The sequence below is a fragment of the Electrophorus electricus genome, chromosome 1, assembly GCF_041902795.1.
Source record: "Electrophorus electricus isolate QZ-2024a chromosome 1, ASM4190279v1, whole genome shotgun sequence".
In the NCBI taxonomy this organism is placed as follows: Eukaryota; Metazoa; Chordata; class Actinopteri; order Gymnotiformes; family Gymnotidae; genus Electrophorus; species Electrophorus electricus.
The window spans coordinates 341,893-413,981 of record NC_137497.1 but is presented as its reverse complement, the minus strand read 5'-3'; the positions used below and the strand labels follow the sequence as shown (position 1 = coordinate 413,981).

The following is a 72,089-nucleotide window of genomic DNA, read 5'->3' as shown; positions in this document are numbered from 1 at the left end:
ATGCTGTGTGTGTGTGTGTGTGTGTGTGTGTGTGTGTGTGTATAGATGCCAGAACAGACATTCTAAACAATGAGAAGAAAACAGCACTGGAGATGGCCACTAATGCCCAGTGTGCATCTCTGCTGAAGAGAAAGCAGGGGGGTGGTAAGTCTTGAAAGCTCAACCATTTTAACCATTATCTCCAACCCTAACCCCTAACTTTAACCATTATCTCCAATGCTAACCCCTAACTTTAACCATTATCTCCAACACTAACCCCTAACTTTAACCATTATGTCCAACGCTAACCCCTAACTTTAACCATTATCTCCAACGCTAACCCCTAACTTTAACCATTATCCCCAACCCTATCATTAGTCTCTGCTTGAAAAGGAGTCAAGGGACTCTAATGTTCAATTTTTAACTTCTAAGTACTAGTTGTAACCTTCAGATATAGTCCGAACTGCAGATCTAGTTCTAATTCACAGATCTAGTCCTAACCTTCAGATCTAGTCCTAATCCCCAGATCTAGTCCTAACCCTTAGATCTAGTCCTAATCCTCAGATCTAGTCCTAGACCTCAACCCTACATATAATCCTCAGATCCAGTCTTAACCGTCAGATGTAGTCCTAATCCCCAGATCTACTACTAACCCTCAGATCTTGTAATCCTCAGATCTAGTCCCAATCCGCAGATCTAGTCCCAATCCGCAGATCTAGTCCCAATCCGCAGATCTAGTCCTAACCCGCAACATAATGATGGTCTGAGTTGAATACAGTGATGCCACATAACAATTGAAAATAATGTGGAATACTGATTCCAGAACATTCATAATTAATTCTAATCATGTTCGTGAGTACTTTTAGTATTTTAAACTTAAATTATCACAGTACAAATTACACTTTATTTTAAGTTGATGTACAGATGTAGAATTACACTCTGTTTTAGGATGATGTAGAGATGTAGAATTACACACTCTGTTTAATTAAGAGTTTGGTCTGTGTTATTCCAGAGATATCACACACACAGTAATGCAAAGAGGTAGATGATAACTGTGTGTGTGTGTGTGTGTGTGTGTGTGTGTGTGTGTGTGTGTGTGTGTCTGTTATTCCAGTGAAAACACGCACACACAGTAATGCAGAGGAGTATTTGGATGATGAAGACTCTGACTGAATGATGAAGAGGAGGGGTTTAGAGCATTCCGTAAATAATTACTATCCATACATGTGAATGAGCTTGTATGTTCAACTGATTGAAACTCATGGAGGGTAACTGCCTGCTTTGTGTAAAGGTCTTAAAGCCTTATAAATATAATTACTGCACTGGTTGAGCGAAGAGACAGGGTTGTCTCTGCTTATGATGGACTTTCAGTGAAATCTCATTGGTGTCGCGTAGATCATAACCCTAGCCTTAACATTACCAGCATGCACCGCTGTGGGAGTATCTGAGTCTCTTACTGCCCTGTAATTTTCAACCAGAACCAAATATTCATATAGTAAATTAATTTCCCATGAACTCTAGTTGCGTTACCTAGGTTAGGGTTGCCAAAAAAAGTTAGGTTGGGCGGTAACAGCTGGAGCTCCCCCTGGTGGCTCTGAGCGAGTAGGTGTATGGGTGATTTATTTGTACTTCCTGAAAGGCTTCTGTGTTGCATGTTTGGTTAGGGGGGAAGCAAATATGCAATTAAATCTGGTAATAATGTGTTCTTGCAATGTTTTTATTTACGCTGCTCGCCTCATAGCAGTGGTGTAGTTTATGTAATAGGGTTAGGGTTAGGGTATATGCTGTACACCCAATAAGGAATTCTTCATATACCATTTAAAAATGTTTTCCATATACCCACTTAAAATGCACAAGAACACATAACAGCTTTGTGAAAGCTTTCACTTCAGCAATTGTGTTTAGCAAATGCTGGGTATTTTTGCAGGGGAAGATATTTGCAGTCACTTGAACTAGCAACAGGATTTAGCAGACACTTTTGTCCAAAGCAACTTAGTTATGACTGAGTACAACTTGCTACATACAAAGAAAGAAAAAGGGAGACACATTGTAGGGAATGCTAACAATCCTTTAATCTTTAATTCCTCAGAATTACACCTACAATGCCAGATCCCTCCACCCGGGGCAAAAACCACCTTGTGTGCCAGTCAAAGAGGAAAAGCCCCAGTCTACCCACGTTTTTGCAACAGGGTTAATTCCTCAGCTGGAATCAAGTTTACTTGTCTGCCAAAGGTCACTGCTAGTGTCTTCCGATATTTTATGATCTGTAGTAGCCAGGGCAACTACTCCTGAATACAGGGGCCCAGATGATGGTGTACACTATCATCACTGTAGTGTTTATACCCTTTAAACGAATGCAGCATTGCTCATGACACAACTTTCATTGTCCACATAACTGTCATTTCTCAGATGTAACAAACGCCAGCTAAATGATAAATGCTCAGATGACTTGTTCATAGCACGAAGTCCGAGGGATCGACAGTGACGATCAGTTGTTTGGGTAGCAGGTTGTAAAATACCCCATTAAGGTTGTGTCATCAGTTGGTTCTTTCAGCAAACAGTCAACACCACCTATGACCAGGAAGTGACCATCTCCCCACGCATACGACAATGGATGGTTCAACAAAGCCTATAAAAAGAACGAGAGAGAAAAGGGGAACCAAGAAAAAGGAATACACATACATTTTATATATATATATATATATATATATATATATATATATACACACACACACACACACACATCATAAAAGGTTGTATATAGTCAGGCAGAAAAGGCAATATCTGGATCACAGATTACGAGCTGATAGTTTCGTTTCCACTTACTCCCACAGAATTAATAGCCCCTGAAACAGGACCTTCAAGTTCAAGTTCAAGTTTGGTTTATTCGTCACACACAGTTATACACAGTATAACTCGCAGTGAAATGGTGGAGAGTGCTCTGTCCAAACTGAGGAAAAGAAAATGGGTGCATAGAGAAAAATATATATATGCAGATAAATATATATATTCTATGTATGTACAAAATATATTAATGTATGTACAATATATGTATATTATAATTATATACACAATGTACAATGTATATGGTTGGGTATATATGTACACAATCTACAGAATGTACAGTGCAGGTGTAATATGGTTGGGTATATATGTACACAATCTACAGAATGTACAGATCCATTTTGAAATAATAACATCTACATTTGTTGTGTAACAAGGTAATTGAGTATAAATCTATATATACAGATGTACAGATATACAGTTATGTTACATGGTGGTCCCCACAGTTTATCAGTTTCCCTGATTCAGGGTCCGAATGGCCTGTGGGAAGAAGCTACTCTTCAGCCTCTCTGTCTTGGTCTTCAGGGAGCGAAAGCACCTCCCTGACCTCAACAGAGAGAAGAGTCTATTGTTGGGATGGGTGGGGTCCTTCACAATTTTCCTGGCCTTGGTCTGGCACCGCTTGTAGTAGATGGTCTGCAGGTCAGGAAGTTCTGTGTGAGTGATGCGCTCTGCTGAACGCACTACCCTTTGGAGTGCTTGTCTGTCCTGCTTGGTGCTATTCCCAAACCAGACTGATGTTCCCCGTGAGGATGCTCTCGATAGTGCAGGTGTAGAAGTTCCGCAGTACTGAAATCTCTTAGGCGTCTGAGGTGGTAAAGACGCTGACGAGCCTTCTTTGCCAGGGAGTTGGTATGGTGGGACCAGGACAGGTCCTGCGAGAGGTGAACTCCAAGGTACCTGAAACTATCTACTCTCTCCACTGTGGTTCCACTGATCCTCACAGGTTGGTAGTGCTGCTCCTGCTTCTTGCTGCAATCCACGATCAGATCCTTTGTCTTACTGACGTTTAGGAGGAGATTATTTTCCTGGCACCAGTTTTCCAGGTGTTTAATCTCCTCCAGGTAGGCCCTCTCGTCGTTGTCCGAGATCAGACCCATGACAACGGTGTCGTCAGCAAACTTGACAATGATGTTGGAGCTGGAAGTGGCTGTGCAGTCGTAGGTGTACAGTGAGTAGAGCAGGCTTTGAGTACCCTCCTGCAGATACCGTCTGGTCCAGCCGCCTTCCTGGTATTCACCCTTTTAAACACTCTCCTCACGTCACTCTCCGTTAGCATTAGCGCTGCTAGATGTAGCCTCGAAGCGAGCAAAGAATGTATTCAGCTCGTTCGCCAGAGACTCATCCCCACTCATCAGCCCAGAGGGTGGGCTCCTGTAGTCCGTGATCATCCGTAGTCCCTGCCACAGGGATCTAGAGCCACTCTGCTGGAACTGTGTCTCTAGTTTCTTCCCGTAGCGCCGCTTCGCCTCCCTCACCGCCCTGCGCACTCCGTATGCTGCGGACTTGTACTCGTCCATGTTCCCGCTGATGATCCCCGCATTGTAGGCAGCAGTTCGAGAGTTCAGAGCCTCGCGGATGGTTCTGTCCACCCAGGGCTTCTGGTTGGAAAACTTCTTGATGGTGATTCTTGGGATCGTGTCGTCCACCAGTTTCCCAATAAATCCTACTACTGCCTCCGTAAACTCGCTGACATCATCAGTGCTGCGCCGGAACATGTTCCAGTCCGCGTCATCCAGAGCGTCCTGCAGAGCGGCCACCGATTGGTCTGTCCAGCGCGCGACCTCCCTCTGAACCGGAGCTTCCAGTTTCAGCCTTTGTTTATATTTTGGTAGGAGGAAGATGGCGGTGTGGTCCGACTTACCAAACGGTGGATGAGCTAGTGCCTTGTAGCTGTCCTTGTATGGGGTGTAGCAGTGGTCTAGTGTCCTATTTCTGTGTGTTTAATTGTGCTTTCCTTAATAGTTGTACCATGTTTTGGGGCAACATCATACCTATACATGAGAGTCGGAACCTCTTGAATTAAATCTTCATCACAGCTCAGTCCTAACACTTGTGATAAAATCATTCTGTAATCATATCCTCATAGATGTAATAACTAAGGGCTATTAATTGAATAAGCAGAGATAAGAAAAACATTCTCTACAAACACTAAGATTCTACCAATGACCAAGAGGAGTATTGAGTTTACTAGTATCACTGTAATAACAATCATAACAATGCAACTAAGCCAGAATTAACAAATGATTTATACACACACGCACTAATTCACTGCCTGTTCTAATCGGGGGGGCCTTAATATTTTTTAACATCTTTTTCACGACTAACATGTATCCATTAAGGCATTTCACCTGTTGCCACACAATGCTTCACCTGGTTTCCTAGGGAGCCAAAGTTTGATTAGCGCCTCGTCTGCAGGTATGTTGGGGTGAGTTGGTTGACCTGTGGGAGGTGGAAGAGAGGCAGCTACATTAGCTTGTCTGCTGCTGATTTGTTGATCTGAGTGGCTGTGTACTCTGTCACAATCGTGTCCATGTTGACATCAATCTTTGGGCCTGGTTTTCCTCTGACCCACGGTGTTGAGAACGGGCACACCATCAAATTTTCAAAAGGAGACAATTTTGTTGTTGCATTCAGTCATTTGCATATCATGCTGCACTGCTGCTTCTCTGTTGCATTGCTTTAGTTAATCTGATATTAATATTATCAATCAATCATCAATAGTGTCTGCTGTTAATATTATCAAACCTCCCCTTTTGTGCAACATGAAAATGTCACACAAGAAATGATAAAAGATTTAGGTAATGCAATGCAGCCGTCAGGTCAGGTAAGAATGCCATCAGTACCTCAAGTGCAGTTATTTGCAACATCAAGTCAACATCTGCTTGTTCACTACTTTCTTGTATTATGGCGACGTCGGTCCAGCACGGGTCAGTGGCTACAGTATGTGATAGGAAGGTGTCAGTACAGTCCGATGGACCGCTCTATGGCCTCACTGTCCCCTCTTTTGGCTCAAGTTTGTCTACTTCATCAGCCAATAAATTCCTAGTGGCCTCCTGACTAGACCCTGGGGACTCGTGTCTCTTAGTTTTTACTATAACCAATTTTGTTGCCAGATTACACGCATACAAAAGATCAGAAATAAGTTTGTAATGGGAATTGTGCTCATCATCAGCTGTGTGAAAGCCTCTTCGCGACCAAATTCAACCAACGACATTTGCAACACCAAATGTGTAGCAACTATCTGTATAGATTGTTAGTGGGTGATCTGTGTACACAGAACATGCTCTAATTAAACTGACGAGTGCCATCTGCTTGTGCTGAATTTTAGGGAAGTGCCTGGGCTTCTAAAAATAATGTCAAACAGCATAACCACAAAGAAAAAACATTGCCTGGTTTAAAACAGGAACCATCAACACTTTGTCCAATAATTCTAAAGATCAAGATCAAATCTGCTTGCAGATTCTTCCACAACTTCTCTTGAACAGTCATATGTTTCAGCTAAGAACTCAGGCAAGGATAGCATTTGATGTAAGTATTATGCTGTTGACTGAGGCTTTAATAGTTAAATTGCTTGTGCATGTCAAAATGTTTTTGTAGCCTCTTTGCCTTTGTGCCGTCATGTGCTGTGTTGATAATATATTGAGAATCACTAACACCTGATGTGAAGTATAGAAAGTTAAGGATGTGATAAAACAGTTGTTTCTGCATCCGTGATCGTAATAGCTGCTGCTGCCACAGCTCATAGTCAGGCAATTAAGCCTCGCACTACCGCATCTAAGGTTTTGGACAGGTATGCCACAGGACATCAATCTTTGGGCCTGATTTTTCTCTGACCCACGGTGTCGAGAACGGGCGCCACATCAAAATTTCAAAAGGAGACAATTTTGTTGTGTTCAGAGTCATTTGCATCTCACACTGCATTGCTGCTTCTCTGTTGCATTGCTTTAGTTAATCTGTTATTAATATTATCAATCAATCATCAACAGTGTCTGCTGTTAATATTATGAAAAAAACCCTTTTGTGCAACACTTGGACAGATTACAAGCAGCTGATGTGTTTTTGGAAACAAAATTGGCACCCACTTACTCCCACAGAATTAATAGCACCTGAAACAGGACCTTCATTGATTGCTGCTAGTTGATGAACAAGTTGCTCTAGCATCAACCAAAAACTAAATTTACGACCATCTACACATAACTCTAGTAGTCTGTTTTACTGTAACAAATGTCATTGTTTCTGAAAACATACTCGTTGAGTTTTGGGGTGCATTCTGCAGACAGGCCTAGTCGCTATTTAATCTCCAGACAGTGGGCTCTCCAGTATTTGTTATAGGTCCCTCATTTTTCGCCCTCCTTAGTTTGTGCATTTGACTTTTATTTAGAGTCGTTGGACATCTTTTTATCTACAATTCCTAACCCAGTGCCTATCTTCTACTAATTTCTGTTTGTTTAATTGTGCTTTCCTTAATAGTTGTACCATGTTTTGGGGCAACATCATACCTATACATGAGAGTCGCAACCTCTTGAATTAAATCTTCATCACAGCTCAGTCCTAACACTTGTGATAAAATCATTCTGTAATCAGGTCCTGATAGTTGTGAAGTGTGTCGGCAAAATGATACGGTTGTTTTACTGACGTTAAGCTTGAAACAATTTGCTTGATGACATTAATATCAGGAGCAGATAATTTTACAGTAGTTCCTGAAAGAGAAAAGGTGCATCTACATTGCAGTTTTCATATCGGTCGCTGTCATCTGAACACCAACCCTAGAGTCAGGTTAACCCTCTCCCTAACCCTAGAGTCAGGTTAACCCTCACACTAATCGTAGAGTCAGGTTAATCCCACCCTAACCCTAAGTGCTATGCTATGTTCTGAGGTACTTTTGCCTGGGGGTGGGGGTGGTTAGGGTTAGGGTTACGTTCCTGGAGCTCGTCAAGCACAGGATAGAGGGGTTCCTGGCATTGTACCTATGAGAGCACAACCTGGTGCTAATTAAAATGCATACTCCACAATAAATTTAGTATAACACTGTAACGGTTTTAACACTTTTAATAAATTGTCACTTACAGTTGATAAGGTTAATTGGAGCACCATTCTGATTAACAGGAAACATTTATTAATTTTAATTAATTTATAAATGATTAATAATTCAGTCTCCACTCATGGAAATTGCGAGGTCAATGCATGATTATTTCTTGTCTACCAAACATTATAATGTCACTCTTGACTCATAGACATAATAACTAAGGGATATTAATTGAATAAGCAGAGATAAGAAAAACATTCACTACAATCACTAAGATTCTACCAAGAGGAGTATTGAGTTTACGAGTAGCACTGTAATAACAATCATAACAATGCAACCAAGCCAGAATTAACACAAATGATTCATGGTGGATAAAAGTAGCAAACTTGGCTAATAAAGAAGAAAGAAACAAAAAGGAAAAGAAATTGAACATTTACACATTTTACTATGTGTAATAACCAAAGAGTCCTCAGTACTGCACCCTACAAAACATTTACACATTTTATTATGTGTAATAACCACACAGCCCTCAGTACTGCACTCTACAAAACATTTACATTTATGGCATTGAGCACTTTTATCCACTTTTAAGCATCTTACAATTATCACTAATGCAATTCAAGCAACTGAGGGTTAAATGGAGGCCTTGCTCATCCAAACCCTCCAATTCCAATGTATCAGCTGGACATCCATGATGTGAGTCTGCTGTTCCACCACATCCCAATAGTGTCTGTTGGACTGAGATCTGAGGAGGACATTTGAGTACAGGGAACTCTCTCTAATGTTCAAGAAGCAGTCTGAGATGATTTGCGCTTTATGACACGGTGCTTTATTCTACTGGAATTATCCATGAGTGGACGGTACACTGTGGTCATAAAGGGATGGACATGGTCAGCAGCAATACTCAGGTAGGCTGTGGTGTTTAAAGGATGCTTAATTGGTATTAAGGGGCGCAAAGTGTGCCAAGAAAATATCCCCCACACCATTACACCACAACTACCAGCCTGAACTGTTGATAGGGCAGGAAGGATCCATGCTTTTATGTTTCAACTGTTGCTCACTGGATCATTTCTCTTCTTCTGACCATTCTCTGTAAAGCCTGGAGATGGTTGAAAATCCCAGTAGATCAGCAGTTTCTGAAATACACAGACCAGCCTGTCTAACACAAATAAACATGCCATGTTCAAAGACACTTAAATCACTTTTCTTCCCCATTCTGATGCTCAGTTTGAACTTCATGTCATGTGTACATGCCCAAATGTATTGATTTGCTGTCATCTGATTGGCTAATTAGATATTTGCATTAATGAGCAGTTGATCAGGTGTGCCTAATGTAGTGGCTGGTGAGTGTATATTGACAGAATTACATTTAAATTTACATTTACATTTATGGCATTTAGCAGACGCACTTATCCAGAGCGACTTACAAAAGTGCTTTGTCATTTCCTCAGAATATATCCTTGAACAGTACAGTAGGTTAGAGTCCAACATAGCAATGAACTAGAATACTGTATAAGTACAGGAATCAATGCTGATGCCTAGAAATACAAAATACATTAGGTCTATCTTAAATAATGATAAGTGCAATAAACAATAAGTGCTAGAGTTTGTTACACAACATAATAAACAATACCCTACAATAAGTCCTAATTTACTCAGTCAATATGGGAACAGGGTCAGTTGTCCTTTAAATATTCTGGAAATAGATGGGTCTTCAGTCTGCGTTTGAAGACTGCAAGGGACTCTGCTGTCCTCACAGCAAGTGGGAGTTCATTTCACCATCTTGGAGCCAGGACAGAAAATAGTCTCACTGCTTGTCGTCCATGAGTCCTGAAGCAAGGTATTTCAAGCGGAGCCGTACTTGAGGTTTGTAGTACTTGATGTTCGAAGTACTTGATGTACGGATCGGGCTTTGACCATTGTCCTCATTGATGAAGGGCCTGGTCCATTTTTGGCTTTGTAGGCAAGCATCAAGGTTTTAAATCTGATGCGTGCAGCTATCGCGAGCCAATGAAGGGAGCGCAGCAGTAGAGTAACGTGTGAATTTCAGAAGATTGAAGACCAGTCATGCTGCTGCATTCTTGTCAAGTTGTAGAGGTCTAATGGCTCTTAGAGGAAAACAAGCAAGTAGTGAGTTGCAGTAGTCTAGCTTTGAGATAACAAGAGACTGCACAAGCACCTGGGTAGCTTCCTGTGAGAGAAAGGGCCAAATCCTTCGTATGTTACAAAAGAGAAATCTGCAAGTCCAGGTTAGATTTGACACGAGTTGAGAACGACAACTAGTTGTCCAAAGTTATGCACAGGCTATGGGCAGCTTCAGATGGTGATAGCAGGGAGTTCTCGAAGGAAACTGTGAGGTCATGGTAAAGGTTGGGAGTACCTGGGATGAACAGAAGCTCGGTTTTACTGGGGTTGAGCTTCAAGTGGTGGGCTGTCATCCATGTCGCAATGTCAGTCAAGCATGCTGAGATACGTCTCGAGACCTGCGTGTCAGAGGGTGGAAAAAGAAATAATTGAATATCATCGGCATAGCAGTGGTAGGAGAAACCATGAGAAGATATTACATCATGAAGAGAATGAGTATACAAAGAGAAGAGAAGGGGGCCTAATACTGAGCCTTGTGGAACACCAGTGGAAAGTCTACATGGTTTGGAAGTGGATCCTCTACATGTCACCTGATAGGACCATCCCTCCAGATTGGACTGAAACCATCTCCATGCAGAGCCAGTCACACCAAGCCTGGAGAGAACAGAGAGAAGAGTGCTGTGATTCACTGTGTCAAAGGCTGCAGAAAGGTCTAGAAGAATCAAAACAGATGACAGTTTGGCAGCTTTAGTGGCATGAAGTTTCTCCGTAACTGCTATGAGGGCTGTTTCTGCAGAATGTGCCCCTGTGTAGCCAGACTGATTGGGATCATGCAGCTGGTTCTGGGTGAGGAAAAGAGACAATTGATTGTAAACTGCTTGTTTGAGGGCTTTTGAGAGGAAAGAGAGAAGTGAGACCGATCTGTAGTTGGTAACGTTGGAGCCATCAAGTGTGGCCTTCTTGAGGATTGGTACCGCCCTGGTGGTTTTGAGTGCAGTTGGCACATATCCAGAAGGTAAGGAGTTGTTGATGGTAACAGAGATGAAAGGAAGCTGATCTCTTGCGACTGTCTGGAACAGAGTGGAAGGAATCGGATCCAGCGGGAATGTAGTTGGAATGCTGGAATGTAGCTGAAGAATTTCGTCTGAGGAGAGAGGAGAAAAAGAAATCAGAGAGTTGGATGTAATGTGCTGGCCGAGTGCCGAAGGGTGTGGAGCAGGACGCACAGACTCTTTCAACATGAACGAACATTTAAGTACATAAAACATAGCGGCACTCAGATATAACACAAGCAGTAAATGTGAACACTTAATGTTTAACACTGAACAGAACAATGAACATGACTACCTTTAACAATGACAACGCTACATCAACAATGACCAACACCCAGCACACAAGGACACTGGTTTATATACATAATGACAAGACAATGTGCAGGTGTGTGCAGGTGTGGCCACAAACAAATATCCTTCCACAGGTGGCGGGCAAAACCCTGTGACTTGCAGGAGGCGAACGTTCCGTGACAGCACCCCCTCCCAAGGGATGCGGCTCCCGATGCGTCCGTCCAATGAACATGAACCTCCAGGCACCATATAAATGTAATACAAACACAGCATGACAATTACCGGTGCCCACCCAGTACCAGGCGGGCCAGGTGCTGGTAGATGTGGTCATGGACATAGATATGGTCGTGGACATATAGAGGACATAGATATGGTTGAGGACATATAGAGGTCCTAGATGTGGTTGAGGCACACAGACCAATGTTGTTCCCTAATTTTCATAAAAAAAAATAAAAAAAATAAATTCAGTGTCACATGATATGATCATAACGAATCTTCCCACAGAAGTCTTGGAACCCACATCTAACAGCCACCAGTGCCATGGAGGAGGATAACGAATATGAAAACCTTGAGAGCAACTATACAAACATAGACAACTACAATAAGAGGGCAAGAGTACATGAGAGATTCTGCCTGGACACTGAAGTACAGAAACGAGGTAAATGTTCAGATCAACCACAGAATCAAAGGCAGAACAAAGTGAGAATTATTTAGGATCTATATCCCTCTGTAACCAAAGAGAAAATTAACCATTTTTTTAGTTGCCTAATTTCTTTAATTCCCAGTAAAATAAAGTACATCTTTAAAAAAATGACTGGATTTAATTAAAAATAAATAAGGAATGAATGGTTGAAATGTTTGGTTTTGCTGCAGCAGAAACAAAAATCATTTTTTAAATGTTTTTAAGACTGAACAGTGTTAAAAAATGCAGTCCACTCCTGTCTTAAGAACCCTCTTTGTGGAAAAAGACTGTACATATGTTCCACTCAAACAAAAGAGCAAAATCCCTTAGCCAAAAGTAAATAAAACTATTAAAACACTTAAATCATCAAAGAACTATTACAACACTTAAATCATCATTAAAGGAATGTTTTAGATTTTGTCAGATGTAGACTGAAATACATCTGCAAAGCAGACAGCTGGAACATGATGTTTTAAAAAAATAAAGCAACATTTCAGGCTTCTAATAGACAGAAGTTGTGGGTTAAGAAGAAAATAAATAGTATTACTTGAAGTTTCTAGCACATAAAGTAGCAGTCAAAAGTTTGGACACACTTGACAGATGTGTTTTTAATAGTAATAAAGGCATTTTAATCTAATGGATTATGCTTAAATTTGTTTTCAAGAACAATAGAATTTGGGAAAGGTGTTAGCATATACACAAAATCATTTATAAAACACAATTTTAGATTCAAATGATTAGTTCAAATGATTAGATTAGTTCCTCACCCTACAAGTGCTCTGCATATGTGAGAACATCTTGAAGACTGATGTAAAAGCATCGTAGGTTGCTGTCTCATGAAGCTGGTTAAGAGAACACCAAGAGCATGCAGAGCTGTCATCAAAGTATAGGAAAGTTACTTCAAATGATGCAAACTCTACAATAGACAATATTTATCATAGCATAATCACATATGTGTTATTTCATTTATTTGATACCTTCCCTGTTTTGTTTTAAAGGAGAAAATATTAAAAATAAACAAAGAGTAGGTGTGTAGGTACTTTACCATTGCAGTATAATCTGAAAAGCAGTAGAGGAAGTCTAACTCTGTTGCTGTTGTAACTCTCCCAGGCTGTGAGGGGAGGCAGGCGCGCTCTGGAAAACCAGCTGCAGTGTGTTTGGGGCTGCTGTGTGTTCTCCTGTCAGCTGTTATCATCGGCCTGTGGATAAAACACGATGCAGGCAGAGACCAGTTACAGAGTAGCTATGACAACATGACTAAGGAGAGAGACCAGTTACAGAGTAGCTATGACAACATGATTAAGGAGAGAGACCAGTTACTGGACATTAACAATAATTTGACTTTAGAGAGAGACCAATTACAGAGCAGTTATGATAACCTCACTATGGAAAAAGATGCATTTCAGCAAAAACTGGGTGAGGATGAATAATATTAGTACTACCACAATGGAAAATATACACTTACTGATGAAAATGCATTATTTGCTAAAAGACAGTTTACAGTCACACCACTCTTCACTGTCTTTCTTTTTGAAGAGAGGTGTTTTAAAGGTTGGAGGAAATTTGGAAGCAGCTATTACTACTTTTCTAATGGGAGAAAGAACTGGGCTGAGAGCAGGCAGTACTGTAGAGAGATGGGAGCAGATCTGCTGATCATAAACAGCAGAGAGGAACAGGTGAGGGGAGTGGAGAGAAGACCCTCAGATCTGATAGAAATCTCCTAATTCAACTACATTCTATAGACTGAGTAATCTAGATTATATGTTTAGACTATCAGCACAAATCTCCTTATTCAACTACATTCTATAGACTGAGTAATATAGATTATATATTTACACTATCAGCACAAATCTCCTTATTCTAATTATATTTTCCTTCCCTCCAGGAGTTCATTAAGGAGGTAAACATATATGCCTGGATTGGTCTCAGTGATGCACAAACAGAGGGGATATGGAAGTGGGTGGATGGGTCACCACTAACCACTGAGTGAGTAATACAACGTGCCTTTTTCACACATTTGTGAGTGTAGACTACACCCATACACTTTATTTTCTAACATCCTGCGGTCAGTAAACATACATTTGTTCCATTTTTCAATGGCATGCAGGGTGGATTAACTCACAGAAAACAACCTCAAGGTTGCTGTTATGCACCAGTGCCATTTTGTGATTAAAACAAATTAAATGCAGTAAGTTGTAATCTGTGTGCTGTATTCTGTGTGTTGTGTGTTATTCCCAGATACTGGAGGACAGGGGAACCCAATGATACTGGCAAAGATGAAGACTGTGCTGTTTATTTCAATGAAGTTGTCTCTCTGAATACGTGGAATGACATCCCCTGCTCATACGAGGCAGGCTGGATCTGTGAAACTACAGTTGCTCCCACGTGGCTTTAGACATTTACATCAGTTGGTTTCTAAAACCAGTATAATTTTGGAAGGCTGTTAGTCTATAATTTAATTCATTTTCAAAACACACAATTTTAGATGCACCCTCAGTAAATAGTTTTCTTTCAGAACTTTAGTTCCTCACCTTACCAGTGCTCTGCATTTGTGAAAATGTATATGGAAAAGAGAACACCAAGAGCATTTAAAAGTGTCATCAAGGTTTAGGAAAACAAACAGGAAGCATAGACCAGACTATGGTATAGACCTTCAGTCTACCAGCCAAGTGCTCAACACTGAACCTCAGTGGAATGTTTCCTCTTACAAATACCACTCATGTTTTTTATCTTACTACATCCCTCAAAAATCTATCCAGTGTAGCTTTCGCTGTGTTTCTCTGTGTTTCTCTTGGTGTGAAGCCGATTAAAGACAGTCTGCACTAAATCATCTTTTCTTCAAGAGCAAACTTCCCTGTATAGAGGGCGACCCTCTTATGCATGAAACTACTGAGTAAAGACCACACACCTGTTCCAGGAAAAAGACCTGTGTGCACTGAACACAGCTCTTAATGGTGCATTGTAAAGGTGTATGTAGGAACAATGTTGCATTATAAAGTTGTTACCACAATGTTACTAAACGTGTTCAAGTATGTAAATATATATATGTAGAGAAAGAGATGAAAAAGTATCTTTTTCTCTACATATATATATTTACATACTTGAACATATATAAACTGGCTGCACCTCCTACTAATTCAGAAACACTTTGTTTGCACAGATGATGAAGGACCTCTGTCAGAAACGTCCTGTTTCTCTGGAAACTGTGTACTTTACTACAATTTTGAGTATATCTACATTTCTTACTACAATATACTGCAGTTACTCATTATAAATATATATATATATATATATATATATATATATATATATATATATATATATATATATATATATATATATATATATGAATCTCCTGTCACATCACATCCAAAAGGTGCTCTGTTGGATTGAGATCTGGTGACTGTGGAGGACATTTGAGTTCAGTGAATACTTTGTCATTTTCAAGTTTGAGATGATTTGTGGTTCATGATAAGTGCTTTATCCTGCTGGAAGTATCCATCAGTAGATGGGTTCACGCTGGTCATAAAGGGATGGTGTAACGAATGCCCGAGTGCCGCAGGGTGTGGAGCAGGATGCACAGGCTCTCTCGACGTTGTGAAACATTTAGGACATAGAACATTTAGGACAATGGTGGCACTCACAAATAACTGTAACAGCGAATATATACACACTAAACGTTAACGATTAAGATTGTAATGTAAACACACGCTATACAAACACTAACAAGGGCTACACAAACATGGACATTAACATTATACTCAGATGCTAACAAACAACGACCAACAGTGAGGCACACACTGACAGAGGTTTAAATAGACTGACAAACACTAACAATTAACCCAGTACAGGTGGGTGTGGCTACAGGGGTGTGGCTACAAACAGGAATAACCCCCCCCCCGCCCCCTGCACGCGGCAGGCCATACCATGTGACTTGGACGGCACAGAAGGAGCGAGAGGTGAGGTTTCAGGGAAGTAGCTTTTATTGTCCATGACAATAAGCAGATCAAAACAAAGCAAAAGAAAATACATGGAGAAGTCGGAGTTTCAGTGGCGCTCGGTAATCTCTCTGTAGTCTGATAATGCACAGCACTGACTTCAGGTACCTGTGGGCTTAAATAAAAGAGGAAAATAAGGAACAGATGTGTGAGGTCAATAATCAGGTGATTGTGAGAGGAGCAGGTGTGTTGTGCAGTCCTGGGCAGGAGTGGGCGTGTCCCTCCTGCTGGACGACCAGCCTACCGTGACAACAGGTCATCCTATCCAACACCAATAAACATGTTCAAAGCCACTTAAATCATCTTTCTTCCCCATTCTGATGCTCAGTTTCATCTTCAATATGTCATATCTACATGCCCAAATGCATTGATTTGCTGTCATCTGATTGGCTAATTAGATATTTGCATTAATGAGCAGTTGATCAGGTGTGCCTAATATAGTGGCTGATGAGTGTATATTGACAGAATTATTTATATTCATCTAGACAGCAAGTGCTTAATTGCATGTAGAAGAGTGTATAACAAATTGCACTGATCATATAAAACATATGATAATCAGTATTACTACACTTAACAGTAGGCAGATATTTGGTGTGTTTTTGTGGAAAGTACAGGCAGCTGTTGTACCTTCTGAGGTATTTGTTTGTTAAATGTGACATACTGACTTGATCATGACTCATGATGATGACACTGAAATACTGAAACACAAGGCATACCAAACTTAATGCTACGGTACTGACCAAACTTAAACAGTAGTCAGATCAGAACTGACCCAACAGTTTTATTGGCAAGTGGAGGCAGATGCATGTGTGGAGAAGAGCAAGATTTATTAGGGACAAATCCAAAGTCATGGTTGTTAGGGTCAGTGGTCCAGGGTCAGTTTACCAATATGAAGAGTACAAGGATACATGATAAACAAAGGGCTAGGATAAACAAAGGCTAGGAAACACAAACCAAAAGCACACAAAGGCAAACAGGGGAAGCAGCTATAACAAAGATGCTAGGAAGAACTCGGAGAAACATACATCCAGCCAGATACAGGTTTTCAGATAATCAGACATTCAGTGAACAGCAGACACCTGGAACCAGACAGGGTTTAAATGTATGAACTAATTAACTCAAAACCAGACACAGGTGAAAAGAATAACAGGCATGGAAAACAATACCAAGGAACGGAACAACTAGGAAATAAAGAAAAACAGAGACATGAGGGTAGCCATTCGTGACACAATGAATCACAATCAGATCAGAACTGATCACAGTGCCACATGGATACTGGCCTGGATAAAAAGCTTTAGACACAATATATTAATATATAAATGATATATCTGGTCCAGAAGGTTTTCACAGGGAATTAAAGGAACTGCTGATTTCACATCAGATATTAACAAGAAACAAGTCAAGACATAAGTCAAGACAAACTGTCCTGGCTCCCAAATGGTGTAACAAACTTCCACTGGCTGTCCAGACAGCAGAGTCCCTTGCAGTCTTCAAACGCAGACTGAAGACCCATCTGTTTGTGGAATATTTAAATGATTATTCATCTGGCACCTGTTGGATAACCAAACCTTTAGCACGTATAGTTTGATATTGTTTGTTATTGCACTTATCATGTCTGATATAGAGCTTGTATGTGTTTTGTACATCTAAGCATCAGTAGTGATCCTTGTGCTTCTACAGTATTCTAGTTCACTGGTGTCTTGGGCTCTAACCTTCTGTACTGGGTAGGATGTACTCTATGAGTAAATGACAAAGCACTTTTGTAAATCACTCTGCATAAGAGCATCTGCTAAATGCTGTAAATGTTCATGGCATAAGACATAGTTAGTTTAAACTAAAATACTGCATAAACATCTTAGCAAATTCCCTTAACTATAGCATATACATATGTAACCTTTGTCTCTCAGCGGCTCCCTAGCAAGGTGCACCAGCTGGTGGCGCTGTTTTATTGGCAAGCTTCTCTCTCTCAGCCCATAACAGGCAGTGGATTCTCTCTTCAAGAAATAAAACAGTAGTGACACTATGGAAGCAACGCCACAGCAAAGAACATGAGAAAAGGTGTATGTGCCACCTAGTGGTTATAAATGTTAATAATACTACACATACATATATAAACAAGCAAAAACTAACAGTAACTAATTGATAAGTGAAATGACAGTTTTGTAACTAAATGTTTCTAAATGTAAAACTTCACATCTTGTCTAAGCAGAAATAGTCAGATAGTGTGGGGGAAAAGCCACAAAAGATAACCACGCTAAATTAGTAGTCTGTCTGAAATGTGTATAAGATTTAAGACTATTTGTTTGAATACTAATGCACAGGTCATAGCCCACATACTTCTTCTCTTATGGTAGATATGATGACCACAGAGGTGTGTACATTAGGTTTCAATTTAAATGTGAACATCACATACCGTGATTCAGCTCTCCACTGCACTGTAGCCTTATGGGTCCATTACCATAGAGATTAACAGCCAGTCATGATACAGCATGAGAATATAAACAACAATAAAAGCATCACTAATATTTATCAGTGCAATGCATGCTAACATTACACATACTTTATGCTTTTAACGTAACTGTTTTTCTCTAGCTAAGTCTGATCCAACACTTGCTTCTGTCGTTCGCATTTCTGACTTAAAGAAATAGTTTGTAAACACCCCTGATTTGTTGCATGCTTATAAATGCCTGTATATTCCTAATAGTGTTTTATCTTTCCTTCCTTGATGAATCTTTGTCTTTTTACCTCCAAACAGATTCAAGCCGGTCGGTGTGTATGAAGGACAGAGACAGATGATGGAGCAATGTGTTATAGGTTATGTTTGAGCAAACACAAGCGGCAGCAGCAGCGTCTTTAGTGGATTTCTTTCCAAAAAGATTGTAAATTACAGTAAATGCAAAAATAGTTTATTCGGGAAAGTGTAGATTTTCACTGAGCCACAGTTCTGAACTTTGCTGATAGTTTCAAATATAATTTGATATTATGTAAAATGCTAAAGATTAAATGTAAATTTGTTTAGAAATTTAAAACCAATCTCAACCTAAAGGTGACAATAAAGGCAACTATGATTAAGATGCAGATAGAACTAGCCTGTTTTAAACCTTTAGTGGTAGTGTGATCTGTGCTGTATCATGTGTATTAAAATGTGCTAAGGTAAATAAACCAAATCTTTGCAGGTAGAAGACACTCTCTTAACCACACAGAATTTAACTTTTAAAAATCACTCAAACCCCCCCCCCCCAAAGAAAACCAAAAAACAAACCAAAAACAAAAATGATCACTCAGGACACCCCCCTCCCCCTTAGTGATACATTAGATCATTCTCCAACCACTTATCTTAAGTCTTAAAAAACTCCTACCTCCAGTATAATGGTTACTCTAACCCTAACCCTCCAAGTATAATGCTTAATCTAACCCTAAACCTAATCCTCCAAATGGTTAATCTAATAGTCTCAGGCAGGCTCATTACTTCCTTTGAATCAGAGTGGGACTGCCTCCAATGTCTTCCCTGTCCGTTTATGACAGATGCATCATAGTTAATAATTCTGAAGTGAAACAACCTTTAAGCATAATCTTTAAACAGTCTCATCTAGTACAAAGACGGGTGTCTATGAAACATCTTTCAAGTCATGTTCAACTATCAAATATGAATAAATCGAATAATAAATCAGTAGTTTTGCTAGTCGTTAATATCAGATTAGTTTCAAGTTTGGTTTATTTGTCACATACATAGTCATACATAGTATAACTTGCAGTGAAATGGTTGAGAGTGCTCTGTCCAAACTGAGGAAAAAGAAAAACAGGGGTGCATAGAGATTATGCAGAAACATCACTGGAGCTCATGACTCACAGATGTGTTTGAACTACTGAGTCTATATAATCACATGGATTGACTTGGGTTTGCTATTATACATGATCACCTGCCATTAATGCCAGTTGGGAACAACAAAGTTCTTTCTGTCTATCTAACTCAAGTTAACTTCTTGACAGCATCACCTGTTAATAATTAATTAGTTAATTAAATGAGCAACTAAACACCTCTGACACCTCTAACAATGGTTCGTTTAGTCCACTGAACTCTTGGTTGAAGCTGGTATGAGGGCTCTTGATCTAGGCACTTTTAAGAAGACCTGTGTGTTTAAATTAGTTTTTAATTAACCTGTGACCTCTCCACTGTTTGCTGCTGTATTTTATTCCTTGTTTTATGTTATTACGACCCTCACTAAGATGGCTGGCTAGTGGAAGGCATTGTGAGGACCATAAACATGAGGTGGTGAGATCAGCAGACAGTAATGAGGCAGAAGGAAGAGTTCAACATATTTCATATTTCATATTTCACACCTGTAACACCGGCTCTTGGTAATGCCGCCTCTGGCCTCTAGAGGTCAGTTTTAGCTCGTCTCTCTCTGTCTGTTACCTGACTGTACTCACCTCTTCTTAGTTTGTCAATTAATCCTTCTGTGTCTTTAAACTCTGTTATGTCCTAGTCTCAGTGTGATGTTTTGTCTCTATCTGTCAGTTCTGTGTGGTTTCTTTATTTCTCATCTATACTGTTATGACCTTGTATTTTGGATGATGTTTTCATGTTTTGCGCTACAGTTTGGTTGATCTGTTTTATCTTTCTGTTGCCTAATCTCTGCCTGTACTTATGTATATGGTTATGTATGTATGTACTTATGTATGTGGTTTGTTTCCTAATTCTAAAACTAGTTCCTCACATCCACACGCACTAATTCACTGCCTGTTCTAATTGGGGGGGGCTGAATATTTTTTAACGTCTTTTTCACGACTAACATGTATCCATTAAGGCATTTCATCTGTTGCCACACAACGCCTCGCCTGGTTTCCTAGGGAGCCAAAGTTTGATTAGCGCCTCGTCTGCAGGTATGTTGGGGTGAGTTGGTTGACCTGTGGGAGGTGGAAGAGAGGCAGCTACATTAGCTTGTCTGCTTGTTGATTTGTTGATCTGAGTGGCTGTGTACTCTGTCACAATCGTGTCCATGTTGACATCAATCTTTGGGCCTGGTTTTCCTCTGACCTACGGTGTTGAGAACGGGCACACCATCAAATTTTCAAAAGGAGACAATTTTGTTGTTGCATTCAGTCATTTGCATATCATGCTGCACTGCTGCTTCTCTGTTGCTTTGCTTTATTTAATCTGATATTAATATGATCAATTAATCATCAACAGTGTCTGCTGTTAATATTATCAAACCAGCACGGGTCAGTGGCTACAGTATGTGAGAGGAAGGTGTCAGTACAGTCCGATGGACCGCTCTATGGCCTCACTGTCCCCTCTTTTGGCTCAAGTTTGTCTACTTCATCAGCCAGTAAATTCCTAGTGGCCTCCTGATTGGACCCTGGGGACTCGTGTCTCTTAGTTTTTACTATAACCAATGTTGTTGCCAGATTACACACATACAAAAGATCAGAAATAAGTTTGTAATGGGAATTTTGCTCCTCATCAGCTGTGTGAAAGCCTCTGTGCAACGAAATTCAACCAATGTCATGTGCAACACCAAATGCGTAGCAACTATCTGTTTAGATTGTTAGTGGGTGATCTGTGTACGCAGAACATGCTCTAATTAAACTGACGAGTGCCGTCTGCTTGTGCTGAATTTTAGGGAAAGTACTTGGGCTTCTAAAAATAATGTCAAACAGCATAACCGCGAAGAAATATACCATCGCGTGGTTTAGAACAGGAACCATCAACCATCAACACTTTGTTCCATAATTCTAAAGGTCAAGATCCAATCTGCTTGCAGATTCTTCCACAACTTCTCTTGAACAGTCATATGTTTCAGCTAAGAACTCAGGCAAGGATAGCATTTGATGTAAGTATTATGCTGTTGACTGAGGCTTTAATAGTTAAATTGCTTGTACATGTCAAAATATTTTTATAGCCTCTTTGCCTTTGTGCCGTCATGTGCTGTGTTGATAATATATTGAGAATCACTAACACCTGATGTGAAGTATAGAAAGTTAAGGATGTGATAAAACAATTGTTTCTGCATCCGTGATCGTTATAGCTGCTGCTGCCACAGCTCATAGTCAGGCAATTAAGCCTCGCACTACCGCATCGAAGGTTTTGGACTGGTATGCCACAGGACATCAATCTTTGGGCCTGATTTTCCTCTGACCCACAGTGTCGAGAACGGGCACCACATCAAAATTTCAAAAGGAGACAATTTTGTTGTGTTCAGAGTCATTTGCATCTCACACTGCATTGCTGCTTCTCCGTTGCATTGCTTTAGTTAATCTGTTATTAATATTATCCATCAATCATCAACAGTGTCTGCTGTTAATATTATGAAAAAAACCCTTTTGTGCAACACTTGGACAGATTACAAGCAGCTGATGTGTTTTTGGAAACAAAATTGGCACCCACTTACTCCCACAGAATTAATAGCACCTGAAACAGGACCTTCATTGATTGCTGCTAGGTGATGAACAAGTTGCTCTAGCATCAACCAAAAACTAAATTTACGACCATCTACACATAACTCTAGTAGTCTGTTTTACTGTAACAAATGTCATCGTTTCTGAAAACATACTCGTTGAGTTTTGGGGTGCATTCTGCAGACAGGCCTAGTCGCTATTTAATCTCCAGACAGTGGGCTCTCCAGTATTTGTTATAGGTCCCTCATTTTTCGCCGTACTTAGTTTGTGCATTTGACTTTTATTTAGAGTCGTTGGACATCTTTTTATCTACAATTCCTAACCCAGTGCCTATCTTCTACTAAGTTCTGTGTGTTTAATTGTGCTTTCCTTAATAGTTGTACCATGTTTTGGGGCAACATCATACCTATACATGAGAGTCAGAACCTCTTGAATTAAATCTTCATCACAGCTCAGTCCTAACACTTGTGATAAAATCATTCTGTAATCATATCCTCATAGATGTAATAACTAAGGGCTATTAATTGAATAAGCAGAGATAAGAAAAACATTCTCTACAAACACTAAGATTCTACCAATGACCAAGAGGAGTATTGAGTTTACTAGTATCACTGTAATAACAATCATAACAATGCAACTAAGCCAGAATTAACAAATGATTTATACACACACACACGCACTAATTCACTGCCTGTTCTAATCAGGGGGGGCCTTAATATTTTTTAACATCTTTTTCACGACTAACATGTATCCATTAAGGCATTTCATCTGTTGCCACACAATGCTTCACCTGGTTTCCTAGGGAGCCAAAGTTTGATTAGCGCCTCGTCTGCAGGTATGTTGGGGTGAGTTTGTTGACCTGTGGGAGGTGGAAGAGAGGCAGCTACATTAGCTTGTCTGCTTGTTGATTTGTTGATCTGAGTGGCTGTGTACTCTGTCACAATCGTGTCCATGTTGACATCAATCTTTGGGCCTGGTTTTCCTCTGACCCACGGTGTTGAGAACGGGCACACCATCAAATTTTCAAAAGGAGACAATTTTGTTGTTGCATTCAGTCATTTGCATATCATGCTGCACTGCTGCTTCTCTGTTGCTTTGCTTTATTTAATCTGATATTAATATTATCAATTAATCATCAATAGTGTCTGCTGTTAATATTATCAAACCAGCACGGGTCAGTGGCTACAATGTGTGAGAGGAAGGTGTCAGTACAGTCTGATGGACTGCTCTATGGCCTCACTGTCCCCTCTTTTGGCTCAAGTTTGTCTACTTCATCAGCCAATAAATTCCTAGTGGCCTCCTGACTGGACCCTGGGGACTTGTGTCTCTTAGTTTTTACTATAACCAATTTTGTTGCCAGATTACACACATACAAAAGATCAGAAATAAGTTTGTAATGGGAATTGGGCTCATCATCAGCTGTGTGAAAGCCTCTTCGCGACCAAATTCAACCAACGTCATTTGCAACACCAAATGCGTAGCAACTATCTGTTTAGATTGTTAGTGGGTGATCTGTGTACGCAGAACATGCTCTAATTAAACTGACGAGTGCCGTTTGCTTGTGCTGAATTTTAGGGAAAGTACCTGGGCTTCTAAAAATAATGTCAAACAGCATAACCGCGAAGAAATATACCATCGCGTGGTTTAGAACAGGAACCATCAACCATCAACACTTTGTTCCATAATTCTAAAGGTCAAGATCCAATCTGCTTGCAGATTCTTCCACAACTTCTCTTGAACAGTCATATGTTTCAGCTAAGAACTCAGGAAAGGATAGCATTTGATGTAAGAATTATGCTGTTGACTGAGGCTTTAATAGTTAAATTGCTTGTGCATGTCAAAATATTTTTATAGCCTCTTTGCCTTTGTGCCGTCATGTGCTGTGTTGATAATATATTGAGAATCACTAACACCTGATGTGAAGTATAGAAAGTTAAGGATGTGATAAAACAATTGTTTCTGCATCCGTGATCGTAACAGCTGCTGCTGCCACAGCTCATAGTCAGGCAATTAAGCCTCGCACTACCGCATCTAAGGTTTTGGACAGGTATGCCACAGGACATCAATCTTTAGGCCTGATTTTCCTCTGACCCACGGTGTCGAGAACGGGCGCCACATCAAAATTTCAAAAGGAGACAATTTTGTTGTTGCATTCAATCATTTGCATATCATGCTGCACTGCTGCTTCTCTTTTGCTTTGCTTTATTTAAAATGATATTAATATTATCAATTAATCATCAATAGTGTCTGCTGTTAATATTATGAAAAAAAACCTTTTGTGCAACACTTGGACAGATTACAAGCAGCTGATGTGTTTTTGGAAACAAAATTGGCACCCACTTACTCCCACAGAATTCATAGCACCTGAAACAGGACCTTCATTGATTGCTGCTAGGTGATGAACAAGTTGCTCTAGCATCAACCAAAAACTAAATTTACGACCATCTACACATAACTCTAGTAGTCTGTTTTACTGTAACAAATGTCATCGTTTCTGAAAACATACTCGTTGAGTTTTGGGGTGCATTCTGCAGACAGGCCTAGTCGCTATTTAATCTCCAGACAGTGGGCTCTCCAGTATTTGTTATAGGTCCCTCATTTTTCGCCGTACTTAGTTTGTGCATTTGACTTTTATTTAGAGTCGTTGGACATCTTTTTATCTACAATTCCTAACCCAGTGCCTATCTTCTACTAAGTTCTGTGTGTTTAATTGTGCTTTCCTTAATAGTTGTACCAGGTTTTGGGGCAACATCATACCTATACATGAGAGTCAGAACCTCTTGAATTAAATCTTCATCACAGCTCAGTCCTAACACTTGTGATAAAATCATTCTGTAATCATATACTCATAGACATAATAACTAAGGGATGTTAATTGAATAAGCAGAGACAAGAAAAACATTCACTACAATCACTAAGATTCTACCAATGACCAAGAGGAGTATTGAGTTTACTAGTATCACTGTAATAACAATCATAACAATGCAACCAAGCCAGAATTAACAAATGATTTATACACACACACACACACACACTAATTCACTGCCTGTTCTAATTGGGGGGGCCTTAATATTTTTTAACATCTTTTTCACGACTAACATGTATCCATTAAGGCATTTCATCTGTTGCCACACAACGCCTCGCCTGGTTTCCTAGGGAGCCAAAGTTTGATTAGCGCCTCGTCTGCAGGTATGTTGGGGTGAGTTGGTTGACCTGTGGGAGGTGGAAGAGAGGCAGCTACATTAGCTTGTCTGCTTGTTGATTTGTTGATCTGAGTGGCTGTGTACTCTGTCACAATCGTGTCCATGTTGACATCAATCTTTGGGCCTGGTTTTCCTCTGACCCACGGTGTTGAGAACGGGCACACCATCAAATGTTCAAAAGGAGACAATTTTGTTGTTGCATTCAGTCATTTGCATATCATGCTGCACTGCTGCTTCTCTGTTGCTTTGCTTTATTTAATCTGATATTAATATTATCAATTAATCATCAACAGTGTCTGCTGTTAATATTATCAAACCAGCACGGGTCAGTGGCTACAGTGTGTGAGAGGAAGGTGTCAGTACAGTCTGATGGACCGCTCTATGGCCTCACTGTCCCCTCTTTTGGCTCAAGTTTGTCTAATTCATCAGCCAATAAATTCCTAGTGGCCTCCTGACTGGACCCTGGGGACTTGTGTCTCTTAGTTTTTACTATAACCAATTTTGTTGCCAGATTACACACATACAAAAGATCAGAAATAAGTTTGTAATGGGCATTGTGCTCATCATCAGCTGTGTGAAAGCCTCTTCGCGACCAAATTCAACCAACGTCATTTGCAACACCAAATGTGTAGCAACTATCTGTTTAGATTGTTAGTGGGTGATCTGTGTACGCAGAACATGCTCTAATTAAACTGACGAGTGCCGTCTGCTTGTGCTGAATTTTAGGGAAAGTACTTGGGCTTCTAAAAATAATGTCAAACAGCATAACCGCGAAGAAATATACCATCGCGTGGTTTAGAACAGGAACCATCAACCATCAACACTTTGTTCCATAATTCTAAAGGTCAAGATCCAATCTGCTTGCAGATTCTTCCACAACTTCTCTTGAACAGTCATATGTTTCAGCTAAGAACTCAGGAAAGGATAGCATTTGATGTAAGTATTATGCTGTTGACTGAGGCTTTAATAGTTAAATTGCTTGTGCATGTCAAAATATTTTTATAGCCTCTTTGCCTTTGTGCCGTCATGTGCTGTGTTGATAATATATTGAGAATCACTAACACCTGATGTGAAGTATAGAAAGTTAAGGATGTGATAAAACAATTGTTTCTGCATCTGTGATCGTAATAGCTGCTGCTGCCACAGCTCATAGTCAGGCAATTAAGCCTCGCACTACCGCATCTAAGGTTTTGGACAGGTATGCCACAGGACATCAATCTTTAGGCCTGATTTTCCTCTGACCCACGGTGTCGAGAACGGGCGCCACATCAAAATTTCAAAAGGAGACAATTTTGTTGTTGCATTCAGTCATTTGCATATCATGCTGCACTGCTGCTTCTCTGTTGCTTTGCTTTATTTAATCTGATATTAATATTATCAATTAATCATCAATAGTGTCTGCTGTTAATATTATGAAAAAAAACCTTTTGTGCAACACTTGGACAGATTACAAGCAGCTGATGTGTTTTTGGAAACAAAATTGACACCCACTTACTCCCACAGAATTCATAGCACCTGAAACAGGACCTTCATTGATTGCTGCTAGTTGATGAACAAGTTGCTCTAGCATCAACCAAAAACTAAGTTTACGACCATCTACACATAACTCTAGTAGTCTGTTTTACTGTAACAAATGTCATCGTTTCTGAAAACATACTCATTGAGTTTTGGGGTGCATTCAGCAGACAGGCCTAGTCACTATTTAATCTCCAGACAGCAGGCTCTCCAGTATTTGTTATAGGTCCCTCATTTTTCGCCCTCCTTAGTTTGTGCATTTGACTTTTATTTAGAGTCGTTGGACATCTTTTTATCTACAATTCCTAACCCAGTGCCTATCTTCTACTAAGTTCTGTGTGTTTAATTGTGCTTTCCTTAATAGTTGTACCATGTTTGGGGGCAACATCATACCTATACATGAGAGTCGGAACCTCTTGAATTAAATCTTCATCACAGCTCAGTCCTAACACTTGTGATAAAATCATTCTGTAATCATATCCTCATAGACGTAATAACTAAGGGATATTAATTGAATAAGCAGAGATAAGAAAAACATTCACTACAATCACTAAGATTCTACCAATGACCAAGAGGAGTATTGAGTTTACTAGTATCACTGTAATAACAATCATAACAATGCAACCAAGCCAGAATTAGCAAATGATTTATACACACACACACACACGCACTAATTCACTGCCTGTTCTAATTGGGGGGGCCTTAATATTTTTTAACATCTTTTTCACGACTAACATGTATCCATTAAGGCATTTCATCTGTTGCCACACAACGCCTCACCTGGTTTCCTAGGGAGCCAAAGTTTGATTAGCGCCTCGTCTGCAGGTATGTTGGGGTGAGTTGGTTGACCTGTGGGAGGTGGAAGAGAGGCAGCTACATTAGCTTGTCTGCTTGTTGATTTGTTGATCTGAGTGGCTGTGTACTCTGTCACAATCGTGTCCATGTTGACATCAATCTTTGGGCCTGGTTTTCCTCTGACCCACGGTGTTGAGAACGGGCGCCCCATCAAATTTTCAAAAGGAGACAATTTTGTTGTTGCATTCAGTCATTTGCATATCATGCTGCACTGCTGCTTCTCTGTTGCTTTGCTTTATTTAATCTGATATTAATATTATCAATTAATCATCAATAGTGTCTGCTGTTAATATTATCAAACCAGCACGGGTCAGTGGCTACAGTGTGTGAGAGGAAGGTGTCAGTACAGTCCGATGGAACGCTCTATGGCCTCACTGTCCCCTCTTTTGGCTCAAGTTTGTCTACTTCATCAGCCAATAAATTCCTAGTGGCCTCCTGATTGGACCCTGGGGACTCGTGTCTCTTAGTTTTTACTATAACCAATGTTGTTGCCAGATTACACGCATACAAAAGATCAGAAATAAGTTTGTAATGGGAATTGTGCTCATCATCAGCTGTGTGAAAGCCTCTTCGTGCCGAAATTCAACCAACGTCATTTGCAACACCAAATGCGTAGCAACTATCTGTTTAGATTGTTAGTGGGTGATCTGTGTACGCAGAACATGCTCTAATTAAACTGACGAGTGCCGTCTGCTTGTGCTGAATTTTAGGGAAAGTACCTGGGCTTCTAAAAATAATGTCAAACAGCATAACCGCGAAGAAATATACCACCGCGTGGTTTAGAACAGGAACCATCAACCATCAACACTTTGTTCCATAATTCTAAAGGTCAAGATCCAATCTGCTTGCAGATTCTTCCACAACTTCTCTTGAACAGTCATATGTTTCAGCTAAGAACTCAGGAAAGGATAGCATTTGATGTAAGTATTATGCTGTTGACTGAGGCTTTAATAGTTAAATTGCTTGTGCATGTCAAAATATTTTTATAGCCTCTTTGCCTTTGTGCCGTCATGTGCTGTGTTGATAATATATTGAGAATCACTAACACCTGATGTGAAGTATAGAAAGTTAAGGATGTGATAAAACAATTGTTTCTGCATCCGTGATCGTAATAGCTGCTGCTGCCACAGCTCATGGTCAGGCAATTAAGCCTCGCACTACCGCATCTAAGGTTTTGGACAGGTATGCCACAGGACATCAATCTTTAGGCCTGATTTTCCTCTGACCCACGGTGTCGAGAACGGGCGCCACATCAAAATTTCAAAAGGAGACAATTTTGTTGTTGCATTCAGTCATTTGCATATCATGCTGCACTGCTGCTTTTCTGTTGCTTTGCTTTATTTAATCTGATATTAATATGATCAATTAATCATCAATAGTGTCTGCTGTTAATATTATGAAAAAAAACCTTTTGTGCAACACTTGGACAGATTACAAGCAGCTGATGTGTTTTTGGAAACAAAATTGGCACCCACTTACTCCCACAGAATTCATAGCACCTGAAACAGGACCTTCATTGATTGCTGCTAGTTGATGAACAAGTTGCTCTAGCATCAACCAAAAACTAAGTTTACGACCATCTACACATAACTCTAGTAGTCTGTTTTACTGTAACAAATGTCATCATTTCTGAAAACATACTCGTTGAGTTTTGGGGTGCATTCAGCAGACAGGCCTAGTCGCTATTTAATCTCCAGACAGCGGGCTCTCCAGTATTTGTTATAGGTCCCTCATTTTTCGCCCTCCTTAGTTTGTGCATTTGACTTTTATTTAGAGTCGTTGGACATCTTTTTATCTACAATTCCTAACCCAGTGCCTATCTTCTACTAAGTTCTGTGTGTTTAATTGTACTTTCCTTAATAGTTGTACCATGTTTTGGGGCAACATCATACCTATACATGAGAGTCGGAACCTCTTGAATTAAATCTTCATCACAGCTCAGTCCTAAAACTTGTGATAAAATCATTCTGTAATCAGATCCTGACAGTTGTGAAGTGTGTCGGCAAAATGATACGGTTGTTTTACTGACGTTAAGCTTGAAACAATTTGCTTGATGACATTAATATCAGGAGCAAATAATTTTACAGTAGTTCCTGAAAGAGAAAAGGTGCATCTACATTGCAGTTTTCATATCGGTCGCTGTCATCTGAACACCAACCCTAGAGTCAGGTTAACCCTCTCCCTAACCCTAGAGTCAGGTTAACCCTCTCCCTAACCCTAGAGTCAGGTTAACCCCCACACTAATCGTAGAGTCAGGTTAATCCCACCCTAACCCTAAGTACTATGCTATGTTCTGAGGTACTTTTGCCTGAGGGTGGGGGTGGTTAGGGTTAGGGTTACGTTCCTGGAGCTTGTCAAGCACAGGATAGAGGGGTTCCTGGCATTGTACCTATGAAAGCACAACCTGGTGCTAATTAAAATGCATACTCCACAATACATTTAGTATAACACTGTAACGGTTTTAACACTTTTAATAAATTGTCACTTACAGTTGATAAGGTTCATTGGAGCACCATTCTGATTAACAGGAAACATTTATTAATTTTAGTTAATTTATAAATGATTAATAATTCAGTCTCCACTCATGGAAATCGCGAGTTCAATGTATGATTATTTCTTGTCTACCAAACATTATAATGTCACTCTTGACTCATAGACATAATAACTAAGGGATGTTAATTGAATAAGCAGAGATAAGAAAAACATTCACTACAATCACTAAGATTCTACCAATGACCAAGAGGAGTATTGAGTTTACTAGTATCACTGTAATCACAATCATAACAATGCAACCAAGCCAGAATTAACACAAATTAGTTGTGGTGGATAAAAGTAGCAAACTTGGCTAATAAAGAAGAAAGATCAAAAAGGAAAAGAAATTGAACATTTACACATTTTACTATGTGTAATAACCAAAGAGTCCTCAGTACTGCACCCTACAAAACATTTACACATTTTAATATGTGTAATAACCACACAGCCCTCAGTACTGCACCCTACAAAACATTTACATTTATGGCATTGAGCACTTTTATCCACTTTTAAGCAGCTTACAATTATGACTAATGTAATTCAAGCAACTGAGGGTTAAATGGAGGCCTTGCTCATCCAAACCCTCCAATTCCAATGTATCAGCTGGACATCCATGATGTGAGTCTGCTGTTCCACCACATCCCAATGGTGTCTGTTGGACTGAGATCTGAGGAGGACATTTAAGTACAGGGAACTCACTCTAATGTTCAAGAAGCAGTCTGAGATGATTTGCGCTTTATGACACGGTGCTTTATCCTACTGGAAGTATCCATGAGTGGACAGTACACTGTGGTCATAAAGGGATGGACATGGTCAGCAGCAATACTCAGGTAGGCTGTGGTGTTTAAAGGATGCTTAATTGGTATTAAGGGGCCCAAAGTGTGCCAAGAAAATATCCCCCACACCATTACACCACCACTACCAGCCTGAACTGTTGATAGGGCAGGAAGGATCCATGCTTTTATGTTTCAACTGTTGCTCACTGGATCATTTCTCTTCTTCTGACCATTCTCTGTAAAGCCTGGAGATGGTTGAAAATCCCAGTAGATCAGCAGTTTCTGAAATACACAGACCAGCCTGTCTAACACAAATAAACATGCCATGTTCAAAGACACTTAAATCACTTTTCTTCCCCATTCTGATGCTCAGTTTGAACTTCATGTCATGTGTACATGCCCAAATGTATTGATTTGCTGTCATCTGATTGGCTAATTAGATATTTGCATTAATAAGCAGTTGATCAAGTGTGCCTAATGTAGTGGCTGGTGAGTGTATATTGACAGAATTACATTTAAATTTACATTTACATTTATGGCATTTAGCAGACGCACTTATCCAGAGCGACTTACAAAAGTGCTTTGTCATTTCCTCAGAATATATCCTAGAACAGTACAGTAGGTTAAAGTCCAACATACCAATGAACTAGAATACTGTATAAGTACAGGAATCAATGTTGATGCCTAGAAATACAAAATACATTAGGTCTATCTTAAATAATGATAAGTGCAATAAACAATAAGTGCTAGAGTTTGTTACACAACATAATAAACAATACCCTACAATAAGTCCTAATTTACTCAGTCAATATGGGAACAGGGTCAGTTGTCCTTTAAATATTCTGCAAATAGATGGGTCTTCAGTCTGTGTTTGAAGACTGCAAGGGACTCTGCTGTCCTCACAGCAAGTGGGAGTTCGTTCCACCATCTTGGAGCCAGGACAGAAAATAGTCTCACTGCTTGTCGTCCATGAGTCCTAAGCAAGGTATTTCAAGCAGAGCTGTACTTGAGGTTTGTAGTACTTGATGTTCGAAGTACTTGATGTACGGATTGGGCTTTGACCATTGTCCTCATTGATGAAGGACCTGGTCCATTTTTGGCTTTGTAGGCAAGCATCAAGGTTTTAAATCTGATGCGTGCAGCTATTGCAAGCCAATAAAGGGAGCGCAGCAGTGGAGTAACGTGTGAATTTCAGAAGATTGAAGACCAGTCATGCTGCTGCATTCTTGTCAAGTTGTAGAGGTCTAATGGCTCTTAGAGGAAAACAAGCAAGTAGCGAGTTACAGTAGTCTAGCTTTGAGATAACAAGAGACTGCACAAGCACCTGGGTAGCTTCCTGTGAGAGAAAGGGCCAAATCCTTCGTATGTTACAAAAGAGAAATCTGCAAGACCGGGTTAGATTTGACACGACTTGAGAACGACAACTAGTTGTCCAAAGTTATGCCCAGGCTATGGGCAGCTTCAGATGGTGATAGCAGGGAGTTCTCGAAGGAAACTGTGAGGTCACGGTAAAGGTTGGGAGTACCTGGGATGAACAGAAGCTCGGTTTTACTGGGGTTGAGCTTCAAGTGGTGGGCTGTCATCCATGTTGCAATGTCAGTCAAGCATGCTGAGATACGTCTCGAGACCTGCGTGTCAGAGGTTGGAAAAAGAAATAATTGAATGTCATCGGCATAGCAGTGGTAGGAGAAACCATGAGAAGATATTGCATCATGAAGAGAATGAGTATACAAAGAGAAGAGAAGGGGGCCTAATACTGAGCCTTGTGGAACACCAGTGGAAAGTCTACATGGTTTGGAAGTGGATCCTCTACATGTCACCTGATAGGACCGTCCCTCCAGATTGGACTGAAACCATCTCCATGCAGAGCCAGTCACACCAAGCCTGGAGAGAACAGAGAGAAGAATGCTGTGATTCACTGTGTCAAAGGGTGCAGAAAGGTCTAGAAGAATCAAAACAGATGACAGTTTGGCAGCTTTAGCAGCATGAAGTTTCTCTGTCACTGCTATGAGGGCTGTTTCTGCAGAATGTGCACGTGTGTAGCCAGACTGATTGGGATCATGCAGTTGGTTCTGGGTGAGGAAAAGAGACAATTGATTGTAAACTGCTTGTTTGAGGGCTTTTGAGAGGAAAGAGAGAAGTGAGACCGATCTGTAGTTGGTAACATTGGAGCCATCAAGTGTGGCCTTCTTGAGGATTGGTACTGCCCTGGTGGTTTTGAGTGCAGTTGGCACATATCCAGAAGGTAAGGAGTTGTTGATGGTAACAGAGATGAAAGGAAGCTGATCTCTTGCGACTGTCTGGAACAGAGTGGAAGGAATCGGATCCAGCGGGAATGTAGTTGGAATGCTGGAATGTAGCTGAAGAATTTTGTCTGAGGAGAGAGGAGAAAAAGAAATCAGAGAGTTAGATGTAATGTGCTGCCCGAGTGCCGAAGGGTGTGGAGCAGGACGCACAGACTCTTTCAACATGGACAAACATTTAAGTACATAAAACATAGCGGCGCTCAGATATAACACAAGCAGTAAACGTGAACACTTAATGGTTAACACTGAACAGAACAATGAACATGACTACCTTTAACAATGACAACGCTACATCAACAATGACCAACACCCAGCACACAAGGACACTGGTTTATATACATAATGACAAGACAATGTGCAGGTGTGTGCAGGTGTGACCACAAACAAATATCCTTCCACAGGTGGCGGGCAAAACCCTGTGACTCGCAGGAGGCGAACGTTCCGTGACAGCACCCCCTCCCAAGGGATGCGGCTCCCGACGCGTCCGTCCAATGAACATGAACCTCCAGGCACCGTATAAATGTAAATACAAACACAGCATGGCAATTCCTGGTGCCCACCCAGTACCAGGTGGGCCAGGTGCTGGTAGATGTGGTCATGGACATAGATATGGTCGAGGACATATAGAGGTCCTAGATGTGGTTGAGGCACACAGACCAATGTTGTTCCCTTATTTTCATAAAAAAAAAGAAAAAAAGAAATGAATTCAGTGTCACATGATATGATCATAATGAATCTTCCCACAGAAGTCTTGGAACCCACATCTAACAGCCGCCATGCCATGGAGGAGGATAACGAACATGAAAACCTTGAGAGCAACTATACAAACCTTGAGAGCAACTATACAGACAACTACGATAAGAGGGCAAGAGTGCAGGAGAGATCTTGCCTGGACACTGAAGTACAGAAACGAGGTAAATGTTCAGATCAACCACAGAATCAAAGACAGAACAAAGTGAGAATTATTTAGGATCTATATCCCTCTGTAACCAAAGAGAAAATTAACAATTTTTTTAGTTGCCTAATTTCTTTAATTTCCAGTAAAATAAAGTACATCTTTAAAAAATTGACTGGATTTAATTAAAATAAATAAGGAATGAATGGTTGAAATGTTTGGTTTTGCTGCAGCAGAAAAAAAATCATTTTTTAAATGTTTTTAAGAGTGAACAGTGTTAAAAAATGCAGTCCACTCCTGTCTTAAGAACCCTCTTTGTGGAAATAGACTGTACATATGTTCCACTCAAACAAAAGAGCAAAATCCCTTAGCCAAAAGTAAATAAAACTATTAAAACACTTAAATCATCATTAAAGGAATGTTTTAGATTTTGTCAGATGTAGACTGAAATACATCTGCAAAGCAGACAGCTGGAACATGTTTTTAAAAAAATAAAGTAACATTTCAGGCTTCTAATAGACAGAAGTTGTGGGTTAAGAAGAAAATAGATAGTATTACTTGAAGTTTCTAGCACATAAAGTAGCAGTCAAAAGTTTGGACACACTTGACAGAGGTGTGTTTTTAGGCATAATAAAGGCATTTTAATCTAATGGATTATGCTTAAATTTGTTTTCAAGAACAACAGAATTTGGGAAAGGTGTTAGCATATATACAAAATCATTTTTAAAACACAATTTTAGATGCAAATAGTTTTCTTTCAGAACTTTAGTTCCTCACCCTACAAGTGCTCTGCATATGTGAGAAAATCTTCAAGACTGATGTAAAAGCATCATAGGTTGCTGTCTCATGAAGCTGGTTAAGAGAACACCAAGAGCATGCAGAGCTGTCATCAAAGTATAGGAAAGTTACTTCAAATGATGTAAACTCTACAATCGACAATATTTATCATAGCATAATCACATATGTCTTATTTCATTTGTTTGATACCTTCCCTGTTTTGTTTTAAAGGAGAAAATATTAAAAATAAACAGAGTAGGTGTGTCCAGACTTTTGAATAGTACTGTACCATTGCAGTAGAATCTGAAAAGCAGTAGAGGAAGTCTAACTATGTTGCTGTTGTAACTCTCCCAGGCTGTGAGGCTGCGTCTGAGGGGAGGCAGGCGTGCTCTGGAAAACCAGCTGCAGTGTGTTTGGGGCTGCTGTGTGTTCTCCTGCTGGCTGTTATCATCGGCCTGTGGATAAAACACGATGCAGGCAGAGACAAGTTACAGAGAGACTTTGACAACATGAATAAGGAGAGAGACCAGTTACTGGACATTAACAATAATTTGACTTTAGAGAGAGACCAATTACAGAGCAGTTATGATAACTTCACTATGGAAAGAGATGCATTTCAGCAAAAACTGGGTGAGGATGAATAATATTAGTACTACCACAATGGAAAATATACACTTACTGATGAAAATGCATTATTTGCTAAAAGACAGTTGTAAATGAAACAGCACTGAAATAGGTGACAGTCACACCACTCTTCACTGTCTTTCTTTTTGAAGAGATGTGTTTTAAAGGTTGGAGGAAATTTGGAAGCAGCTATTACTACTTTTCTAATGGGAGAAAGAACTGGGCTGAGAGCAGGCAGTACTGTAGAGAGATGGGAGCAGATCTGGTGATCATAAACAGCAGAGAGGAACAGGTGAGGAGTGGAGAGAAGACAGATCTGATAGAAATCTCCTAATTCAACTACATTCTATAGACTGAGTAATCTAGATTATATGTTTAGACTATCAGCACAAATCTCCTTATTCAACTACATTCTATAGACTGAGTAATCTAGATTATATGTATACACTATCAGCACAAATCTCCTTATTCAACTACATTCTATAGACTGAGTAATATAGATTATATGTGTAGACTATCAGCACAAATCTCCTTATTCAACTACATTCTATAGACTGAGTAATCTAGATTATATGTATACACTATCAGCACAAATCTCCTTATTCTAATTATATTTTCCTTCCCTCCAGGAGTTCATTAAGGAGGTAAACATATATGCCTGGATTGGTCTCAGTGATGCACAAACAGAGGGGATCTGGAAGTGGGTGGATGGGTCACCACTAACCACTGAGTGAGTAATACAACGTGCCTTTTTCACACATTTGTGAGTGTAGACTACACCCATACACTTTATTTTCTAACATCCTGCGGTCAGTAAACATACATTTGTTCCATTTTTCAATGGCATGCAGGGTGGATTAACTCACTGAAAACAACCTCAAGGTTGCTGTTATGCACCAGTGCCATTTTGTGATTAAAACAAATTAAATGCAGTAAATTGTAATCTGTGTGCTGTATTCTGTGTGTTGTGTGTTATTCCCAGATACTGGAGGACAGGGGAACCCAATGATACTGGCAAAGATGAAGACTGTGCTGTTTATTTCAATGAAGTTGTCTCTCTGAATACGTGGAATGACATCCCCTGCTCATACGAGACAGGCTGGATCTGTGAACTATAGTTCCTTCCATGTGGCTTTAGACATTTACACCAGTTGGTTTCTAAAACCAGTATAATTTTGGAAGGCTGTTAGTCTATATTTTAATTCATTTTCAAAACACACAATTTTAGATGCACCCTCAGTAAATAGTTTTCTTTCAGAACTTTAGTTCCTCACTTTACCAGTGCTCTGCATTTGTGAAAATGTATATGGAAAAGAGAACACCAAGAGCATTTAAAAGTGTCATCAAGGTTTAGGAAAACAAACAGGAAGCATAGACCAGACTATGGTATAGACCTTCAGTCTACCAACCAAGTGCTCAACACTGAACCTCAGTGGAATGTTTCCTCTTACAAATACCACTCATGTTCTTTCTTTTACTACATCCCTAAAAAGTCTATCCAGTGTATCTTTCTCTGTGTTTCTCTGTGTTTCTGTTGGTGTGAAACAGATTAAAGCATCTTTTCTTCAAGAGCAAACTTCCCTGTATAGAAGGAGACCCTCTTATGCATAAAACTACTGAGTAAAGACCACACACCTGTTCCAGGAAAAAGACCTGTGTGCACTGAACACAGCTCTTAATGGTGCATTGTAAAGGGGTATGTAGGAACAATGTTGCATTATAAAGTTGTTACCACAATGTTACTAAACATGTTCAAGTATGTAAATATATATATGTAGAGAGACCTCCTACTAATTCAGAAACACTTTGTTTGCACAGATGATGAAGGACCTCTGTCAGAAACGTCCTGTTTCTCTAGAAACTGTGTGTACTTTACTACAATTTTGAGTATATACATTTCTTACTACAATATACTGCAGTTACTCATTATAAATATATATATATATATATATATATATATATATATATATATGAATCTCCTGTCACATCACATCCAAAAGGTGCTCTGTTGGATTGAGATCTGGTGACTGTGGAGGACATTTGAGTTCAGTGAATACTTTGTCATTTTCAAGTTTGAGATGATTTGTGGTTCATGATAAGTGCTTTATCCTGCTGGAAGTATCCATCAGTAGATGGGTTCACTGTGGTCATAAAGGGATGGTGTAACGAATGCCCGAGTGCCGCATTTTGTGAAACATTTAGGACATAGAACATTTAGGACAATGGTGGCACTCACAAATAACTGTAACAGCGAATATATACACACTAAACGTTAACGATTAAGATTGTAATGTAAACACACGCTATACAAACACTAACAAGGGCTACACAAACATGGACATTAACATTATACTCAGATGCTAACAAACAACGACCAACAGTGAGGCACACACTGACGGAGGTTTAAATAGACTGACAAACACTAACAATTAACCCAGTACAGGTGGGTGTGGCTACAGGGGTGTGGCTACAAACAGGAATAACCCCCCTCCCCCCGCCCCCTGCACGCGGCAGGCCATACCATGTGACTTGGACGGCACAGAAGGAGCGAGAGGTGAGGTTTCAGGGAAGTAGCTTTTATTGTCCATGACAATAAGCAGATCAAAACAAAGGAAAAGAAAATACATGGAGAAGTCGGAGTTTCAGTGGCGCTCGGTAATCTCTCTGTAGTCTGATAATGCACAGCACTGACTTCAGGTACCTGTGGGCTTAAATAAAAGAGGAAAATAAGGAACAGATGTGTGAGGTCAATAATCAGGTGATTGTGAGAGGAGCAGGTGTGTTGTGCAGTCCTGGGCAGGAGTGGGCGTGTCCCTCCTGCTGGACGACCAGCCTACCGTGACAACAGGTCATCCTATCCAACACCAATAAACATGTTCAAAGCCACTTAAATCATCTTTCTTCCCCATTCTGATGCTCAGTTTCATCTTCAACATGTCATATCTACATGCCCAAATGCATTGATTTGCTGTCATCTGATTGGCTAATTAGATATTTGCATTAATGAGCAGTTGATCAGGTGTGCCTAATATAGTGGCTGATGAGTGTATATTGACAGAATTATTTATATTCATCTAGACAGCAAGTGCTTAATTGCATGTAGAAGAGTGTATAACAAATTGCACTGATCATATAAAACATATATGATAATCAGTATTACTACACTTAACAGTAGGCAGATATTTGGTGTGTTTTTGTGGAAAGTACAGGCAGCTGTTGTACCTGCTGAGGTATTTGTTTGTTAAATGTGACATACTGACTTGATCATGATTCATGATGATGACACTGAAATACTGAAACACAAGGCATACCAAACTTAATGCTACGGTACTGACCAAACTTAAACAGTAGTCAGATCAGAACTGACCCAACAGTTTTATTGGCAAGTGGAGGCAGATGCATGTGTGGAGAAGAGCAAGATTTATTAGGGGCAAATCCAAAGTCATGGTTGTTAGGGTCAGTGGTCCAGGGTCAGTTTACCAATATGAAGAGTACAAGGATACATGATATACAAAGGGCTAGGATAAACAAAGGCTAGGAAACACAAACCAAAAGCACACGAAGGCAAACAGGGGAAGCAGCTATAACAAAGATGCTAGGAAGAACTCGGAGAAACATACATCCAGCCAGATACAGGTTTTCAGATAATCAGACATTCAGTGAACAGCAGACACCTGGAACCAGACAGGGTTTAAATGTATGAACTAATTAACTCAAAACCAGACACAGGTGAAAAGAATAACAGGCATGGAAAACAATACCAAGGAACGGAACAACTAGGAAGTAAAGAAAAACAGAGACATGGGGGTAGCCATTCGTGACACAATGAATCACAATCAGATCAGAACTGATCACAGTGCCACATGGATACTGGCCTGGATAAAGAGCTTTAGACACAATATATTAATATATAAATGATATTTCTGGTCCAGAAGGTTTTCACAGGGAATTAAAGGAACTGCTGATTTCACATCAGATATTAACAAGAAACAAGTCAAGACATAAGTCAAGACAAACTGTCCTGGCTCCCAAATGGTGTAACAAACTTCCACTGGCTGTCCAGACAGCAGAGTCCCTTGCAGTCTTCAAACGCAGACTGAAGACCCATCTGTTTGTGGAATATTTAAATGATTATTCATCTGGCACCTGTTGGATAACCAAACCTTTAGCACGTATAGTTTGATATTGTTTGTTATTGCACTTATCATGTCTGATATAGAGCTTGTATGTGTTTTGTACATCTAAGCATCAGTAGTGATCCTTGTGCTTCTACAGTATTCTAGTTCACTGGTGTCTTGGACTCTAACCTTCTGTACTGGGTAGGATGTACTCTATGAGTAAATGACAAAGCACTTTTGTAAATCACTCTGCATAAGAGCATCTGCTAAATGCTGTAAATGTTCATGGCATAAGACATAGTTAGTTTAAACTAAAATACTGCATAAACATCTTAGCAAATTCCCTTAAGTATAGCATATACATATGTAACCTTTGTCTCTCAGCGGCTCCCTAGAAAGGTGCACCAGCTGGTGGCGCTGTTTTATTGGCAAGCTTCTCTCTCTCAGCCCATAACAGGCAGTGGATTCTCTCTTCAAGAAATAAAACAGTAGTGACACTATGGAAGCAACGCCACAGCAAAGAACATGAGAAAAGGTGTATGTGCCACCTAGTGGTTATAAATGTTAATAATACTACACATACATATATAAACAAGCAAAAACTAACAGTAACTAATTGATAAGTGAAATGACAGTCTTGTAACCAAATGTTTCTAAATGTAAAACTTCACATCTTGTCTAAGCAGAAATAGGCAGATAGTGTGGGGGAAAAGCCACAAAAGATAACCACGCTAAATTAGTAGTCTGTCTGAAATGTGTATAAGATTTAAGACTATTTGTTTGAATGCTAATGCACAGGTCACAGCCCACATACTTCTTCTCTTATGGTAGATATGATGACCACAGAGGTGTGTGCATTAGGTTTCAATTTAAATGTGAACACCACATACCGTGATTCAGCTCTCCGCTCCACGGTGGCCTTATGGGTCCATTACCATAGAGATTAACAGCCAGTCATGATACAGCATGAGAATATAAACAACCATAGAAGCATCACTAATATTTATCAATGCAATGCATGCTAACATTAACGTTTTATCTTCCCTTTCTTGATGAATCTTGGTCATTTTACCTCCAAACAGATTCAAGCCGGGTCGGTGTGTATGAAGGACAGAGACAGATGATGGAGCAATGTGTTATAGGTTATGTTTGAGCAAACACAAGCGGCAGCAAAAATGTCTTTAGTGGATTTCTTTCCAAAAAGATTGTAAATTACAGTAAATGCAAAAATAGTTTATTGGGGAAAGTGTAGATATTGACTGAGCCACAGTTCTGAACTTTGCTGATAGTTTCAAATATAATTTGATATTATGTAAGATGCTAAAGATTAAATGTAAATTTATTTAGAAATTTAAAACCAACCTAAAGGTGACAATAAAGGCAGCTATGATTAAGATGCGGATAGAACTAGCCTGTTTTAAACCTCTTGTGGCAGCGTGATTTGTGCTGTATCATGTGTATTAAAATGTGCTAAGGTAAATAAACCAAATCTTTGCAGGTAGAAGACACTCTCTTAACCACACAGAATTTAACTTTTAAAAATCACTCAAACCCCCCCCCAAAGAAAACCAAAAAACAAACCAAAAACAAAAATGATCACTCAGGACACCCCCCTCCCCCTTAGTGATACATTAGATCATTCTCCAACCACTTATCTTATGGCTTAAAAAACTCCTACCTCCAGTATAATGGTTACTCTAACCCTAACCCTCCAAGTATAATGCTTAATCTAACCCTAAACCTAATCCTCCAAATGGTTAATCTAATAGTCTCAGACAGGCTCATTACTTCCTTTGAATCAGAGTGGGACTGCCTCCACTCTCTTCCCTGTCCGTTTATGACAGATGCATCATAGTTAATAATTCTGAAGTGAAACAACCTTTAAGCATAATCTTTAAACAGTCTCATCTAGTACAAAGACGGGTGTCTATGAAACATCTTTCAAGTCGTGTTCAACTATCAAATATGAATAAATCAAAGAATAAATCAGTCGTTTTGCTAGTCGTTAATATCAGATTAGTTTCAAGTTTGGTTTATTTGTCACATACATAGTCATACATAGTATAACTTGCAGTGAAATGGTTGAGAGTGCTCTGTCCAAACTGAGGAAAAAGAAAAACAGGAGTGCATAGAAATTATGCAGAAACATCACTGGTGCTCATGACTCACAGATGTGTTTGAACTACTGAGTCTATATAATCACATGGATTGGCTTGGGTTTGCTATTATACATGATCACCTGCCATTAATGCCAGTTGGGAACAACAAAGTTCTTTCTGTCTATCTAACTCAAGTTAACTTCTTGACAGCATCACCTGTTAATAATTAATTAGTTAATTAAATGAGCAACTAAACACCTCTGACACCTCTAACAATGGTTCGTTTAGTCCACTGAACTCTTGGTTGAAGCTGGTATGAGGGCTCTTGATCTAGGCACTTTTAAGAAGACCTGTGTGTTTAAATTAGTTTTTAATTAACCTGTGACCTCTCCACTTTTTGCTGCTGTATTTTATTCCTTGTTTTATGTTATTACGACCATCACTAAGATGGCTGGCTAGTGGAAGGCATTGTGAGGACCATAAACATGAGGTGGTGAGATCAGCAGACAGTAATGAGGCAGAAGGAAGAGTTCAACATATTTCATATTTCATATTTCACACCTGTAACACCGGCTCTTGGTAATGCCGCCTCTGGCCTCTAGAGGTCAGTTTTAGCTCATCTCTCTCTGTCTGTTACCTGACTGTCCTCACCTCTTCTTAGTTTGTCAATTAGTCCTTCTGTGTCTTTAAACTCTGTTATGTCCTAGTCTCAGTGTGATGTTTTGTCTCTATTTGTCAGTTCTCTGTGGTTTCTTTATTTCTCATCTATACTGTTATGACCTTGTATTTTGGATGATGTTTTCATGTTTTGCGCTACAGTTTGGTTGATCTGTTTTATCTTTCTGTTGCCTGATCTCTGCCTGTACTTATGTTATGCTTCTGTCTTTGTGATTTTGTGTGGTTTGTTTCCTAATTCTAAAACTAGTTCCTCACATCCATGTGTAGTCTCCCTCCTTGTATCAACACCATATGCATTTTTGGAGTGTTTGATTATATATGCGATTGACGTGACTTGACCCTGCAGAAATTCTCACAGTGCTCTGATTCCACAATATCCTACTGCTGGCAGTGAATGACACTGATCTGTCTTTCACTGAGAACATAGTAGTTGTGTTGCGTACTACATCCTTCCATAAGGTGCACATGGCACAGTTGTTGTTCAAACCTAAATACCCGAGTAGCACACAACTACAGGACTAAGTAATGTATCAGTTAGATTAGTGTAACCCAGCCAATGCTTTAGGAGCAGTTGTGCAGACATGACTCTGTTTTCTGTATTCAGAGCTGGAGCAGACATGCTTCTGTTTTCTGTGTTCATACCTGGAGCAGACATTTTTCTGTGTCTATAGTTGGAGCAAGTATGTTTCTGCATTTTGTTAATGGAAATCTTGTAACAATATGCTATGGTTTCACTCTATCCTTTTGTAACGTTGAGCGGTAAGGAGGCTGATGCATGTGCAGAGAAGAGCGAGATTTATTAGGAGCAAATCCAGAATCAGAGTCGTTAAAGCAGTCCAGGGTCATAGAGCCAACATTGAGAGCAAAGAGGATACATGATTAAACAGGACAAGGGCTAAGATACACGAGTAACTAAACACAGAGGCTAGAACTAAACACACGGAAGCAAACAAGAGAGCAGGCTATAACATAGACAAGGAAAAACTTGGGGCTAAGAGAACAAACTTAAACAAAATGATACAAATATACATACACGGAGTCAAGAAACAAGCACAGCCACATAAACACATTCAAATGAACAGCCAAAACACAGGCATCAAGACATGGTTTAAATACATGAACTTCATGAGGGACAGGTGTGGGAAATCAAACGAGGGGGGGAGAAAACAAAACTAAGACCAAAACACACAAGACAGGGAAACCACAGAAGCTGGAACCTGGGAGGGACTAACCATGACACCTTTAGTTGCCCTTTGGTTGAAATGTTTTTTTAGCATCCTGATACAGTTAGCTTTATTCTTTGAAAATATTTAGATTATTGAACATAATATAACCTTACATGTGTCAGAATAAACTCAGCTCATTTTGAGACCTGACAACTGTGTGTGTGTCTCTGCTTCAGCTCAAGTGTCTCACAGCACTCCGGGAGTTTGACTGACTGAACCAAGACGAGTGAATCCTGAAAATGATCCAAAACAGTTTCAATCTCCTGTGCCTTTGGCAGCAGTGTACGGCTTACAGTAAATATTTTCCATGTTTCATCATTGTAGCATTAAAGGACACAAACTTGGAGATTTTGTGACAATGTGAAGTTCAATAACCTTAAAAGCAAAGTAATAGTACAATGTGTTTATTTGAATAATTATGTGATGTGACTGCATCTTTTTCAGGGAACACAGTTACTAACTGAGACATCATACATGACATCATTCAAATTAAACTGAACATCCAGATATAGAAGACAGCCTTGCTGTGATCATGACACTGGATATTCTGAGGCCACACATCACATATGAGATCAGTTTGACCCGTCTAAGACATGATCTACTGTAATCAGTGTCTGTTCTACCAGGTGTGGCTCAGTGAGTCATGTATCTCAACAGCACAGACCTCCCACACTACGTCACTGCAGATGCTCCCATAATGCAGCACTGTCCTGGGGGTTAACTGATTTGTAATGTTTCATGATTCAATAAAACATTTTCTTTTTAATAAGGCATTAAATTATCAATATTTTTTAGCTTGTGATTTGACTTGGACTCGGTTTTGACTACAACTCCAGGGAAGGGTATTTATAACAAAGCGACAGTGCAGATCTCTGATCATAACTGAAATTTCATAAACTGTTCAGTTGGTTCTCAGTTATGCTCTCTTCATTTTGCCATATTTTATAGACACCTTGAATTCCTCCAAGTCCTTTTAGTATTTTCTTAGCAGGCAATTAGAAACCATGGGAGTTTTAGTAAGGCCCAAGGGTGTTTTCCTGTTTACCTGAGTCTGAAGTTTACTCCTTTGGATTCAAGTGTGCACATGACCTGGACAATATCTGATTTACACCATGCACCCACAATTCTCCTTGTGATATATTTGTGACTATTTCTGTTTGTTTATTCTTGTGAGGGTGTTATTGTGTTTTTCATCAATGTAAAAAATAATGTTTGTACAGATATAGGATAACTGACTAGTATGGTTATTTAATTACTAATATGGTTGTATCAAGTAGAAATGTTTGAATAAATCATCCAAAAACCACAGTACATTTTAGCCTAGATCCACAATGAACTCAGAGAGGCCTCTACTTGTTTTGTTATTTTGTGTGTTTTTATGTAGGCAAATTACAGTATTTACAAAGTGCAAGACACAGCATTTATGTTATGACTAATTACTGCCATAGTTTGGTCAAGTAGAGCAGAAACTTGAATGAAGCAAAAACCATAGAAATAAAACCATAGAGCTCTGCCTAGATCCACATTGATCACACAGCACTCAGAATAATGTAAAGTGGCTATAATCAGGCTCCAGGCACAGGACTGTAGGTTTGAAGGCTTTTAAAACACACAGCTGTGATGACCGCTGAGTACATTTCCACAGGTATCTGGGGGGAAAATAAATAAATGAAACCATTCAACAAACAGCCCAAGCACAGCTCAATGCCAAAAAGAGGCCAGAACGTCTGTGCTGCACATCTGCTTAATCTAAGTTACTTTATTCCAGTACTTTATCTCTATACCCTCAATCCTAATAGTCTTGTAATCTCCATCCTAATGTTGGAATTTGAAGGGTGCTGTTAACAGCGCTTAAAGTACATGGTGTAAATCTGTGATATTGTGTTCCTGTTCTTTTGTTTCTTGTGTATTATGTTCTCAGCATTGTCCTGTCTTACAGAGTATTTACAGAGTTTTCTTGTCTTTTGCTTCAGGGGAAATTCCTCCTCACAGAGACCTGATTCAGTTGCTAAGAATCAGTGGTGTCATAAGAGTTATTATACAAATTCAACTGGTCTGAAGAACCATATGAACCCACATCCCGAAGTTAAAAAGTAAAATCATCCAAAATGTCATACATGTGACTTTATAGAAAAATGTGACATTGTTTCAACAAGACTTTTAACTTAATCATGTTAAAGTCATTGTGTCTATGTACCTACATCCTAAACCAGTGATACATAAATCCTTTACAGTGGGTAAGATACTTGACTTGTAATTGGAAGGTTGCTGGTTCAAGCCCAACCACTGCCAAGTTGCCACTGTTGGGTCCCTGAGCAAACACCTTAATCCTCAAGTTGTATTCAGTCGTAACTGTAAACTGCTTTGGTACACAGGTAACAGCACATACAGAGTAAAGCTTACCATATTTTGGGCACAAAAGATTGTGTCAGTGTAATGTAACTCTTCCTCATGCAGCTGGACTGTGGAAGAATATATATACTGTATAAGAACAACCATACATTTGCAAAAATAAAACTTCTTACTAAATATAATAGTTTAGTTTTTATAGAGTTGATGGAGACTTGAATTAGTATCAGCCTTTATTGCAGACCTTTACTTTTTCTGACCATCATGATTTCCATCAACTATTATGTGCAACACTGCAGAAATGAAGACTGTTTAAAATATACTTACTATTTTTTGCTTCAGTGCATTTCCAGTACAGGACTAGAATTACAACCAGTAGAAATAGAACTACAGGTATCACAGACAAATGAATCAGCTGATGTCCTGTAAAGACAAGAGATAATTACTCTTCACTGGCATTTAAATTATGCCACAGAAAACACAAAACTGGTTTAGGAAAGTAGCAGCAGATGGTCAGTTGATGAGGGAGGACGGATAAAAGTCAGGTTTGGGGTTAGGTTAGGGTTAGGGTTAGATGGTCAGTCAATGATGGAGGATAGGGTTAGGGTTGGGTTGGGTTAGGTGGTCAGTCAATGAGGGAGGACAGTTAAAAGTCGCTGTCATAAGTGACAATGATAGACGGTGACACTGATGGTCTTTTTACATATAGTTGGATGTGGGAACATTAAGGTTCATTACTTTTTTTAATTACTCAATCATTTGAATTTTAAATCTAAAACTAAATCTACAGAATTTGTATTGTTTGATAATGATCAAAATAATGATCCATGATAATGGCCTGGTTAACCAGAACCAAGAAATATGCTGACATTTTAGAGCGGTAGCCATCTAGCACAGTAGTGGAGAATGTTACAATGTTACAATGTGGAGAAATTGGACTAAGATGCATAAAATCTAAAATACAGAAAATAAAATCTGAAATATATTGAACAAAACCTTTTAAGTGAAACTATCAGCTTGGATACATTTTCATATTTGGCAGATGCTTTAATTCAGAGTGACTTACAACTTCAATCATGTTCCAGAGGCAGAGAAATGTAGCGTTAGAAGTCTTGCCCAAGGACTCTTAGTAGTATAGTATGGTGCATTTGGTCAGACAGGCCCAAACTCAAGGTCAGACAGGCCCAAACTGCAACATTATTACCCATTACATTAGATAACTGTTTAACTCTTAAATTTAACAAAACTAACCTGTAACTGTTGCTTGAAAGAGAAACATCACTGATGTTTTCATTTGCCTAACACACTCCAGTAATGTCAATAATACTACATTACCTACTGATGCTGTAGGTAAACACTGTAGGTAAACAAAATACCATAGTTGGTGACCAAAGCTCATACCATTTAATACATTCATTATTCAGATTCATTTAGATTTCTATGAGACATCAGAGTATAAGTATATATGTGTTCTGCTTTAGCCGACATACCTGACACAGGCTTACAGATGCTGATTATGTTGAGCTGTGCTGTCTGGTTACTGACAGGGTTGGATGCTACACAGCTGTAGGTGTTTTTATCATGATATTCAACTTCCAGAGGCAGAAAAAGTGAGCTGGTTTTAGAATCACTGATAGTGGAGAGCACATGGTTGCCTTTGTACCAGGAGAGAGTCACCTTATTCACACTGTCCACAGAACACAACAATGGACAAGTCAGGGATACGGAGCTCTTTCTTTTTGAATGTGATGCACGTGTGATGTTAGGCACAGGCAGAGTGGCTGAAAAAGAAACAACAGTAGAGAGGAGAACATTACCAAGGAACGATTCAGCTAATATCATTCAAACCATATACATGCAAATAAAAACCTATAAATACATATGATGTACTTTTGAGTTTTGTCTTTAATGAGAAGCACTTGAGTATACAGCAAAAATAAGTTATGACATCACTGTCCTAATATTTATGGATTTGTAATAGTGATACAGAACATTTTTTGTCCAGAGACTATGAAAAGTGTTACATTAATTTGATGAGTCATCATGTCAATAATATCACTAACATTACAATGACAGAAAATCATACTGTGTTTCCTGAACACTGTTCTCAGTGAGAACATGTCTGACCCACCTGACCTACCTGAACCTGTCTGACCCACCTGACCTACCTGAACCTGTCTGACCCACCTGACCTACCCGAACCTGTGTGACCCAGCGGACCTACCCGAACCTGTGTGACCCACCTGACCTAGATGAACCTGTCTGATCCAGCAGACGTACCTGAATCTGTCTGACCCACCTGACCTACCCGAACCTGTCTTACCCAGCTGACCTACCTGAACCTGTCTGACCCAGCAGATGTACTTGAACCTGTCTGACCTAACTGACCTACCTGAATCTGTCTGACCCACCTGACCCTGTCTGACATAGCTGATCTACCTGAATCTGTCTAACCCAGCTGACCTACCTGAACCTCTCTGACCCAACTGACCTAGATGAACCTGTCTGACCTAGATGACCTAGGTGAACATGTCTGATGTAGCTGACCTAGGTGACAGTACAGCTCCTGACTGTGACTCATAACTCACTCCCTCTTTCAATCACAGCAGATATTGTTCATTAGACTGTGCACTTGTGGGATTGAGTCTCCCTTCACCAGTGGGGAAAAGGGGTCAGAGTTTAACCAGTATTTTGACTTTATGCAGTTTACCAATCAGCTGTTTGGAATTAATTTATGCATATTCATACATGCATATATGCATACATGCATCCATATTCATCATGCTGGGAAATTAAGTCTTGACCTCTGTGTTATTAACACTGTACTCTACTTGCTTTACCAACTTCCCCATTTATGCAGAAGTGAAAGTGTTTACCAAAGACAAACATAAAAGATGGACAGTTAAAAACCTTGCTGGAAAGGAAAAAAGTTAACATTTTTCTAAACTATAATGATTAGAAGATTATTTTCAGGTATTTGTGTTTAATAGGTTATGTGAATGTCATTCATTTTACCACAAACATGTTGATTTTGGTAAAGTTTTACTAATATAATCTTTAGTTTTGAACCTATATATATATTTTATTTTTCATCCACTAAGGGAAAATGACAAAGACTCACCATAAACAGTGACACTGAATTGCTTGGTTGAGATATCATTACTTATAATTTGTAGTTTATAAACTCCAGAGTGTGTCATGCTGATGTTGTGAATGGTCAGAGATCCAGTTTGTGTGTCCAGCTGCAGTCTGTTTCTGAATATCTCTTCATAATCAGTGGAAGGTTTCCTGTTAACTATCTGTGCTATGCGAATGTTTCTAGTAGCAAATGTCCACGCTATTACATCATCACTTTTTACTGCAGCTATGTGAGAGTTTAGAGTGAATGTTTCTCCTTCTGTAACTTCTACTGTCTCCAGGTCTGCAGTGGCTCTCACATCTGGAAAACAGAATCATTCAGGAAGATGTGAAATAAAGAGTGTATATGTGTGTGCAGTCTCCACTGAAACAAAAAGGCAGGCAAATGTAAAGTATAAAGTATGTAAAGTAAACATTTACACTCATGTAAAACATTTAAAATAACAGAACACTGCTTTGCTGTGTTTCATAAACCTGCTGATAACTATGTGACATTTGTACAGTAGGTGGTAGTATTCTATTATGTACATATATACAGGATGAGGCCATGAGCATCAGAAGTACAGGCATAATTTGCAGTGTAAAACACAGAACACTACTGGCAGATTAGATCTTCTAGAACCACTACATGTACCTCATTTTTTCTTTAGACAACAGTAACTCCTGGCAGTTCCTTGTTAGGCCCTTCATTTAGGATACAGCTGCATAACTCATACAAGTGTTTTAAAAAGGCTCCTTTTAGCTGCATAATAATAATAATAATAATAATAATAATAATAATAATAATAATAATAATAATAATAATAATAATCATAATAATCATAATATATGGTTACAAAACATTCACATAAAAAAATCTGAAGTGAAGGTGCATAGCAAAGTACACTGGTTTAAAACGGTTTAATTTGAAGTAGGCCACAGAATGAATATTCATGATTTACAGGTAAGTAAACTAAGATTAGAAGGCTGATTTAAAAGAATTCTACACATATGTTTTAAATAGGCTACTTAATTTTGGTCACAAGAAGGAATATTCTATTTACGCTATCACATGAGTTTTCCACATATTTAACGTGTCTTTTTGAAGACTACATATATATTAATTTCCATCCTTTTTGAATTCAAACGAGTGAATAAATGTTTGTGTTTATATTAACCCATACCGGATGGGAATATGAAAGTACCTTACACACTTACCTCTCCTGTAGAAATTAACTAAAATGTGAAGATTAATTTCATCTAAATTATTTAGCTCACATTATTTTACATTTGCGACCCATACCGACGAACCAACACGAGTAGGTTTCACTCGTGTAAAGCGTATTCAGGAGGAAACAAAGAGATATTTGTGAACTTACCGTTAACTAAGACGTGAATTAACAAAGGGGAAAACTGAAGAATAAACGAATAAACAGTCAGTGAAGAAATAATCAACATTTGTTCGCATATATTCCGCATTCTTTCCAAATATGAATCCTTTGTTCTCGTCGCTTTTTTTCTCTACCTCGTCTATAATCTGACAATCAAAGTGATAGACATATTCACAAGGTTAAAAGTATTGCTTTTCTCGCCTTTTAGACTGTGTAATTGATAACAACGACTGGTAAAAAGAGAGCAACATCAGTGCGCGCTAAAGTAAGGAATGAGACGTATCGTTTAACTGACTCAGTGACGTTGATTTATGAGTACAGTGGGATCCTATAACACTACGAACCAAAACACTGTTTTTTTCTGTTGTTTTTTTAATAACGTTACGAGAGTTCTGATGCATCGAGCTGCATGGAAAGAAGTGAACAATCTTGCCATAAACCCAGACAGATAAATAATTGTTCACGTAATTCTCACAAAGAAATGAACGCGTCATTCACTTTTTTTTTCTAACAAAATGCCCACTCTCTAACAGTTCAACCATTATGTTAGATAGATAGATAATGTGAAGACTGGTTTTCATTTTATCAATAAATCTTTTTCACTTTAAATGCTAAGAAACCTTGTGGAAGCCACTTTCCTGCCTGTGATTAAGTATGGTGATATATATGCACGCTGCTTCCTCTGTTTTATGAAATCTGCATTCAGTACATCATCCCTCGATACATTTTATTACAAATGCAAAGTCTTTGCAATCTGTATGACTGGACTGGGCTGGACATCATTAACCATTTGCAGACCAAAGCACTGGTATATGTTTATTTATAAAGTGATTCCAGCAAACTTCCAGTGTACCGTCGTACATTTCTTTGTTTTAGCTTGGGTAGTTATCAGCTATACTCTTCTAGGTGGCTGCTTTTGAAGGTACACTGTGTTTGACAGATCTGGGGAAATCTGTATTTTTTATTATCCACCCTGGACATAAACTGCAGTAAGATTTAAAATTAGAAACATATCCATTGAAAATTTTAAATGCACTATAAATAAGGTGGTAAATGAGACGTGGTTATTTTTCTTGAGAGGCCTTTTAGTGTAATCAGTGGTTCTATATATTATGTTGTATTTTGAAATGTTGTATGTCGGGATGGCTGCTATCCTTGCCAGTTCTCTCTTATAAAATGTTTTTTTTTTTATCTCAATGGGACTTCCTGGTAAAGTAAAGCAAATGAAATAAATGAATTGTACTACAACTATGAAGAACTGAACTCATAGTCTTCCAGAGTGACCACAGTTCTACATGTTGAAGTTCAGTTTATATTGAATGATTTCTACTTTAACTTGCTCAGCATATATCCTTCTTTCAGGGTTAATTACAGTGGCCCAACCCTGCTTTGATACATAACATTAACTTTTTAAAAATTTGACTCACTGGGCTATTGTCCATGTGGGATTAAATATAGAGCCCAGCAGATGAGCACAGTCAGTGCTAATTATCTTAAAGGATAAGATCATTCTGGAGTTCCCAGGGCTGGGTGGACCCTCACACCCCGGTCAGTCTTACTTCCAGTAGTTTCCATCACAGTGGAGACCAAGAGTGAGAGCCCTTAACACTTGAAATATTGTCATTACATGCTGGGGGGTAGCCAAATGGCAGATCTGACAGACACATTTTTCTGTACCTTTTTATTTCTGTACCTAATTATCCTATTCAATTTTAATTTTAGTCCAACTTATTAAACACATCCATGTACTCATAATCCCAATTTGGGTCTCCCTGACCATCCCTTATACAGGTTGTGGCCTGCCTCATGTGAGCTTCCTCAAAAGAGCCCTCCTGTAGATAGGTTTGGCCAAAATAAGAGATGGACCCCTTGGTCCAACCAACTAGGTCATCTACCCATGGACCAGTACATTCTACTGGACCAATTCTGTCCATCCAAGCCTTTGACTCTTCCCTGGAGGTTTCACAATTTTACCCCCATTTTGTTTGAAGAAGAACCAGGACGGGTTTGGGACTGGTCTTCATTGCCTGGCCCGATTAGGACAAGTAACCCAAAAAACAAGTGTGTCTCCATAAAAAATGCAATTGTCACAATCGCCCCTCCCTGGCATCATGGTTCCCATGATTTGGATTGGGCAATGTGTTTTGTTTTCTTCCTGGTTGTTTCCTCATGCTTCCTTGTTTTGGTTTTGACTCCCTTCTTTGTGTCTTGATTAGTCATCCATAATTTGTTAGCCTGATTAGTCATAATATTTAAGCCCTGTGTTTGATTACCCTAGTTTGTTGGTTATTATAGTTCATTCAGTATGTTTGGTTTGTGTTGTTCTGTGCCCTAGCCTTCGTTATCTTTCTTAGCCTGGTTCATTACATTGTGTGCCTCTCCCTTGTTAGTGTTTATGTCATGGACTGCTCCTCCCCCATTAGTCACGTGGTATGGCCCGCCACGTGCAGAGGGATCCACATACACTGTTTGTTTTGTAAGCACGCTCCTCTCGGGATTGCACACATGTGCACAGGGTTTAGTATTAATGTCTTGTCTATTTAAAGCCCTGTCTGTGTGTGCTCTCATTGTTGGTCATTGTATGTTAGCGTATGTTTCTATTCAGGTTTGTGTCTATCTAGCCCATGTTAATCGTTAATGTTAAGTGTGTTTATGTTCACCATTAAAGTTAAGTGTGAGTGCCACCAATGTCCTGTTTGTTTAATGTCATTAAATGTTGCACAAAATCAAGGGAGTCTGTGTGTCTTGTTCCATGCCCTGTGGCACTCGGGCATCATTACAGAATGGCCAACCACCACAGGACGCCAGCTCCCTCGACTAAGGATGGACTTCCTAGCGGGAGGTGCATAGGCACCCCCCACACTGCCGATCGGATCCCAGGATATTGGGGAGAGGATTGCGACTGGTGTCTGTGTCCACTCCGGAGGTGGAGGGGAACACCCCCAGGAATTTCTTGGGGGGGGGGCTAAGGCTATCGAGCCTGGGCCAAGGAGGACCAATGTGCCCCACAAAAACCAGAAAGAGGGATGTTGGGTGGAGGCAGCGGGATCTCTGGAGGGCAGAGCTGTAGCCCGAGTCCCTTCCCTTCACCGGACTCGCCAGTGAAAGTGGATGGGTCTGCCCATAGCCTCGGAGGCAAACCACGTCTGTGGTGCTCCTAGAGCAAATGAGAAAAGGAGGACCATTCGGTGGAGGAGCAAGGCCGGAACCGGGATGGGCGGTGTCTCTCACGCTGGGAACAGGATCAGGACGGGCAGCCTTTCTCAGGATCAGGACAAGTGGTGTCTGCAGCCTTCTTGAACACAGGAGACTCATGAGGAACAACCCCAGGGATAGGCACGGCATGAGGCATAGGAACAGGCCTGACACGAGGCAGGGGAACAGGCCTGGTGCAAGGCAAGGGAAGAGGCCTGGCTACTTCCCCTCCAGGAACAAGCTATGAGGTGTCTTTCACACCTGGACGAGAACTGGGCTGGTCCGGGGGCATGGCAGTCAGCGGCAATAAATCCCTCAGCAAAATTCTGTCCACAGCCAATAATACCCCAGAGTAAGAGGGAAAAAAATCCTACTTGATGAACTGATTAAAGTGTGTTAGAACAGAATGAATGCATGAAACTGTGACAGGCAGTGGGCCATCCAGATATGAACTGATTTACAGTATGTGCCAAGTCAGTGTACAATATAAATACCTCTGGCATTTTTAATCCTGTCCTGTGACCAATAGTTTCTACCTCTCATTTTCTGTGTTGGCTTTATGCAGTTAAAGACTCCATTAATAGTCTGAAGGTTAGATTGTTAGGTGCTTATGAGGGGATGGGGTTCATGTCCACACAGGAACTGTGACCACATACATGCAGCCAGAGGCATGCTTCTGTTCAAATGTATTTTCAGTCACCATAGCAAACCACACTGCCTTCAGGTAGATTTTTAAAGTAGAAACCACATTCACTTCTTGCAGACCTTCATACATTCTGATGTAGATCTGACCACAGTGGAGTATCATTCTGACTGTGCAGAAAGTGATGCATTTGTAACTCACATGTATTTTCAGTATATTTGTGAAGCTTGAAAAGGGATATATAAATACAATGTATTGTTATTATTATTATTATTATTATTATGCTTGTGAAGCTTTTGGAGGAATTTCTCCCTACATGCATAAACTCATTGATCACTTTTAGAACTTCATGATAGACTTGGGTTTCCTACACAGGCAACTACTGGCAGTTTGAGGGTTTGAATCAGTGAAGGTGTTTAGGGTTTGACACCATTGTGGTGAAGGTTGGCTTTGTTCTCACACTTTGTCTTTTAACTTCATGTGTGCCTGTATTGTCCCAAAAGGGCTGAGTGAACTAAAATATTTTTCACCATTTGTTTTGTCCATCCATAAATATGATTTGCAGTCTCTTAGTTACAGCACATTAATGTAATTTATTTAGACAATGTAAACCCTTATCAACAGTGATCTTCACCAGTCAAATCACCGTGTACTGTCTGTGTAAAGAAGATGTACTGTCTGTGTAATGAAGACTTACTGTCTATGTAAGTCTACACATACAACAGTTGCACTAAAGTATAACTACACTTACAACAGTTGGGATATAGTACAACTCGACACATACAACAGTTGAGCTATAGTACAACTCTACACATACAACAGTTGGGCTAAAATATAACTCTACACATACCACAGTTGGGCTAAAATATAACTCTACACATACCACAGTTGAGCTATAGTATAACACTACACATACAACAGTTGGGCTATAGTATAACTCTACATATACAGTACAACAGTTTTGCTATAGTCTAATTCTGCACCTATAACGTGTTTGTAAGAAATAAATGTTTCTATTAAAGTGGTGATTGTCACAGTACTCTCCCACTGATCATGTGGTATGGCCTGCCGTATGCAGTGCGAGTTCATTGTTGACTGTTTATTGTGACTTATTTGTTTATTGTGATCTTATTTGTGACCACACCCCTTTGATATTTCACACCTGCATCTTATTCTGTGTTTCATTTATGTTTGTATTTAAACCCCTCTGCCTGTGTAGTTCTTTGTCGGTCATTATTCGTGTTCATGTTCATGTTCACAGTACATGTTCAGGTTTGTTGCCTGTGCCTATGTTCAAGCTGCACTGATGTTACCTGTGAGTGCCAATATCATTTACTGTTTCTCCGTGTCTTATGTCAATAAATGTTTGTCCTTGTCAAGAGAGATCTGTGCGTTCTGCTCCTTGCCCTGCGGCACTCGTGCCGTCATAGTGATGAGCGTACTGGACCTGTATAACTACACATACAATCACTGGACTATAGACTAATTCTGCACCTGCAATGTGGTTCTAAAAAAGAAATGTTGCTATTAAAGTGGTGATGAGTGATGAATGCATTGGTCCTGCAGGTACCGCAACAATAATGGAAAATAACTCCACCTAGTGGATAAGCCATTCATCAAAACCTAATAACCCAATAACTTAATATCACACAATATGTGTTGGCACAAGAAACAGGCAGACATTCAAATATATGGAATATGTCATATGTCAGTAGAACCTCTCAAACAACATTTTGAATGAGAAGTGAACACCCCCTTCATTCCTTCATGAAGTGTCTGAACTTGGGGCTGATGTGTATGAACTTGAGATGGGTAAGTCTGCAAAGATGATGAAGGTTGGCTGTTTGCAGGTACACTGCAGATGCTGGGACTGTTAGCAGGTACACTGCAGATGCTGTTGTGTCACTCCTTCCATAAGTACATGGAAGAGGTAAGGCTTCAGATGATTTTAATAGACAATTTGAGATTTATCAGACTGGTTCAACATATAATTAGTCCTGTATGTCACTCCAGGAGTGACATTGTCAGAACCAAGGCATTCCAGTATTTCAAATAGACCTTTCCAGTGAGGAGCAAGCTCATGTCTAGCTGTGGTGGGGTCATTTAACCACACAAGGTCTCCAGGAAAATATGCTGTGTGACCTTAGAGCACACAGAATGATAAGCTTGCATTGTCATTGTTGCTTGGTATGTGCATAGTCTCTGTTTTGTGCAGTAGTCTCAAAGATAATTGGAGTTTGCGGATCAGATGGGCAGCATAATTTGCTGGTTATTCTGGTGAAGAAACAGATGGCATATTGCTAGCTAATAGCAGTTTAGCAGGCATTCTTGCGTCATGTCTATGAGTGATGAAAAAGGGACCGAAGCCTGTTGTAGCATGAGAGCAGGTGTCATAGACCAGAACGACTTGGTTGAGACTTGGTTGGGAGAAGGTGGTGACATGCTCTATGGATCTGTAACAATCACATCGGGTAAAATATGTACACATGGATCGACCTTTTCCCCTTTTGTTAGATTTATACTTGTGTTGTTGTTGAGTGCATACCCTGTAATGAAGGGGGCGTGGTACATGAGTTCAGGGCTCATCCCTTTTTGGAGCTGATGGCTGTATTTGGGTCTGATTGCCAAATTGGCAGGATGTTTACGGGGTTAACGATGAAATAGGGAATCCCACGATCCAGCAAAACTCATGGAACACAAGGAAGCATCAAGTCGTAGGACTTCACTTGGGGAAAGCTTGGGGAAATCTTCTCCCTCCACTTTCACACAGTGGATATACATCTGAAGGAGTAGGATATTTTTTTTCCTCTTACCCTGCGATATTATTGACTGTGGACAGAATTTTGCTGAGGGATTTAAAAACTTTGCTTTCCTGTCTACCAAAGGGGACCAGTGGGGTGAGCTGCGAAGGGTAACGAGACTGCTGAATCTCCATCTTGTTTTACAGTGCTCATTCCTTCCCTGTTATGAATGCTTTTTTACCAATGTCAAGGTGGTTGTGTTGGATGTCCTGGTGTGTGATATTATGTTGGGAATATTTGTATAATACTACTTGTAGAGTTGTTGTATACACATGTTGGGGGAAGGGGAGTTATTAAACATCCTACTTACCAGTGTTAGTTTGTGTACACAAATACACAAATTTCACTAAAAACAATATTTATCTCATCCTTAGAGGCACCAACTGTAAATAATGAATTAAATAAACAATAAAATGAGTCAAATTAAGCACTCGATAATAAGTCTGCAACAAAATAAACACAACAATGAAACTGAGCTTGCCAATGACCACCTAAACATTTCGGTGTTCACAAGTGCTTGTATCATCACCCGTTGGGGTGAAAATCATTGGTGCACATTTGTAGAAGCTTGAATAGATGATATGTGAAGCACTGAGTCACTGTCCAATACTCAAATCCTCGGTGCATATGGACATGCGCCGTAGCATCAGAGACAAGTGACTACTCACGTCTCCCCTCTATCCACACATGACACAAGTGTGATGATTTTGGACACCAGTTCACCAGTTTTACTTCATCCACAAGAACAGGAATGAGGAATATCAAATCCTCTTCACCACTAAGGAATATCAGGTGTTGCTTTATGTAGTAGCATGTCATTTTGTCTAGTTTTTCCCCTCAATGAGGCTAATTGGGGGGTGGACTCAGCGCTTATTGAACTGTTAAATTTGGGCAGACTCTACTATCGACATATATGTGATCAACACCTGTAGAAGGCTCTGTTGTGCTTTTCATTTAGTTCCTTATCTACACTGAGACCGGACTTCTCAAATTCATCTAAATATATGTTTTATCTCAGACTATCTCAAACTTTCATCTCATACGTCCACAAAACTAGCATCTTTCCAATTTGAAATGTTTAAGACAGTTCCTGTCTACATATCCCACAGACCTCCTAGACATCATTGTATCATATCAGCAACTTTATTTTTTCCGAACAGTTGCCATGATCACAGATCATGGTGGCAGGAGGACTCTGTAATTGTCAATCAGCTGTCCAGAAGGCTGACATCATCTCAGCCCTAGCATCCCTTCACTCGCTACACTTCCTGGCTCTAACAGAGACCTGGATCACCTGTGGGAACTCAGCGAATCCGGCTGCCCTGTCCTCTGTCTTTTCATTCACACATTCTCCGAGGCATCTCGCCATGGGTTGTGGCACAGGTTTACTACTGTCTTGAGAGTGGCGTTTCACTCCACTTTCCTTCTTTACTCTTTCCATCTCCTCTTTTGAATTTCATGCTATTACAGTGTATTTCCCTAGCAAACTTCACATCATTGTCATCTACTGCCCTCCAGGTTCCCTAGATCACTTCATTGACGAGATTGGCATTCTCCTGAGTCAATTCCCCATTGAAGAAAATCCACTCATTCTCCTTGGTGACTTCAGTCTTCCATCAGACAAGTTACATTCCTCCTGCCTCCTACCGCTGTTGATGTCATTTGACCTCACCCTCAACCAGTCTCCTCTGACTCATGGTGTAAGCAATGTTCTGGACCTGATTTTCACCTGGACCACCACAACATCGGACATTGTAGTCACTCCCCTGCAACTCTCAGACCATCATTTCTGTCCTTCTCTCTCTCCATCCCTCCATTCTCTTTCCATCCATACCTCCTTAACATATTCCTCTGCCTTCCATTGTAATCTGCACTCCATCACTACATCTTCCCTTACTTTTACTATTTTGTCCACACTTCCTCATCCTGACTCTCTTTCAACTCTCTCTTTGGATACAGTTACAAATACTTTCTGTGTCCTCTCTTCTCTATACCTGCAAGATCTTCTGTACCTGCCCCATGGCCACAGGAAAATAAGGACTGCAGAGAGGTGGTGAAGGAAAACTCACCTAGAATCAGACTTCAGATCATACCAGCCTCTTCTTTCCAAGTTCTCCCTGGAAGTAACTTCTGCAAAGTTTCTACAAAGGAAAATTCGAATCATTAGCATCAGATCCATGCTCCTCAGTATTTTTTCATCTCTCCTTAATCCTGCCCCTCCCACTCCTTCCTCATCTCTTACTCCTGAGGATTTCTTCACCTTCTGTGAGGAGAAGGTTGCAGCAATTCACCAGTCCTTTTCCTCTGTTCTTACTCTTCTGACCAGTGTTCATTCCCCTACATCCAACTCTTTGGCTTCTTTTTTGTCCTCTATCCTCAGACAGAATTCATTAACTCCTGATTTCCAGCAATCCAATCTACATTGCTTCAATTCTGTTCTGGACAATCTCAAGAGAGCTGCTTCCTTTCATCTCTGTCATCAACAAAAACTCCTTATCTTCTGGACATGTACCAACTGCATTCAAAATCACCAAGGTGGTAGCAATCCTCAAGAAGGCCACACTTGATGGCTCCAACATAACCAATTACAGACCAATCACTTCTCTTTTTACCTCTCAAAAATCCTTCAATGAGCAGTTTACAACCAATTATCTCTATTGCTCACCCAGAACCAGCTACATGATCTCAAACAGTTTGGCTAAAACCAGCACATTCAACAGAAACAGCCCTCATAGACCTTTTGGCAGTCTTTGACACAGTAAACCACAACATTCTTCTCTCTATTCTCACCAGCCTTGGTGTGACTGACTCTGCATGGAAATGGTTTCAGTCCTATCTGAAGGGACTCTCCTATCAGGTAACATGGAAGGGATCCACATCTAAACCATGTAGACTCTCCACCAGTGCCCCCCAAGGCTCAATATTAGGCCCTCTTCTCTTCTCTTTGTATACTTCCTCTCTTGGTGATGTAATATATTCTCATAGCTTCTCCTACCACTGCTTTGCTGATGGCCCCCAATTATTTCTTTCTCCGACAAACAGGTCTCCAGACGTATCTCAGTAAGCTTGGTTGACATTGCGTTATGTATGACAGCCCACCACTTGAAGCTCAACCCCAGTAAAACCAAGCTTCTGTACATCCAAAGAATTCCCAGCTCTTACCATGACCTTACAGTTTCCTTTTGGAACTCCATGGTATCACCATTGGAAGCTGCTCATAGTCTGGGCATTACTTTGGACAACCAGCTGTCTTTCTCAACCAACTGTCTTTCTCAACAATTCTCTGTCCTGGCTGCTAGATGGTTGAACACACTTCCGCTTGCTGTCCAAACAGCAGAGCTCCTTGCAGTCTTAAAATGAGGACTGAAGACCCATCTATTTGTGGATTATTTGACTAGTTGAATAACTGAAACTACCATTTATTGCATTGATGTTATCTACTCTTTTGTTGACAAACTCTAGTACTTATGGTTTATTGCACTTATTGTTGTCTGAGATCACCATCTCCTGAACTCATTTAAACACTTCACAAATTGTGTTGAAAGAAACCTTGCTTGTACCTTGAATCCAAAACAGAATAAATGTTAATCATTTATACGTCTTCCTGCCAAATTTTGGCCACAAGTCTTATGATGCAAGGGGTTATGGACTACAGTGAACCAAGGCAGTTACTTACTGTGCTGCTTCAGAATGAGAATGCTGCCTTGGGATTTATTATATCCCAATAAATGCCAACCCCTTCACCTGTGTGACTCTCTGGCAGTCCTCATGACAACTGACCAACAAGCCAGTCCTCACTATATTGGATTTTGGTAAAGACTGTCTAGTTAAACCATGAAGCACGGCCTTGACATATGCAGAGACTGGTTTCAGAGACAAAAGACTGTTCTGTGTATTTTGTGCATAAAAGGTGGAAGTGGGTGTGTAATGGAGTTCTGCATATGTATATCCTGATAAAAGACTGAACAAAAATTCCCTCTGTAGACACACACACACACACACACACACACACACACACACACACACACACACACACACACATGCTAATATTCAGCTTGAGCTTGTACCACATATTATATTCCATATATAGAATATAGAATATTCCAACCTGTAATATTATAAACCTTAAACATTACAAACAGTAAAAATATTATAAATCATACCCTAAATAAACACTAACTTAAACTTACATGAAGCAGTTCTTAACAAGATTTTCACCAAAGACAGATGTGCTGGATCTAGTTAGCAGTTTAAAATAATTGTCTCCCCAATAAATCTGAATATAAATTTAAAGTGAAGGACTATATTGAGTTTACTGCTATTTAATATAATGTATCTATTCAGGTTTATCTTGGAATTTCCACTTTATACTCAATCTCATCACTTTTCATCTACTTGTATTTGCACACATCACTCTTAGCCATATTCATCAGTGTCAAATATCCTACATTTCAACTACTGTCAGTGTCACATGCATTATAGACATTTTCCACCATCACAGTCCCTGTATTGCTAACTGAATCATCACTTGAACACAAGTCTGCTCGGTTCTTACATACTTTAATGGGCTTCAGTAGATTTAGCTTTTACATTCTGCTTCTCAAAAACAGTTTTGGATCCATTTGTAGGCTTTGGCTAGTTTGTGGATCACATATTATAATGTGGTCTGTGTGTGTTTGTTGTAGAGAGGTCTATTTATTTATTTTTGGAAAAAGGTTTTACTGGGTTGGCTTGAACATTTGAAAGCAATAAATGTGCAGACATGTACTGCTGCCTAACAACATATTTCATTTCACACCTGTAACACCGGCTCTTGGTAATGCCGCCTCTGGCCTCTAGAGGTCAGTTTTAGCTCGTCTCTCTCTATCTGTTACCTGACTGTCCTCACCTCTTCTTAGTTTGTCAATTAGTCCTTCTGTGTCTTTAAACTCTGTTATGTCCTAGTCTCAGTGTGATGTTTTGTCTCTATCTGTCAGTTCTGTGTGGTTTCTTTGTTTCTCATCTATACTGTTATGGCCTTGTATTTTGGATGATGTTTTCATGTTTTGTCCTACAGTTTGGTTGATCTGCTTATCTTTCTGTTGCCTGATCGCTGCCTGTACTTATGTTATGCTTCTGTCTTTGTGATTCTGTGTGGTTTGTTTCCTAATTCTAAGACTAGTTCCTCACATCCATGTGTAGTCTCCCCCCTTGACCTGACCTGACCCTGCAGAAATTCTCACAGTGCTCTGATTCCACAACCTGCTATTGCTGGCAGTGAATGTAACTGTGATCTGTCCTTCACTGAGAACATGGTAGTTGTGTTGCGTACTACATCCTTCAATAAAGTGCACATGGCACAGTTGTTCTTCAAGCCTAAATACTAGAGTAGCATATATGTACAGGACTAGATAGTGTATCTGTTAGATCAGTGTAACACAGCCATTGCTTTAGGAGCATGTATGCTTCTGCATTTTGTTAATGGAAATCTTGTAACAATATGGTATGGTTTCACTCCATTCTTTAGTTGCTCTTTAGTTGAAATGCCTCTTTATCCAGCCTGATACAGTTAGTTTTATTCTTTGTATCCACATTGCTTATTGAACAAAATATAACCTTACATATGTAAGAATGAACTCAGCTCATTCTAAAACCTGATAACTGTGTGTGTGTCTCTGCATCAGCCCATTCTAGTTTAAAAGACTAAACCAAGACAGTCATGAGTCCTGAATAATTTTCCCTAACAGTTTCAATCTCCTGTGCCTTTGGCAGATTATGCCACCCTGCTGATCTGCAAATGCCAATCAACTTTGATTTTACTGCACAAAACAGAGATTATGTGCATACCAAGCAACAATGTCACTACAACAAGCTTACCCAACACATTCTGTCAGGGCACAGCCTTCTCCTCCGAGACTCCTCCCTATGTTTGTGTGATGTCGTGTGTATGTTCATGGCCACACCCCTCCTATGTATCACACCTGTTCCTTGTTTTATGTTGTTACCGTGTGTGTATATAAGGTCCTGGTTAAGCATGAGTGTTTGTCAGTGTTTGACCCCAGGTATGCTGTGTATCAGCTGCTTCATTCTGCGTTGCCTCGTTGTACATCTAGACTGCTTGTATGTGTTCCAAGTAGTGTTAGTGTTTAATGTTCTTCGTATTCTGTTTCATTTTGTTTTTATAAACCTTTTTTTTGCGTGACACGGCTTGTCTGTGCATCCTGCCTCACCTCCCGCGTCACACATAATCCAGGAGCCCTTGTGTGGTTAAATGACCCCAACACAGCTAGACATGAGCTTGCCCCTCATTGAGAAGGTCCCTTTGAAATACTGGAGTGCCTTGGTTCTGACAATGTCAGTCCTGGAGTGACATACAGGACTAGTTATATGTTGAACCAGTCTGATTAATCTCAAATTGTCTATTAAAATCAGATGAAGCCATACCTCTGCCCTGTACTTATGGTAGGAGTGACACAACAGCATGTGACTCACCTCAGCAACCCATACATGCTCCCATACATGAGTGCTTTACCAGGTGCTCTAAAGTTAAACTTAAATTGATTTAAATATCACTTTTAATGGCTGTTGGACTAGATTGTTTTATAGTTTTAAAAAATATCATTTCTGTAAAAGGAACATAAAGAGTCAACAAGGAGACTGTGGGACTTAAGCAAATAAAGAACACTGCTAGAGAAAAATCAATCTCCATCTGAGGTTTTACATGCATCTCCCTTTCTGCATTGTCAGAATTTCACTCAATGTGTTTTGTTTGATGAGGATCACTATGGATAAGGGTGTACACTGTGTAAATAAATGACATTAATGTGCTGTAATTAAGAGACTGCAAATCAGATTTATGTAGGAACAAAACAAATGGTGAAAAATAACTTCTCTCAGCTTGTTTGGGACAATACATGCACACAAGAAGTTAAAAGACAAAGTGTGAGAACAAAGAAAACCTTCACCACAATGGTGTCAAACCCCAAACATCTTCACTGTTTCCAACCCTCAAACTGCCAGTAGATGTCTGTGTAGGAAAAAGTTTATCATGAGGCTAAAGGTGATCAATGAGTTTATGAATGTAGAGACAAATGCCCCCAAAAGCTTCACAGGAATAATAATAATAATAATAATAATAACAATACAATGTATTTATATGTCCCTTTTCAAGCTTCACAAACATACTGAAAATACATGTAAGTTACAAATGCATCACTGTCTTGCACAGTCAGAATGATACTCCACTGTGGTCAGATCCAGATCAGAATGTATGAAGGTCTACAAGAAGTGAATGTGGTTTCTACGTTAAAAATCTGCCTGAAGGCAGTGTGGTTTGCTATGGTGACTGAAAATACATTTGAACAGATGCATGCCTCTGGCTGCATTGTGTGGCACAGTTCCTGTGTGTGCCGGTATGTGTGCAAATTACCTCCATCCCCTCATAAGCACCTACCAGTCTAACCTTCAGACTATTACTGGAGTCTTTAACTGCAGAAACCCAACACAGAAAATGAGAGGTAGAAACTACAGGTCACAGGACAAGGTTAAAAATGGCAGAAGTATTTATATTTTACACTGACTTGGCACATACTGTAAATCAGTTCATATCTGGATGGCCCACTGCCTGTCACAGTTTCATGCATTCATTCTGTTCTAACACACTTTAATCAGTTCATCAGCTTATGATCAAGCTCTTCACAGATAAACAGGGAAATGCAAGAATGTATAATGCATAACCCATTATAAGGTTATTGTGTTTTGTAACAATTATGACTTTGGTTGGTAATGATATTAAACCAGGGGCTATAACACACTAAACTTGATCTGTCAAGAACAAGCCCACAAATCCATGAATCATGCTCTCCAATCACTTCCCAGGCCCAATCACCTAAATATTAACCATGCAAAAAAGGAAGAGCAAAGGAAAGAGTTAAAAATAATGAATTTTTGTTTACAGTTTGGTGGGATTTTCTCATTTTTACTCGACCTCTTGGTGACTATTCTATTAGTGTCCCTACCCCATGGGTAATATTCCCATAGTGATATTAGTAAAGCTACTAAATGTGAATTGTTGTAACAGCTTGTGGGCAAGCAAAAAATGAGGCATGGGGTCAGACGCAAGGGCAGAAAGATTTTATTAAATGACAAGTCCCAAACAAAGGCTAGGGCACCAAAACAGCATGAACCAAACAAACTGAATGAACTGAAATTACTGACAAACTAGGGTAACCAAATACAGGGGTTAAACATTATGACTATTCCGGATAACAAAACACAGGTGAACACAATTGCAGGTGGAAAATACAAACAAGGGCGTGGGACACTGTAACCAAAACAAGGAAGCACAAGGAAACCACCAGGAAGAAAACAAACAGATAGTATCACTGTGGGAACCGCAATGCCAGAGAGGGGCAATCATGACAATTGTATATAATTCTGCAGTCAGAAGCTCAGGGAGACACATTAGTTTATCTGGGGTATCAGGCAATGAAGACCAAAACAAACCAAAACCAAAACAAGGAAGTATGAGGAAAGAATCAGAAAGAAAACACAATAGATAGTGTCACCTAATCCAGAGTGTGGAAACTGCGATGTCAGGGAGGGGCGACTGTGACAACTGTATATAATTCTGCATTCAGAATCTGCAGTCTTGAGAAGACACACTATTTTTTTCAGGTTATCTGTCCTAGTCCAGCTGGGCAATGAAGATCAGTCCCAAACCCGTCCTGTTTGTTCTTCAGACAAAATGGAGGGTAAAATTGTGAAACCTCCAGGGGAGAGTCCAAGGGCTTAGATGGACAGAATTGGTGTAGTAGAATGGGTTGGACCCTTTTTGGGTTGGACCAAGGGGTCCAGATCTTATTTTGGCCAAACCTATCCATGGGAGGGCTCTTTTGAGGAAGCTCACTCTGGCTGCCACCTGTAAAAGAGATGGTCAGGGAGACCTGGGTTTAAGAGTACATGGATGTGTTTAATAAGTTGGACTAAAATGAAAATTGGATAGGATAATTATATTAAAGAAAAGTCAAAAAGGAAAATAAAAAGGTACAGAAAAATTAGTCTGTCAGATCTGCCATTTGGCTCCCCCACCAGCTTGTAATGACAATGTTTTAAGTGTTAAGGGCTCTCACTCTTGGTCTCCACTGTCATGGAAACTGCTGGAAGTAAGACTGACCGGGGTGTGAGGGTTCCATCCTGATTTAACCTGCCCTCTTCCTTTTTCTAGCTGCATAGAGGTCTTTGAGGGTGAGCATCTGACAGCCAATGCTTTTCTCTGCCTCTTGCACTGTTCACTGCAGTTTGTGCTTGGTCTGAGAAGATGCAGAGCCAAACCAGATGAGGATGTGATGATGGACTCTATTATGGCAGTGTAAAACTGGACCAGATGTAGATGGAACATGTGATGATTCACTCTAATATGATTAAAACTTGACCAGTAGTGCCTGAGGTATCCCAAATTTTGTGTGTTGACTCAGGAATACAGGCGGTACCCGGCCTTTGTCATCACTGCAGTGCTGAGTGTGTCGCATTAGAGAGCCTTCATCACTGCAGTGCTGAGTGTGTCCCATTAGAGATCATGCTGGAATGGTAGCACCTAGGAATTTGTGGGACTCTGCTCTGCTGAGTGTAGAACTGTGTATTTCCACTGGAGGCAGTGGGGTGGGTTTTGTTCTGAAATCTATGGTCATCTCCAGTTTTTGTGTGTTTAGCTCCAGGTTATTAGCTCCACACCATCACACCAGCTATGTTGCTTCCTTCCAGCACACAGGCTCATCATTATTTGAGATGAGACCAACCAGAATAGTCAGAGGTTCTATCAGAGGTATTGCACTCTCATGGGTGTAAAGACGGAAGAGCAGGAGAGAGAGAGACTTGCTCATTCAGAGTTGCTTTCAGAGTGTTTTATTGTCCCCATAAAAGAAGTCCTTATGTATGTATGTAGACCTGAATGTAAGTGCCTTGAAGTGGCTAAAGATCATGTGCTTCTAAATGAGGTGGAGATTCAGTTTACATCTGATAACAGCAAATGACAAAATGTTAAATCTTAAAAATAATTAAACAATTTGGTAAAAATTGTCAAAAAAATATCCATAGTGCAACAAATAGAATCATTTAGGAGGAAAATTATATAAAATCATTTCAGAGAACAAACCTTTGATTGAGATAATGTGAAGTTTGGTTAACCATTAACTTAATGGCAGCGTAACGGTACTGGGTACAAATTTGAATAAGTGGTATGTGATGATCAGCTTGCAGTGGCTTGACATTGTCAAACAGTGAAAACAAAGATACACTTAACATGATTTTAACATGTTTTCAGTTTTTAAACAGTTCTGCACTTGGGCCTACCAACCGCTGTCCCATTATAGTTATACATTATGTTATGTCATTCAAAACAAAACTTTTATTATTATGGAAATTATATACTAGACATGCTGAGGCCAAACTGTGGTCACTCTGGCCTGCCATCATGGAAGTTTGCTCTACTCTCACTGCTTTGCGCATATGCATTCTTACAGAAATGAGACATCTCATCACTGTATCCATGTTCACCTTTTCACAAGTTCTTGTGTTAAACAGGATGAAAGTTAAACAGGATGAAATCATCAATATGAACTTCAAGGAATTCTCAGCCTGGCATAGAATGGCAGAGAAACATGGGCTTTCAATGATCTGGAGAGAGCTTCTCTAGAGCCCTGTTGATATCTCTTTCAATCTGTGTCAGGTAACACTGATGTAGTATTCTCTATCCTGCATCTACACCTGTTATGTACAATATTCCTGACACATATTACAGCCCCGAGTGCTCCGATTACCACAGGAGACACTGTTGCCTTCACCATACACATCTTTTCCAGCTATACTTTTTTCCCTTGGTATTACTTGAGCTTTGTGTTTTCCTTGTTACTTGCTCTCACTTAGGATTTCAGATAGCTCAGTAGGTTACATCAAAGACTTTGGTACAGAAGCCCAACTGTTTTATAGATGTAGGTTGTGATCATTATAGCTCTAGTGTCACGGAATACTCCTCCCCCTACGAGTCACGTGGTACAGCCCGCCGTGTGCAAGATTCACGGTTGTCTAAACCATGCCCCCCTGACATAGCACACACCTGCACGGGATTTAGTGTTGTGTTTTGTCTGTATTTAAACCCCCGTCAGTGTGTGCTCCCTTGTTGGTCATTGTTTATGTAGATGTTGCGGTAATGTTCATTTGTGTAGTAAAAATCAATGTTTGTATAATCTTTCTTAATGTTAAGTGTGTGTTAATGTTCTTCTTTCTTGTTGTGTATGAGTGCCATTGTTGTCTACGTCTTAATGTAATAAAGTATGTCACAGGCAGGGAGTCTGTACGTCACTTGGTCATCGTTTGTGTGTTCACGTTCACAGTTTGTGTTATACGTGAGTGCCAGTGTCTGTTAATAAATGTTTGTCTCCTTCCAGCGAGTCTGTATGTCCGGCTTCTCGTCCAGCAGCACTTGGGCCATTACAGGGTTGCCTGTTTGTGTGCTTTCTTGTTTCATGTACATTTTGGCCATTTGATCTACCTTTCAAAATAAGAAGATGGAAAACAAACAACTGTGTTATACAATTTTTGTTTCTAAATAGGAACATGGAAAATGGGAAACTACCTGTAAATGTTGAGTGGTAAGGAGGCGGATGCAGAATCAGAGTCATTAGGGTAGTCCAGGGTCATAGAGCCTATACAGAGAGTACAAGGATACATTATCAAACGAACAAAACACACAAAGGCAAACAGGGGAAGCAGGATATAACAGAGGCTAGGAAACATGAAGGCTAGGGAAACAAAACTAATAAAGTAGGCTAATAAATGAAAGCTTTGAAACAGACAAGCTTTCAAACATTCAGACATTAAACCAAACACAATGAACCTAACACAATTGCAACCACCAAATAAACATAAATGCACAGATTCAAAGATACACAATGAACCTAACAATGAATAGTCAAGACACAGGGGACACACCAGGGTTTAAATACATGAACTTAACAAGGTAGAAACGAGGCACAGGTGTAAGCAATCAAATGAGGGGCGGAGAAAATGAAACTACGGCATGGAACTAAAATACACAAGACAGGGAAAACATGTAACATGGAAGCTGGGAGGGACTTATCATGACACCAGTGGAGTGTGCATCTCTGTGGTTTTTTTTAAGTTGCGCCCTTGTCCTAGAATATCAAGGGGTGTCTAGATTTGTAACTATATATAGATCTAGAGCTACCCAGGTGCTTGTGCAGTCTCTTGTGATCTCGAAGCTAGACTACTGCAACTCGTTATTTGCTGGTCTTCCTCCAAGAGCCATCAAACCTCTACAACTTGTCCAGAATGCAGCAGCACGACTGATCTTCAATTTTCCAAAGTTCACACACATTACTCCACTGCTGCGCTCCCTTCATTGGCTCCCTGTAGCTGCACGCATCAGATTTAAAACCTTGATGCTTGCCTACAAAGCCAAAAATGGACCAGCCCCTTCATACATGAAGTCAATGGTCAAAGCCCGATCCGTAGCTTGAGTACTTCGAACCGCAAGAACAGCTTGGCTTGAAATACCTTACTTCAGGTCTCATGGATGACAAACATCAAGACAATTTTCTTTCCTGGCTCCAAGATGCTGGAATGAACTCTTACTTGCTATCTGGACAGCAGAGTCCCTTGCAGTCTTCAACACAGACTGAAGACCCATCTATTTACAGAATATTTAAAGGACAACTGCTCCCATATTGACTGACTAAATTAATACTTATTGTAGGGTATTGTTTATGTTGTTTACCAAACTCTGGCACTCATTGTTTATAGCCCTTATCATTGTTTAAGATAGACCTTATTTATTTTGTACTTCTAGGTATCAGCATTATCCTTGTATTCTACAGTATTCTAGTTCATTGGTATGTCTGATTCTAACCTGCTGTACTGTACTAGGATGTATTCTATGAGTAAATGACAAAGCACTTTTGTAAGTTGCTCTGGATAAGAGCGTCTGCTAAATGCCGTAAATGTAAATGTAAAGGTATATATATATATATATATATATATATATATATATATATATATATATATATATATATATATATATATATATATAATCTTGTGTGTGTGCGCGTGTTGCTTGTTAGGAACATGCTGTTCTATGTTTGATTTCATTGATCTCATGTGTTATTTGGCGTACAAGATTGGATTGCCCTTTTTGTATAGTTGCTAGATATTCTCTTGTAATTGTATATATTCCATTCACTGTTTGAACATCATACCAGGTGTAGGGTTGGCTACTGTTTACTTTGTAGTTTTGGGGTTTGTTGTTGTTTTTCTGGCTAGCCAGGATGGTAGGGAAGTGTGCTTGTCTTTGGTTCCTCTTTTTGATTGGTGTAGGGAAGTTAGGCACTCCTTGGGTAGTCAGTGTGGTGTTTTTATTTCTTTAGTTGTTTTTGGTTTTCAGGAGGACCATCCCAAAGTCTGTCTGGTGTGCTTGTTTCTGTTATATGTTTCACATTTAAAATACATATCTTCACTTATATCAACCATTGAGCCATTTGTGGATTATTTCTTGGGCTTTTGCTCTCTTTCACTATTATAGTTGTTTCCCTTTTTCTCAATTCACAAATCCACATTCTTTCGGGCTCAGCCTAGATGGGGTCATAACAGAAATTGGGGGCTTGTCCTCATCTGGTTGCTGGGGTGGTGTTTGTCTGGTTGTTTTGTGTGTGTGTGGTCATGTTGTGTTCAGTCTGGTGTTTGGTTTGGTTTGTGTGATGCACCTTGACCATGTCTGACCTCACAGCGTTCATGATTAGCCTGATGCTTGAGTAGTTCAACAAGTGTAGGAAGGCAGATCTGTTGCTGATTGCCAATTTTTTATGTGAATGTGTCTCATTTCAATCCAAAAGGGAAATCAAGTCAGTGTTGGAGGCTTGCCTCATTTGAGAGGGGATCCTGTCTGGAAGAGGCACTCCGCCAGGTGTTGCGGAGTGCCTGTAATGTTTCCAGCAGGAACCAGGCAAGAGGCAGAATGCAAATGCAGGTGGTGGTTTATTGAGTGACGGAAACAACAAAAAAAACCAGAAGGCTAGTGATGAAGACATGGGAAAACACAGAGGAAATGAAAACACATGAACTAGACAGTACGATGATGGAGGCAGAAACAATAATTCTGAAGAAGACCAAATATACCCAACTTAACAAAATAACCAACAAACTGAAATACAAGACACAGGGCTTAAATAAGTGATACTGATGAATACTAAGCAGACACAGGTGAACATAAAGAACAGCAAAAACCAAAACAAGGACTGGAAAAGGGGAACAGGAGAAAGCAATGACAGATGTGGAAAACCAGACAAGGGGCGGAGAAAATGAAACTAAAGAACGGAACAACAAGTAAGCAAAGGAAACCAGACATGACAGGGAAACCATGGAGATGCCATGGATGCCAGTAGGGTGGCCAATCATGACAGTGCTCAGCTCTGTGCATGCTGATGGCGGAGGCCATCAATGACACTATGGTCAGGGTGCACGTGGCTCCAGGAGCGACTCAGTCCCCTGTGGTGGATCCCGTGCTGGTGGTTAAGCTGAAAGAACTGGAACTGGAATTGAAACAAATGGAAGATGAGTAGTCTGAATTTTTTGACTGAAGC

The 72,089-nt window shown here is 39.8% G+C and overlaps 4 protein-coding genes across 4 annotated transcripts in view; 3 read left to right on the top strand and 1 right to left on the bottom strand.

The window, feature by feature from the left end:
• Positions 1–1,680, top strand: part of ostf1 (osteoclast stimulating factor 1) — a 9,953-nt gene extending 8,273 nt beyond the window's left edge. The window contains exons 9-10 of the mRNA XM_081702904.1: positions 46–144; positions 1,094–1,680. Coding sequence (XP_081559030.1) covers positions 46–144; positions 1,094–1,152 — 158 coding nt within the window. The 3' untranslated portion in view covers positions 1,153–1,680. The remainder of the gene's footprint in view (positions 1–45; positions 145–1,093) is intronic.
• Positions 1,681–7,283: 5,603 nt separating this feature from the next.
• Positions 7,284–13,822, top strand: LOC145652402 (uncharacterized). The gene is given in 3 exon segments (XM_081702546.1): positions 7,284–8,760; positions 11,785–11,938; positions 13,073–13,822. Coding segments are annotated over 3 exon segments (795 nt in total). The 5' UTR covers positions 7,284–8,733; the 3' UTR covers positions 13,687–13,822.
• A 20,125-nt stretch (positions 13,823–33,947) lies between these two features.
• Positions 33,948–37,400, top strand: LOC118241325 (uncharacterized). Its single transcript, XM_081702508.1, is given in 6 exon segments — positions 33,948–34,068; positions 34,293–34,460; positions 35,573–35,929; positions 35,986–36,134; positions 36,472–36,572; positions 36,825–37,400. Coding segments are annotated over 5 exon segments (876 nt in total). The 5' UTR covers positions 33,948–34,068; positions 34,293–34,327; the 3' UTR covers positions 36,961–37,400.
• A 7,858-nt stretch (positions 37,401–45,258) lies between these two features.
• LOC145652413 (SLAM family member 5-like) lies at positions 45,259–51,053 on the bottom strand. The gene is made up of 4 exons (XM_081702657.1): positions 50,809–51,053; positions 49,434–49,751; positions 47,803–48,093; positions 45,259–45,612 (listed from the first exon to the last, which is right to left on the bottom strand). The coding sequence occupies exons 1-4, from the start codon at positions 50,906–50,908 to the stop codon at positions 45,566–45,568; spliced, it is 756 nt and encodes a 251-aa protein (XP_081558783.1). The 5' UTR covers positions 50,909–51,053; the 3' UTR covers positions 45,259–45,565.
• Positions 51,054–72,089: the final 21,036 nt, after the last annotated feature.

Bases quoted from the DNA above. Each gene is read 5' to 3' on its own strand.
- LOC145652413 (XM_081702657.1), bottom strand. From the start codon at position 50,908: ATGCGGAATATATGCGAACAAATGTTGATTATTTCTTCACTGACTGTT. The intron at 48,094-49,433 runs GTGAGTCTTTGT...TTTCTTTTTCAG, and splicing joins ATTCAGTGTCACTGTTTATG to CCACTCTGCCTGTGCCTAAC. The intron at 45,613-47,802 runs GTATGTCGGCTA...TTTTCCCCCCAG, and splicing joins CATCTGTAAGCCTGTGTCAG to ATACCTGTGGAAATGTACTC.